At 35.3% G+C, this 65,882-nt stretch overlaps 1 long non-coding RNA gene across 1 annotated transcript; it reads left to right on the forward strand.

Annotated features, from left to right (window-relative positions):
* The first annotated feature begins 46,152 nt into the window (after window positions 1–46,152).
* Window positions 46,153–53,725, forward strand: LOC123391146. Its single transcript, XR_006605750.1, has 3 exons — window positions 46,153–46,409; window positions 51,196–51,328; window positions 52,422–53,725. It is a non-coding gene; the product is annotated as an uncharacterized LOC123391146 (long non-coding RNA).
* Window positions 53,726–65,882: the final 12,157 nt, after the last annotated feature.

Consider the following 65,882-nt stretch of genomic DNA (forward strand, 5'->3'; position numbering starts at 1 on the left):
CCGGAACTCTACGGAAAGCGCTCAGGGAACAAAAGCTCCTGAAAGCAAACCCGAGCGGATTACTCACTCCGGCCCTTGGTAAGGGCGGTGCAATTCCGCCTGGGGCAAAGACACTTGAGAATCACTACAACAGGCCCCTCCCGCAGAAGATCAACAAGAAATCCAGGCGAGACCAAGTTCACCTACCAAGGAGTGCGGTTTCAATAGCAAGGAGAGCAGCAGAATTCCAGAGGAGGAGAAAGCAAAGCACGGAACTCATGTCTTTCTCCCTGTGATTTTTTTTAGTCTTGCAGTTAATTTAATTTTTTTCTTTTTCATTTTTTGGTTTTTTTTTCTCGCCTTTGGGTAAAATTTTTTTTTAAACTGTTACCTTTTTCTTTCTTAACGATTTTTTACTAGTTTATCTAATATATATATTTTTTCTTTTTTATATTTTTCTTAGGTGTATTCTTTTTTTTAAATTTTTTTTTCTTTTTTATTTTTTCTTTCTTTCTTCCTTTTTGAACCTTTTTTAATCCCCTTTCACCCCCTCACGATTTTGGATCTCTTCTAATTTGGTTAAAGCATATTTTCCTGGGGTTGTTGCCACCCTTTTAGTATTTTACTTACCCCTTCATATACTCTTATCTGGACAAAATGACAAGACGGAAAAATTCAACACAAAAAAAAGAACAAGAGGCAGTACCAAAGGTTAGGGACCTAATCAATACAGACATTGGTAATATGTCAGATCTAGAGTTCAGAATGACAATTCTCAAGGTTCTAGCCGGGCTCAAAAAAGGCATGGAAGATATGAGAAAAACCCTCTCAAGAGATATAAAAGCCCTTTCTGGAGAAATAAAAGAACTAAAATCTAACCAAGTGGAAATCAAAAAAGCTATTAAGGAGGTGCAATCAAAAATGGAGGCTCTCACTGCTAGGATAAATGAGGCAGAAGAAAGAATTAGTGATATAGAAGACCAAATTACAGAGAATAAAGAAGCTGAGCAAAAGAGGGACAAACAGCTACTGGACCACGAGGGGAGAATTCGAGAGATAAGGGACACCATAAGACGAAACAACATTAGAATAATTGGGATTCCAGAAGAAGAAGAAAGAGAGAGGGGAGCAGAAGGTATACTGGAGAGAATTATTGGGGAGAATTTCCCCAATATGGCAAAGGGAACGAGCATCAAAATTCAGGAGGTTCAGAGAACGCCCCTCAAAATCAATAAGAATAGGCCCACACCCCGTCACCTAATAGTAAAATTTACAAGTCTCAGTGACAAAGAGAAAATCCTGAAAGCAGCCCGGGAAAAGAAGTCTGTAACATACAATGGTAAAAATATTAGATTGGCAGCTGACTTATCCACAGAGACCTGGCAGGCCAGAAAGAGCTGGCATGATATTTTCAGAGCACTAAACGAGAAAAACATGCAGCCAAGAATACTATATCCAGCTAGGCTATCGTTGAAAATAGAAGGAGAGATTAAAAGCTTCCAGGACAAACAAAAACTGAAAGAATTTGCAAACACCAAACCAGCTCTACAGGAAATACTGAAAGGGGTCCTCTAAGCAAAGAGAGAGCCTACAAGTGGTAGATCAGAAAGGAACAGAGACCATATACAGTAACAGTCACCTTACAGGCAATACAATGGCCCTAAATTCATATCTCTCAATAGTTACCCTGAATGTTAATGGGCTAAATGCCCCTGTCAAAAGACACAGGATATCAGAATGGATAAAAAAACCAAAACCCATCTATATGTTGCCTCCAAGAAACTCATTTTAAGCCCGAAGACACCTCCAGATTTAAAGTGAGGGGGTGGAAAAGAATTTACCATGCTAATGGACATCAGAAGAAAGCAGGAGTGGCAATCCTTATATCAGATCAATTAGATTTTAAGCCAAAAACTATAATAAGAGATGAGGAAGGACACTATATCATACTCAAAGGGTCTGTCCAACAAGAAGATTTAACAATTTTAAATATCTATGCCCCCAACATGGGAGCAGCCAACTATATAAACCAATTAATAACAAAATCAAAGAAACACATCAACAATAATACAATAATAGTAGGGGACTTTAACACTCCCCTCACTGAAATGGACAGATCATCCAAGCAAAAGATCAGCAAGGAAATAAAGGCCTTAAATGACACACTGGACCAGATGGACATCACAGATATATTCAGAACATTTCATCCCAAAGCAACAGAATACACATTCTTCTCTAGTGCACATGGAACATTCTCCAGAATAGATCACATCCTCAGTCATAAATCAGGACTCAACTGGTACCAAAAGATTGGGATCATTCCCTGCATATTTTCAGACCACAATGCTCTAAAGCTAGAACTGAACCACAAAAGGAAGTTTGGAAAGAACCCAAATACATGGAGACTAAACAGCATCCTTCTAAAGAATGAATGGGTCAACCGGGAAATTAAAGAAGAATTGAAAAAAATCATGGAAACAAATGATAATGAAAATACAATGGTTCAAAATCTGTGGGACACAACAAAGGCAGTCCTGAGAGGAAAATATATAGCGGTACAAGCCTTTCTCAAGAAACAAGAAAGGTCTCAGGTACACAACCTAACCCTACAACTAAAGGAGCTGGAGAAAGAACAAGAAAGAAACCCTAAGCCCAGCAGGAGAAGAGAAATCATAAAGATCAGAGCAGAAATCAATGAAATAAAAACCAAAAAAAACAATAGAACAAATCAACGAAACTAGGAGCTGGTTCTTTGAAAGAATTAATAAAATTGATAAACCCCTGGCCCAACTTATCAAAAAGAAAAGAGAAAGGACCCAAATAAATACAATCATGAATGAAAGAGGAGAGATCACAACTAACACCGAAGAAATACAAACTATTATAAGAACATACTATGAGCAACTCTACGCCAATAAATTTGACAATCTGGAAGAAATGGATGCATTCCTAGAAACATATAAACTACCACAACTGAACCAGGAAGAAATAGAAAGCCTGAACAGACCCATAACCAGTAAGGAGATTGAAACAGTCATTAAAAATCTCCAAATAAACAAAAGCCCAGGGCCAGACGGCTCCCCAGGGGAATTCTACCAAACATTTAAAGAACTAATTCCTATTCTCCTGAAACTGTTCCAAAAAATAGAAATGGAAGGAAAACTTCCAAACTCATTTTATGAGGCCAGCATACCTTGATCCCAAAACCAGACAAGGATCCCACCAAAAAAGAGAGCTATAGACCAATATCCTTGATGAACACAGATGCAAAAGTACTCAACAAAATACTAGCCAATAGGATTCAACAGTACATTAAAAAGATTATTCACCACGACCAAGTGGGATTTATTCCAGGGCTGCAAGGTTGGTTCAACATCCTCAAATCAGTCTATGTGATACAACACATCAATAAAAGAAAGAACAAGAACCATATGATACTCTCAATAGATGCTGAAAAAGCATTTGACAAAGTACAGCATCCCTTCCTGATCAAAACTCTTCAAAGTGTAGGGATAGAGGGCACATACCTCAATATCATCAAAGCCATCTATGAAAAACCCACCGCAAATATCATTCTCAATGGAGAAAAACTGAAAGCTTTTCCGCTAAGGTCAGGAACACGGCAGGGATGTCCATTATCACCACTGCTATTCAACATAGTACTAGAGGTCCTAGCCTCAGCAATCAGACAACAAAAGGAAATTAAAGGCATCCAAATCGGCAAAGAAGAAGTCAAATTATCACTCTTCGCAGATGATATGATACTATATGTGGAAAACCCAAAAGACTCCACTCCAAAACTGCTAGAACTTATACAGGAATTCAGTAAAGTGTCAGGATATAAAATCAATTCACAGAAATCAATTGCATTTCTCTACACCAACAGCAAGACAGAAGAAAGAGAAATTAAGGAGTCAATCCCATTTATAATTGCACCCAAAACCATAAGATACCTAGGAATAAACCTAACCAAAGAGACACAGAATCTATACTCAGAAAACTATAAAGTACTCATGAAAGAAATTGAGGAAGACACAAAGAAATGGAAAAATGTTCCATGCTCCTGGATTGGAAGAATAAATATTGTGAAAATGTCTATGCTACCTAAAGCAATCTACACATTTAATGCAATTCCTATCAAAGTACCATCCATCTTTTTCAAAGAAATGGAACAAATAATTCTAAAATTTATATGGAACCAGAAAAGACCTCGAATAGCCAAAGGGATATTGAAAAAGAAAGCCAACGTTGGTGGCATCACAATTCCGGACTTCAAGCTCTATTACAAAGCTGTCATCATCAAGACAGCATGGTACTGGCACAAAAACAGACACATAGATCAATGGAACAGAATAGAGAGCCCAGAAATAGACCCTCAACTCTATGGTCAACTAATCTTCGACAAAGCAGGAAAGAATGTCCAATGAAAAAAAGACAGCCTCTTCAATAAATGGTGCTGGGAAAATTGGACAGCCATATGCAGAAAAATGAAATTGGACTATTTCCTTACACCACACACAAAAATAGACTCAAAATGGATGAAGGACATCAATGTGCGAAAGGAATCCATCAAAATCCTTGAGGAGAACACAGGCAGCAACCTCTTCGACCTCAGCCGCAGCAATATCTTCCTACAAACAACACCAAAGGCAAGGGAAGCAAGGGCAAAAATGAACTATTGGGATTTCATCAAGATCAAAAGCTTTTGCACAGCAAAGGAAACAGTTAACAAAATCAAAAGACAACTGACAGAATGGGAGAAGATATTTGCAAATGACATATCAGATAAAGGACTAGTGTCCAGAATCTATAAAGAACTTAGCAAACTCAACACCCGAAGAACAAATAATCCAATCAAGACATGGGCAGAGGACATGAACAGACATTTCTGCAAAGAAGACATCCAGATGGCCAACAGACACATGAAAAAGTGCTCCATATCACTCGGCATCAGGGAAATACAAATCAAAACCACAATGAGATATCACCTCACACCAGTCAGAATGGCTAAAATCAACAAGTCAGGAAATGACAGATGCTGGCGAGGATGCGGAGAAATGGGAACCCTCCTACACTGTTGGTGGGAATGCAAGCTGGTGCAGCCACTCTGGAAAACAGCATGGAGGTTCCTCAAAATGTTGAAAATAGAACTGCCCTATGACCCAGCCATTGCACTATTGGGTATTTATTCTAAAGATACAAACGTAGTGATCCAAAGGGGCACGTGCACCCGAATGTTTATAGCAGCAATGTCCACAATAGCCAAACTATGGAAAGAACCTAGATGTCCATCAACAGATGAATGGATCAAGAAGATGTGGTATATATACACAATGGAATACTATGCAGCCATCAAAAGAAATGAAATCTTGCCATTTGCGACAACATGGATGGAACTAGAGTGTATCATGCTTAGCGAAATAAGTCAAGCAGAGAAAGACAACTATCATATGATCTCCCTGATATGAGGAAGTCGTGATGCAACATGGGGGCTTAAGTGGGTACGAGAAGAATCAATGAAACAAGAAGGAATTGGGAGGGAGACAAACCATAAGTGACTCTTAATCTCACAAAACAAACTGAGGGTTGCTGGGGCGAGGGGGTTTGGGAGAAGGGGGTGGGATTATGGATATTGGGGAGGGTATGTGCTTTGGTGAGTGCTGTGAAGTGTGTAAACCTGGTGATTCACAGACCTGTACCCCTGGGGATAAAAATATATGTTTATAAAAAATAAAAAATAAAAAATTAAAAGTAAAAAAAAAAAGATAGAAACTGACAGCAACATGAAGGTAGCACTAAAATTCAGAGGAAGCAATTAAACATTTTATAGAAAATTTAAAAAAAATAGCAACCTTACTTGACTGATTGTTTCTAATGTTTCAGGCAGTGTGTGAAGTGAATTACATGAATTATCTTGTTTAACTACAGCTCTAGAAAAAGTTTATTTCTATGTGGTATGAAGAAAATAAGACTTATTTTGAAGTCTTATAAAAAGAATAAGGAAGGAAACTCACTAGGGCCCGATAGGAAGAAAAGAGATCAGCTTGTCTTATGACGAGTATGAAGGAAATAGGATTTTAAACAATAAAGTATTACTCCAAGATCTCAAATATTTTAAATAATAGAGATAAGATTAAAAACAAGGCACATCTGTTTCTCGACTCTATGTTCTCAAATTCTGTACTACACTGTACATTGGCGAAACATGCAGTTTGTGTCAGTTGCCTTTGCTTTGGTACAAAAACTACCAAGAGGCTGGATGCACACCATTGTGAAAACATTTAGTCTATTAGTATCTCCACTTAACCCATAAGCTCTAAACAGAGAAAATTTATGGAATAAAAATAAATCTGACGGGCGCCTGGGTGGCTCAGTGGGTTAAGCCTCTGCCTTTGACTTAGGTCATGATCCCAGTGTCTTGGGATCGAGTCCCACATCAGGCTCTCTGCTCAACGGGGAGCCTGCTTCTCCCTCTATCTCACTCTGCCTCCCTCTCTGCCTACTTGTGATCTCTCTCTGTCAAATAAATAAATAAAATGTTTAAAAAAAATTAAAAAATTAAAATAAATCTGAAGTGGGGGAGGAGTCAAGATGGTGGAGAAGTAGCATGCTGAGACGACTTCAGGTAGCAGGAGATCAGCTAGATAGCTTATCAAACCATTCCAATCACCTACAAATCCAACAGGAGATCAAAGAGAAGAAGAGCAGTAATTCTAGAAACAGAAAATAGGCCACTTTCTGAAAGGTAGGACTGGCAGAGAAGTGAATCCAAAGCAATGGGAAGATAGATGGCAGGGGGAGGGACTGGCTCCTGGCAAGTGCTGGAACAATGGAGCACAAAATCAGAACATTTAAAAGTTTGCTCCACTGAGGGACATTGCTCCAGAGGCTAAGATGGGGTTAATCCCATGCACGGACAGCGTGGCCTCAGGTCCCATGGGGTCACAGAAGGATCGTGGCTGTTTGAGTATTGCAGAGTTCTCAGGTATTAGAACACGGAAGCCATCTAGAGAGACAGAGCCCAGGAGTGAATTCTCAACTCAGGGTCACACTAAATTGTGATCCATGGCACAGGCCACTGCTCTGTGAGCAGGGACCCCACAAGATTTGGGAGCACCCCCTTGGAAGAGCTCAGGGATCTGCGGGGTTTGGAGATTCCCGGTGGGGCTGTATGCCAGAGATAGGGAAGCTTGGTCACAGGCTGGATGAGCTCAGAGTATGGCCAGGGGCTAGGAAGACAGGAATGATTGAGCGCTTTTCTCGGAGGGCGCACTGAGGAGTGGGGCTCGGAGCTCTTGGATCCTTTGGGCCAGAGACTAAGAGGCCACCATGTTTAAACCCGTTCTCCAGAGCTCTACGGAAAGCATTCAGGGAACAAAAGCTCCCAAAAGCGAACCTGAGTGGATTAATTAGCCTGACCCCTGGTAAGGGCGGTGCAACTCCGTCTTGGGCAAAGACACTTGAGAATCACTACAACAAGCCCCTCCCCCAAGAACATCAACAAGAAATCCAGCCAAGACCAAGTTCACTTACCAAGGAGAACAAAGGAATTCCAGAGAAGGAGAAAGCAAAGCATGGAATTCAGGGCTTTCTCCCCATGATACTTTAGTCTTACAAAGTTAATTAATTTTTTTAATTTTATTTTTTCTTCTGTTAATTTTTTTTAACTTTTACCCTTCCCTCTTTTAACGTTTTTAACTAGTTTACCTCAACAATACCTTCCATTTAAAAAAAAAATCTTTTTCTACCTTCAGTATTATAGTCATATTTTATTCTTCACTGTATCTAACTTTATTTTTTGTATACACACAGAGTTTTTCTTCTGAAAAAAATGAGGGTGCAACTTCTTCTAATAGATCAAAATACATCTTAAATCTAGCACAGGGCTTCGTTCTAGTCTCCAGCCTGAGCAAATTCTTTCCACTTTCTTTTACATTATTCCCCCCCCCGCCAAAAAAAGGAGTTATCAACTCCTTTTGTAGAAATTAAAAGAAAAAAATTCATCCTTATAGTCATATTCTATCCCTTCATTGTGTTTACCCTTATATATGTTTTTCATTCTTTAAAATTTTGGGAGGTAGGGTCTTCTAAGAAACCAAAGTATTCCAAAAATTAAGTGGATGACCCTGTTCTATTCACCAGTCTAAGATATATATATTCTCATTTTTATATTTTTATTTTAGCTTTCTTGTTTTTTTTTTCCCTGAACTTCTTTTTATCCCCTTTCTTTCCCCCCAAGATTTGGGTCTCTTCTGATTTGGTTAATCACATTTTCCTGGGGTCTTTGCCACACTTTTAGTATTTTATTCACTCCTTCATATATTCTTATCTGGGTAAAATGACAAGGTAAAAAAACTCACCACAAAAAAGAAAAAAAAGAAAAGAAAAGAAAAAGAACAAGAGGCAGTGCAAAAGGCTAGGGAAGTAATTAATATGGACTTTGGTAATATGTTGGATCTAGAGTTCAGAATGACAATTCTCAAGGTACTAGCTGAGCTCGAAAAAGACATGGAAGATATTAGAGAACCCTGTCTGGAGAAAAAAAAGCCCTTCCTGGAGAAATAAAAGAACTAAAATCTAACCAAGTTGAAATTTTATAAAAAGCTATTAATGAGGTGCAGTAAAAAAATGGAGGCTCTTACTGCTAGAATAAATGAGGCAGAAGAGAGAATTAGTGATATAGAAGACCAAATGACAGAGAATAAAGAAACTGAACAAAAGAGAGACAAACAACTACTGGACCATGAGGGGAGAATTCGAGAGATAAGTGATACCCTAAGATAAAACAACATTAGAATAATTGGGATTCCAGAAGAAGAAGAAAGAGAGAGAGAAGCAGAAGGTATATTGGAGAGAATTATTGTAGAGAATTTTTCTAATATGGCAAAGGGAATAAGCACCAAAATCCAGGAGGTGCAGAGACCCCCCCTTCAAAATCAATAAGAATAGGTCCACACCCCGTCACATAATAGTAAAAGTAACAAGTCTTAGCAACAAAGTGAAAATCCTGAAAGCAGCTAGGGAAAATAAGTCTATAACATACAATGGTAAAAATATTATATTGGCAGCAGACTTATCCACAGGGATCTGGCAGGCCAGAAAGAACTGGCATGATATATTCAGAGCACTAAGTGAGAAAAACATGCAGCCAAGACTACTATATACAGCTAGGTTATCATTGAAAATAGAAGGAGAGAGAAAAAGCTTCCAGGACAAACAAAAACTAAAACAATTTGTAAACACCAAACCAGCTCTACAGGAAATACTGAAAGGGGTCCTCTAAGCAAAGGGAGAGCTAAAAGTACTAGATCAGAAAGGAGAAGAGACAATATACAGTAACAGTCACCTTACAGGCAATACAATGACACTAAATTAATATATTTTAATAGTTACCCTGAATGTAAATGGGCTAAATGCCCCAATCAAAAGACACAGGGTATCAGAATGGATAAAAAACCAAAACCCATCAATATTCTGTCTAAAGAAACTCATTTTAGATCCAAAGACACCTCCAGATTTAAAGTGAGGGGGTAGAAAACAGTTTACCATGCTAATGGACATCAAAAGAAAGTTGGGGTGGCAATCCTTATGGCATATCAATTAGATTTTAAGCCAAAGACTATAATAAGAGATGACGAAGGACACTATATCATACTCAAAGGGTCTGTCCAACAAGAAGATCTAACTATTTTAAATATCTATGCCCCTAACATGTCAACAGCCAACTATATAAACCAATTAATAACAAAATCAAAGAAATACGTCGACATAATACAATAATAGTAGTGGAATTTAACACTCCCCTCACTGAAAGTGACAGATTATCCAAGAAAAAGATCAACAAGGAAATAAAGGCCTTAAATGACACAGTGGACCAGATGGACATCACAGATATGTTCAGAAGATTCCGTCCCAAGGCAACAGAATACATATTCTTCTCTAGTGCACTTGGAACATTCTCCAGAATAGATCACATCCTGGGTCATAAATCAGATCTCAACCAGTATCAAAAGATTGGGATCATTCCCTGCATATTTTCAGACCACAATTCTCTGAAGCTAGAACTTGGTCACAAGAGGAAATTTGGAAAGAACCCAAATACATGGAGACTAAACAGCATTCTTCTAAAGAATGAATGGGTCAACCAGGAAATCAAAGAAGAATTGAAAAAAATCATGGAAACAAATGATAATGAAAACACAACTGTTCAAAATCTGTGTGACACAGCAAAGGCAGTCCTGAGAGGAAAATATATAGCGGTACAAGCCTTTCTCAAGAAACAAGAAAGATCTCAAAAAAACAACCTAACCCTACACCTAAAGGAGTTGGAGAAAGAACAACAAAGAAAGCCTAAACCCAGTAGGAGAAGAGGAATACTAAAGATCAGAGAAGAAATCAATGAAATAGAAACCAAAAACAAACAAACAAATAAACAAACAAAAAACTAAAAATAAAAAAATAACAATAGAACAAATCAACGAAACTAGGAGCTGGTTCTTTGAAAGAATTAATAAGACTGATAAACCCCTGGCCAGACTTATCAAAAATAAAATAGAAAGGACTCAAATAAATAAAATCATGAATGAAAGAGGAGAGATCACCACCAACACCAAAGAAATACAAACAATTATAAGAACATACTATGAGCAACCATACGCAAACAAATTTGACAATATGGAAGAAATGGATGCATTCTTAGAGACATATAAACTACCACAACTGAACCAGGAAGAAATAGAAAACCTGAACAGACCCATAACTAGTAAGGAGATTGAACCAGTCATCAACAATCTCCAAACAAAAGTCTAGGGCCAGACTGTTTTCCTGGGGAATTCTACCAAACATTTAAAGATAATTAATTCCTATTCTCCTGAAACTATTCCAAAAAATAGAAATGGAAGGAAAACTTCCAAACTCATTTCATGAGGCCAGCATGACCTTGATCCCAAAACCAGACAAGAATCCCACAAAAAAGAGAATCACAGACCAATATCCTTGATGAACACAGATGCAAAAATTCTCACCAAAATACTAACCAATAGAATCCAATAGTACATTAAAAGGATTATTCACCACAACCAAGTGGGATCTATTCCAGGGCTGCAAGGTTGGTTCACCATCCACAAATCAATCAATGTGAAATAATACTTTAATAAAGAAATAACAAGAACCATATGATTCTCTCAAATGAAAAAGCATTTGGCAAAGTACAGCACCCCTTCCTTATCAAAACTCTTAAAAGTGTAGAGATAGAGGGCACATACCTCAATATTATCCAAGCCATCTATGAAAAACCCACTGTGAATATCATTCCCAATGGAGAAAAACCGAGAGCTTTTCCGTTAAGATAAGGAACACAGCACGGATGTCCATTATCACCATTGCTATTCAGCATAGTACGAGAAGTCCTAGCCTCAGCAATCAGACAACAAAAATAAGTTAAAGGTATCCAAATTGGCAAAGAAGTCAAACTACCACTCTTCGCAGATGATATGATACTGTATGTGGAAAACCTAAAAGACTCCACTCCAAAACTGCTAGAACCTGCACAGGAATTCAGTAAAGTGTCAGGATGTAAAATCAATGCACAGAAATCAGTTGCATTTCTTTACACCAACAACAAGACACATGAAAGAGAAATTAAGGAGTCAATCCCATTTACAATTGCACCCAAAACCATAAGATACCTAGGAATAAACCTAAACAAAGAGGCAAAGAGTCTATACTCAGAAAACTATAATGTACTCATGAAAGAAATTGAGGAAAACAAAAAGAAATGGAAAGCATTCCATGCTCTTGGATTGGAAGAACATATATTGTGAAAATATTTATGCTGCCTAAAGCAATCTACACATTTAAGGCAATCCCTATCAAAATCCCATCCATTTTTGTCAAAGAAGTGGAACAAATAACTCTAAAATTTATATGGAACCAGAAAAGACCTCAAATAGCCAGAGGAATATTTAAAAAGAAAGCCAAAGTTGGTGGCATCACAATTCCGGACTTCAAGCTCCATTACAAAGCTGTCCTCATGAAGACAGCATGGTACTGGCACAAAAACACACACACATCGATCAATGAAACAGAATAGAGAACCCAGAAATAGATCCTCAACTCTATTGTCAACTAATTTTCAACAAAGCAGGAAAGAATGTCCAATGGAAAAAAGACAGCCTCTTCAATAAATGGTGCTGGGAAAATTGGACAGCCACATGCAGAAAAATGAAACTGGACCATTCTCTTATACAACATGTGACAATAGACTCAAAATGGATGAAGAACCTCAACATGAGAAAGGAATCCATCAAAATCCTTGAGGAGAACACAGGCAGCAACCTCTTCGACGTCAGCCACAGCAACTTCTTCCTAGGATCATTGCCAAAGGCAAGGGAAGCAAGGGCAAAATGAACTATTGGGACTTCATCAAGGTCATAAGCTTATGCACAGCAAAGGAAACAGTTAACAAAACCAAAAGACAACTGACAGAATGGGAGAAGATATTTGCAAACGGCATATCAGATAAAGGGCTAGTATCCAAAATCTATAAAGAGCTTAGCAAACTGAATATCCAAAGAACAAATAATCCAATCCAAGAAATGGGCAGAAGACATGTACAGACATTTCTGCAAAGAAGTCATCCAAATGGCCCACAGACACATGAAAAATTGCTCCACATCACTTGGTATCAGGGAAATAAAAATCAAAACCACAATGAGATACTGCCTCACACCAGTCAGAATGGCTAAAATGAACAAGTCAGGAAATGACAGATGCTCGCAAGGATGCGGAGAAAGGGGATCCCTCCTACACTGTTGGTGGGAATGCAAGCTGGTGCAGTCACTGTAGGAGACAGCATGGACTCTCCTCAAAAAGTTGAAAATAGAGCTACCCTATGACCCAGCAATTGTACTACTGGGTATTTACCCTAAAAATACAAACAAAGCGATCCGAAGAGGCACGTGCACCCGATTATTTATAGTATCAATGTCCACAATAGCCAAACTATGGAAAGGACCTAGATGTCAATGGAATACTATGAAACCATCAAAAGATATGAAATCTTGCCATTTGTGATGATGTGGATGGAACTAGAGGGTATTATGCTTAGCAAAATAAGTCAATCAGAGAAAGACAACTATCATATGATCTCCCTGATATGAGGAAATGGAGATGCAATGTGGGGGGTTTGGGGGATAGGAAAAGAATAAATGAAACAAGATGAGATCAGGAGGGAGACAGACCGTAAGAGACTCTTAATCTCACAGCACAAACTGATGGTTGTGGGGTGCGAGGGTGGTAGGGAGAGGGTGGTGGGGTTATGGATATTGGGGGGGGGTATGGGCTATGGTTAGTGCTGTGAAGTGTGTAAACCTGGTGATTCACAGACCTGCAACCCTGGGGCATACAATACATTATGTGTTTATAAAAACATTTTTTTAATTAAAAAAAATAAACCTGAAGTAAATATAATATTAGACCTAAGAGAAAAAGAACCAAACTAAAATTACTAACAAAACAATACAATCATTGTATTTACAATTTTATTTTTAAAATACTTATTAGTACTATGCACGTGAAAATATATGAAGGGTGGAACACTATACTGCAACGGAAATGTTTAGCAAGATTTCAATCCATTCCCTTCCTTTACTGGGTGACATTCCTTAGAGAGAAAGACAGCAGGTAACACCATCAAATCTCCTTGTAAACATGCTGAACTCAGACTTCCTAGTGTGCTGTACCTGGGTCTTGATTTATAAAGATGACTGAGTGAGCACACACAGATTTTGATACATTGAAAGAAAAGGTTTAATAATAACTCACAATTCCCATAGACACAAAAGTCATGGCTCACCACATAAAGTCAAAGGAGGAAACCAGATTTTGGTCAAGAAGCAGAAGTACGAATGAGGGGAGCACAAAGATCTTGACCTTCAGTGGGGTTTCTATACGAAAGACAAAACAAAGCAAGGTAAATAGTTGGACACTTGGAATAATTTCAGCTGGTTTTAGGCGATAGGGGTGGTACCCCTCTGTGGGTGCCTAGTAGTTGGTCTTGGGATGATTAATGCAGAAGGATTTTGCTTCCTTGGTATATACACCAGATAAAGGAGGTTTGAATCTGAACTGATTAGTTTCACATCAAAGGTGTTCTCCAGGTTGAGTTCCTTGCTAGCTCTAAGAATAGGCTAAATCAGAAGGGAAGGTCTCCTCCAGCCAGAAAGTTTTTTAAGATGTCAAAACATCTTAACATACAGGGAAAAAAAATACACACACACACACACACACACACACACACACGTACACAACATACTGAGAAAATGAACTAAATGGTATTTAATTGCAGAAGAATCCTTATCTATGACATAGTTTTAGTAGGATATATTTGATCTGTCTACAATTGCTTATGTAGTGGTCAGCAAACTAAGACCTATGAGTTAAGAATGTTTTTAACTTTTTTACATGTTGTAAAAATAAAATACAAAGATTAATGGAGACTATATGTGGCCCACAAAGTCTAAAATACTCTCTGGCGCTTTATAGAAAAAAAATGCCAACATCTGACTTACTGTAACCAAACAACAAATCTATGGATTTATGTGGAAAAATAAATTTGCTAGAAACACTATGAGAAAGCAAATTTCTGTTACACTGAGACATACGAAACACTTAAAAATGTATGATCATGTTACATTTTTCAACTTGACTCAATTAACTACACACAATGCTCAAGGGTTCTCAAGTTTTACTGGTTGAATTTACCTATGGTTTTATGTGGAAAATGTTCTCCAAGTAATACACTTATTAGAATATAAATGAAGATAATTCATGACCCAAACCACTCTCATCTGTACAACTGATATGGTCATAACTAGAGCTTAGCTTTCTTCTATGTTGATTGGGGCCCAGAGAATACCCCAATGTCTCAAGAAATGACCTGGGTTTCTGCATTTGTGGTCTTATACCTCCCTCTGCCTTATCAATATTCACAGGTTGTTGTACTTTTGATATTGTTGGTAAAGTTTACTGGGTAAGAACTTTGACTTTCTAAATCTCTAATGATCTCTTTGGTCACACACAGCTGATATATGAAAATGTAATGGTGTAATTTGTTGTTGTTGTTGTTGAAACACTAAAGAGTAAGAAAGGAAAACAACAAACCTGAAAATTAAGGATTATGTTATGGACTAATATAAAACCTCAAATTAGTTTGAAGCCTTAATTGCAATTATGATAGTATTTGGGGCTATGGCCTTTGGACAGTATTTTGGTTGAGAGGAGGTCACAAGAATGAGGCCCTCATGATGAGACTAATATCCTTAGAGAAAGAGATGCCAGAGAGTGTGCTCCTTAGCTCTCTCAAACCCGTGAGGACACAGAAAAAAAAGTGACCCTTTTGGAAGCCAGAAGGAGTGTTCTCACCAGAACTTGATGCTCTGGCATTCTGATCTTGGACTTCTAGGTTCCAGAATGGTGAGAAAATAAATTTCTGGTGTTTAAGCCATGCAGAATATACAAAAAGGTGATTCTGCTAAGATGGATATGCTGGTACTGAGGCCGAAATAATACATTATGATAATGTTGATTAGAACTGCATCTGCCAAGTGAATACTGAACAAATGAAGATGGATCTTGTCTGCATTGTAGTAATTGGTATTATTTTTACTCTGACTTCACCTAGTAGGTGGAAGGTAGAGCCTCAGTGCGGATGTCAGTATAAGGGGCAGTGGACCATCAGCCTTAGGCATCAGAGAATGAGATATGGTAGGTTTTTTGCTGAGGTCCTGAGGCTGATGATTGTTAACTCTTGAAAAGAAAAAAAAAATGGTGTCATGTAACCATCATTTATGTTAAGCTGCTTATAATTTCCTAAAATCTTACCAAAGGATTCTTTTTTTTTTTTTTTAAGATTTTATTTATTTGAAAGAGACACAGCAAGAGAGGAACACAAGCACTGGGGAGCGGGAGAGGGAGGAGCAGGCTTCCTGAGGAGCAGGAGCCCAATGCAGGGCTTGATTCCAGGACCTTGGGATCATGACCTGAGCCAAAGGCAGACACTTAATGACTGAGACACCCAGGCCACCCACCCCAACCACCCAAAGGATTCTTAATATTGATTGGCATGTCTTATATTATATTTCATCATTTCCTATAAATATAATCTCAAAAGGTTTTTTTTCCTTCATTGTTAATTATTGCTTTACTTCAGCCTTCAAGTCTTCATTTCTTTTTTGAAGATGTTGATGAAGCTATCACAATACATTATTCTATCACTTATCTGACGCTGTTTTTGAGTTTATAAATGACTGGATTATTTTAGGGGCACCTGGATGGCTCAGTGGGTTAAGCCTCTGCCCTTGTTTCAGGTCATGATCTCAGGATCCTGGGATCCAGCCCCGCATCGGGCTTTCTGCTCAGCAGGGAGCCTGCTTCCCCACTCTATATCTTGGCCTGCCTCTCTGCCTACTTGTGATCTCTGTCTGTCAAATAAATAAAAACAAAAATTTTAAAATAAATAAATAAATAAAATGGATTATTTCAAACATTATTTATCCAACTTGCACCAAAATTATTTAAATTCTTTATATATTTTTTTCATTTTTGTTTCATATAGCAATGCAAAGATTACTATAAAGCCTAGCAGTGTTGTATCTCTTTCAGATCCATACCTCAGTGATTCAAAATCTAAACAATATGATCCATAAATATGTGACTTTGAACCTGATATTAGATGTTGAAGAATGTGCAAGGTGGGGGTGGTAATTTCCAGCCAAATGTGCAAATTGTTCATCAGGAGGCCAGAAACATTGTATATGACCAGTGACATTGCAATCTACAATAATTTCTTTCCTAAGGTTCCCACTGCCCTCCAGAATGAAATACTGTGGCATTAGTGTAGATGCATCCTTGCTATCATAGCATTATATTTTGTTTTGTTTGACCACCAGAACAGAAATACACATTTTTGGAATAGCAACATCATTTTTTTCTTCCTTTTATGAATTTATGTATGTAATCTGGTGTACATGTAGTAGTATTTGAGTAGAATGTTAATTTCTTAAATTCATTTGCACATTGTTTTTTCTTTGGGTAAAATTTTTGGTGTTATTTAAAGCTATACTACAATTGTTTGTACCACAATGGATGAATTATCCCTTGAGGAAGAGAAAAACTGAAACACTGTTGTCTGCTTCATTAGACCCCCTAACCAAATAGTGAAGGAAAAATAATTTGAAACAAATCATAAAACGACACCTTATTAAAAATACCCAAGTCAACTTAAGACAAATGAATGCAATATAAAAAATGAATTAGGGGCGCCTGGGTGGCTCAGTGGGTTAAGCCGCTGCCTTCGGCTCAGGTCATGATCTCGGGGTCCTGGGATCGAGTCCCGCATCGGGCTCTCTGCTCAGCAGGAGCCTGCTTCCTCCTCTCTCTCTCTCTGCCTGCCTCTCTGCCTACTCATGATCTCTCTCCGTCAAATAAATAAATAAAATCTTTAAAAAAATGAATTATCTGTAGCATTTTTCATCACTGATTATGGTTAGAATTATAAAGCCAGTCTATTAAAATAATGTTGATTTTTATTGGATACTTGTTTATATTTGAGTAGGTAGTCCTAGACATAATTTTAGTTTCTAGTTGTTTTTTTTTTAATCTATTTAAAGTTCAGTAGACAAAGTTATATTTTCAAATTTTCAACATGCATTTATCGAAAACTACTGTCATTCAGGAAATTAAGCCTGATAATAATATAAAAAACTTATATTAATGAAGCATTTAATATTTTCTAAGCTCTGTAGAAATATGTTACAGGTACTAACTTATTCCTTTGTTCCAACATGCAGAGGCAAATGCTATTATAACCACATTTTAACCATAAAGAAACTGATCATCAGAGAAGTTAAATTATTTATTCATGGGCATAGTGAAAAAAAGCACAGACAAGACTCAAACCCATGCATGTTAGAACTTTGCTCTTAAGCAGTGAACAGAACACACTTATTAAAAGGTGGCTGCAAAGTAACACAATACCCAAGATACATATTGCCCTGAGGCCTCAGAACAAACAATTCGCTCTGGTAGAGAAGCTTCCAGAAAGGTAATAATTGAGTAGTATGAATGAGAAGGAGTTTGCCAGAAGAGAACTAGATATTCAAGACAGGAAAAACACAACGCACCAAATGCAAAGCCATATGACACAAATGGGCAAGCATGGGAAAGATGGAGGACTGTGTGGGAAGACTTGTACAGCTGGTGCTGAGGGTGTGTGTAGGAAAAAGCTGGAAGATCAGCTAATCAACTAATCAGCCTATGCAATGAAATAGTTGTGATCTGCAGAAGGTCTTTATCATTTACTAAATTTTAACTGACTTGAAAACAGGAAATGTTTCTGTATCATTTACTCTATTCCTATCACCTATCTCAATGCCTCCTGCTTCTCAATAAATGTATATTAAATGAATGAATAAATGGATGAATTCATGAATGAATGAATGATGTAGATATAGTTTGGTAGATGAATTGAAGTTAGATTCTGTAGGTCCAAGAAGATTTTTTGGGTATTTAAGAAGGAAAATGACAAGATTGCATTTTTGGTTGTTTCTTAAAAACATAACTCAGGGGTAGTTTTGAGGGAGTCTTTAAAGTAGCTTCTCATTAAAATAAATGATAATTTGTGTAAGTATGTCTCCACCGTACTTTTGTTGCTGAGTAATTCATGAAAACTCTCTATTTCTTCTTTCTGTCAAATGAGGGGATGAAATCATCAGGTCGTCTTACCCAACACATGTGTAGCACATACTAGAGTGTAAGAACATGGTCTTACCATGTTGATATTGACACATAATGGACAAACCTGGCAACACAAAGCACCCAAGGACCCAAGGCTACAGTCTGGTCCTTTATGAGTAAAAACAACAACAACACAAAAGCAACTTCAGAGTAGTTATACCTCGCTTATCGCAGGTTGGTATAAAGGAGAAGATGACTTTTGAACTTTGGGTAAGTCTTAGAAAAGAAGCTTTGAAGAAAGTGTCACTAACTTATTTGAAAATGGAATGCATATTCTTGGTAGGAAGGCCTCCTTCATAGAGGAATTTACTGATATATTGCATAAAAATGCTATTTTGTTAAACTGGCAAACTTATTCCATCCAAAATCCTTTTTTTTTTTTTTAAATTTAAACAATAGCTAAGGAAACAAGCTTCCCAAAAGGAAGAAAAAAACCATGGCGCAGGAGATGAATTCCAAATGGCTCCAACTATGTGAGTTCTAAGATTATGATATTTGTGATTCAAAACATAAATTGTTTTCCAAAAAGAAATCTTTCTTTATTAAAATAACAAAAATAGTTAATTCTTCTCTTCTAAATATATAATAAAATAATGAACAAAATTGATAATATTAATTCTAGAAGAGTAATTTATATTGTATAGAATACCTGCTCTTATACTCACAGACAACCTGTAAATAGGCTGGTCCTGGGGCGCCTGGGTGGCTCAATGGGTTAAAGCCTCTGCCTTCAGCTCAGGTCATGATCTCAGGGTCCTGGGATAGAGCCCCGCATCGGGCTCTCTGTTCAGCGGAGAGCCTGCTTCCCTCTCTTTCTCTGCCTGCCTCTCTGCCTACTTGTGATCTCTCTCTATCAAATAAATAAATAAATAAATAAAATGTTTAAAAGAAAATATGCTGATCCTATATTCCTTTTCTCATTGTATAAAAGATTCAAATTAAGGGAGCAGGAATTTTTAAGTAATTTGCCCCAAGTTACAAAATCACAACAAATATTATAAATGAATACCAAATTTAATGTAAATGTCTCTAAAAGGACTAGAATATCTTTCTCTTTCTGTTAATTCTGACTTCAGCTTCTCATCATTACGTATTTTAAATGTTGGTATTCTCCTGGAGTTATGATACATACTTGGAGTATGAAACCTTTGGCACTGCTCACAGAACCAGCAGCTGGAGTTCTTCTGGCTTGATTTATCTCAGCAGCTGTTTGCAGAATTACTGAAGCCAGATTCCTTTTCCTCTCTACTTTGCTCTTCTTGGGAACTGTTGATGTCATGTTATATTTTCCGTAAAAGCTGTTATGCATCTTTCCATAAATAATGCACTTATGATAAGGCTTCAACTTAACTTCTCCTCAAACTTCTTTATTTCTTATCCTACCCCAGTGACACCTAGTGGTATTTTATTACTTACCTCTGTTTGGTTGTCCAAGAACATATCCTCACCTTGGTGACAGAGACTGTTATTACTTCCCAGTATCCATCCATTTCTCACTACTGTATTGAGCACACCATTAGTTTCTTACCTGAAGGGAATAAAATGATTTCTTTTGTTCTTATTTTTTCTTTTCATAACTTGTACTATTAAAGTGCTGAGGCCATATTTTCTCCATAATCTTCCATCATATATTTTCAATAATGGACTAAACAGGATTTTTAAGAAACCGTTGCACACATAGCAAATGATATATGTTATGATGGTGGCATAGATAAGCTGCTATGAGAGTTCAGATGAGTGGGGATAATGTGGGCCCAAAATGGGTAAGGAAGACACGGAAAAGTAGCAACTTAGATCAGTCTTGAATAAAATTATGGCTATGCTACTCATATGGATCATAATGGGGTGGATAAAAATTAAAGAGTCTGAAAAATTAATGATTTTGATCCATAGGACCTGAGTAATCTCTGATAGAGTGCTATGAGCCATTAAATGCACAATAAGCATTTGCTGATTTTTTAATTTAAATATTTCATTTATTTATTTGACACACGCACACAGAGATCACAAGTAGGCAGAGAGGCAGGCAGAGAGAGAGGGGGAAGCAGGCTCCCCACTGAGCAGAGAGTCAGATATTGCCCTCAATCCCAGGGTCCTGGGATCATGACCTGAGTCAAGGGCAGAGGCTTGACCCACTGAGCCACCCAGGTGCCCTAAGTATTTGCTGATTAAATGAATCTAGTAATACGGCTTGATATAGTTCTCTTTTGATGGAGTAGAGAATGTAATTTTTGTACAGTAAACAATGGTTTGGAGAAGAATGTTGCTAACACTGGTAGAAATGAAGATAAGAAAAACTCATCTTTTAAAACAAAAAATTATATGGGGTGACTGGATGGCTCAATTGGTTAAGCATCTGACTCTTGGTTTCAGTTCAGGTCATAAACTCAGGGTAATGAAATCAAGCCCCGTGCTGGGCGCCGCACTTAGCTCATAGTCTGCTTGGGATTCTCTTTCCTCTCCCTCCACTCATGCCCTCTCTTTCTCTCTCTCTAAAATAAATAAATGAATCTTAAGAAAAATTTTAAAAAGATTATAAAAAAGCAACATATACGGAATGAGATACACTATCCCTGGAAATGCTTCTCCTTCAGGAATGATTTGTAATAAATAACTGTTTGTCATTATTTACTATTTGCTAAATATTGTGCCAACCTATTCACATACGTTTTCTAATAGATGCTTATAACAAACTTGGAGGGTCCCACCAAATACTCTAGTTTACAAATAAAGAAAAAAGTTGTGTAGTGAGGCTCAGTACCCAGACATACCTACTTGATCTTTGCCTGAAATATATCCAACCTTTACTTTTAATCCCAGAAATACCATACTTTGAAGAATGTACTGCCTTGAATATAACCAAAACAACAGCAATCTTTATCATTTTCAGTTTTTTTCCTGCTCACCTGAAAAGAAGCATTCATAGTCTGTATTGGATAGAAGAAAAACTGGAGATTGGCAAGTAAGTTCTTAGTAGAATTTGTCAAGGCCAGTGGAGAAAAGCTCTGTCCTGATCTTAAAAAACCTGCCCTCGATTTGTGAATGAGAATATCCCTATTTTATACAGGAGCACTAGTTAATCTAGGTTAATCTTTTTTTTTTTTTCAGGTTTTCTGCCCATTCTTTTTTTTTTAATTTATTTTTTTATTTTCAGCATAACAGTATTCATTATTTTTGCACCACACCCAATGCTCCATGCAACCTGTGCCCTCTATAATACCCACCACCTGGTACCCCGACCTCCCACCCCCTGCCCCTTCAAAACCCTCAGATTGTTTTTCAGAGTCCATAGTCTCTCATGGTTCACCTCCCCTTCCAATTTCCCCCAACTCCCTTCTCCTCTCTAACTCCCCATGTCCTCTGTGCTATTTGTTATGCTCCACCAATAAGTGAAACCATATGATAATTGATGCTCTCTGCTTGACTTATTTCACTCAGCATAATTTCTTCCAGTCCTATCCATGTTGCTACAAAAGTTGGGTATTCGTCCTTTCTGATGGAGGCATAATACTCCATAGTGTATATGGACCACATCTTCCTTATCCATTCATCCGTTGAAGGGCATCTTGGTTCTTTCCACAGTCTGGCGACCGTGGCCATTGCTGCTATGTTAATCTTTGAATCTAATCTTTCTTTTGTTTATATGTTATCACCGACACTCTGCTTACTAGGTTGGTCTGTTTTGTAAATTTATTTTTATTTATTTTTAATTTTTAAAAAGATTTCATTTATTTATTTATTTATTTATTTATTTATTTATTTATTTGAAAGACAGAGATCACAAGTAGACAGAGAGACAGGCAGAGAGAGAAGGAGGGGAAGCAGGCTCCCTGCTGATCAGAGAGCCCAATGTGGGACTCAATCCCAGAACCCTGGGATCATGACCTGAGCTGAGGGCAGAGGCTTAACCCATTGAGCCACCCAGGTGCCCCTATAAATTTATTTTTAAATTCTACACATAGATGCTATCATTTATATTTTCATGCCATATGGTTTTAATGGTAAATACAGTTATATTTCTACCTGTCTATTTTTTTGGCATCTAATTTAGTTTCTTGACTGTGAAGTTATTTTTGTCTGCAAACTAACTACATGTTTAGATAGACCTATGATGACACCATTTAGGTTGTTTGTTTGTTGTTTTGGTGCCTTTGACTACTTTCCACCACGAGGACACCATTTCTTAAATTCCTTTTAGCTATTTGAGATGTTAAATATTTCATATATGTAACAATTATGTATCTCAGCAATAAATTCTAAAAGTGTCATTACTACTGCTCAGAACTTCTGATTTTAAGTTAAAATACAATAGAAGATCTCTATTAATATTCTTAACTGTTAACTACAGATATCACGACTTTTTTTTAACTTAACCTGAATTAACTTGAACATCTCTTCCTCTTACTTTTTTAAAAATAAGTATTTTCATGAGTTATTTTATTTCTGCAATTCTTCTTGATTGTATTTATATCAACATAATTATTTAAATTAAGGAGAGATTTTTTGTTGTTTATCAAACATAGGCTTTGAGAATACTTATTATTATAATGGACTCTGATTATTTGTTGATAGATACAGTAATGTTTTGTAACCAACAACCATAAAACCCATATGTTTAAAACAATAAGCTATTTCAAGCTATTTCTTTTAAGCTCACACAGGTATGGGTTGACTAGAGACCATCTGGTCTCAAAGGCTGAGAGTCACCTATGTGTACCTCTGTGATTAGCAGTCATTCACCTAATGAAATTACTAAGTGCTGTGTTTTGTTTTATTTTGCTTTGTTTTGTTTTCTTGGCCATAATCTCTCATTTGGTTGGGGCTTCAATGAAGATGCCTCAGTTATCCTCCAGGTGGTTCCCTATTCTCTACCAGATTAGCTATCATTTACTTGTTCTCAAAGTGAAGTCAGAGAAGCTAGAAAAAGCACACAAACACTCAAGATCTCTGGAGGCCTAGTTTGGAAATGGAATATTGTCACTTGTTCTATACTCTCTTGACCATAGCAAATCATGAAACAAGCCCAACTTCAGCGATTCAGAAAAGATCCAACTCTATGAAAACTACAATGTTATATTATCAAAGAAATAGCTGTAAGTAGAATAGGGGACATTTTTGTAATCAATTATTTTTTCATTAATCTTGATAGATATTCTCTGAATACTAGTCTTTGAAGAAAAAAACTTGTTTCTGACAATCTTCACAATTATATGTCTGTCTATTTTGTTTATTTCTAGTCTAATTTTTCTTATTTCCTTTTTATGTTTTTTGAGTTATTTTATTAACAGTTAAGTACCAAGTTAGAGTCTTAGCTAGTTAATTTGCTATTTTTCTTTTCCTATATTTAAGAACATTTAAATTCCCATATAAAAATAATTTAGCATCATCTCATAAGTTTTGAGGAGCAATAACTTTGAAATATTTAGTTATAAATATTTTCCAATTACAAGTGTGGGTTCTTATTTGATATAAATTATTAGTATATTTTAAATTTAAATTAAATATGCGTTTGTAGCAAAATTAACTTTTAGAAAGTACTTTCTAATATAATGGCATTGAATTCAGAAAATGTAGATTTGAATCACAACATATATGATCCTCACAAACATAATTTGGAACAAAGTCAGAAAGCGCACACAAAAAAATACATACTTATGAATCCATTTATGTAAAGTTCAAAAACAAGCAAAATTATTCTTTTTCCTTTAGGAGTACATAGTGATAGGTAGTGGCACAAGGGAGATTTTTGAAAATGCTGGTAATATGTTTTTCTTGATCTAGGTGCAAGTGACAAGGCTATTGTTAATTCATGCAAATTACCAAGCTGTTTATATTTGTGATTTATGAATATTTTTGTGTGTTTGCCACACTTCAGGAAAAAGATGAAAAATCTCAGTGAATTTGCTCACAGCAGAGTTTATAGACAGAGCCAAAGAGAATTAGTAGAATAAAATACAAATGTAAGTAATTATGAGTTTGTAACACAGATTCAAAGAGAGAAAATTATGAAAAAGCAGTTATATACATGGTGAATATTTCTTCTAATGTGTGTCACCCCTCCCATCAAGACATAGAGTCTGGCTCCTCACTACTTGAAACTGGTATGGCCCTAGAACATGCTTTGAGCAACAGAATGTGGCAAGAGTGACACTGTTTTACTTTCAAGTCGGGTATTTGGGAAGCCTTGCAATCAAGTAGTCTAGAAGTTGTTAGCAGGTGCTAGGTGGACTCATCCCACTTACAGAGATTTAGTCATTAGGAATACAATGAGACCAAATGATTTTACAAAGTTTGTAACTTCTGGTATAGCAGGCAACTGGAACTTCATTGCTCTCATTGATCTCTTTTGTCCCCCCAAGTTCTGTAGGGGTGATTCAAAATGGGCCTTGGTGAATTCAGAGCACACAGCTAATTCATGTCCACTTTTGGAATCCTAAGTTTAGGAAACCTTGCATTTCATAATGTGCTGCTAAAAAACCTTGCCCAAACTTTATTCCAAAGAAGACATATTTATTACTCTGGAATGTAAGAACTTCTCCTCTGAGAGCAAGTATTGTCTTGCTATATCTCCTTATACAAACATTTTTAAACTGGCCATAAATGCCAAGCCACATAGAAATGTAAGGATTCATGGAGAATTGTTTCTCATCAGCAACATCCGAATGCTTCTATAATGTAAAAAGGACCAATCTAGCATCTAGAGGAGGGCATGTGAAATATCAGGAACCATTCCCTCTGAGAACTCTTGTATAAATAAATAAAGAAACTCAGTTGAAATCAGTCCAAATTGGTGATTCACATTTTGTGAGCTAATAGTACACTAAGTTTTTTGTATGATCTATTACCCAGTATTAGATAACTGAAACAAAGATGTCAAGTTAAGATTCATAAAAGGAAATATCTCTAAGCGTGGCTGGTTACTTTGCAGAATAGTCATGGATTATTTGTACAAAATGCTTATCAACAATCTCATTCTTCTTCTAGGACAATTTTTACAAAACTACTTTCCAGAAGCTGTTTGGAAATATACATATCCCGGCAAATAAAACATTCTACTCATAATGCTTTATTATCAGTGCTTAAGTTACAATTAGAGAAAAACTGTTTTATAGATATCACTACTTTTTTTCACTAAGATTTTGAGCCACTGAGAATATAACCACCAAGCCAATGCAAATACATATTCATGGTATCAGTATTCATTTGATAATAGAACTGGTGAGTCCAACTGTGAGTTTTTCTTTTGGTTCCTGGCAGAATGAAATAGAACCCTTGAAGTTTGTTAGTATGGAGATTATGATTTTATTTGTTCAACAATCATGAATTGTTTACAGTTAAGTCCCTCCTCTGCCCTCCTGGAATTTTATGGATCTTCCATAAAATCTTGCACTTCCCCTTTTGCTGCCTCCACTACCTTAAGCATACTTACTATTCCATAGTGACAATAGGGGGTTACTTTTCTCCAAAATGTCCTTTTTGAAATAACTATGCACCAAGCTTCTTTTTATCTTTTCTTTAAATATTTTATTTATTAATTTGACAGAGAGAGAGATCACAAGTAGGCAGAGAGGCAGGCAGAGAGAGATGGGGAGGCAGGCTCCCCGCTGAGCAGAGAGCCTAATGCCAGGGCTCAATCCAAGACCCTGAGATCATGACCTGAGTCCAAGGCAGAGCCTTAATCCAGTGAACCACTTAGGCACTCCCAAGCTTCCTTTTATCTTTAAGTGGTTTGGTCAAATATCAGTTGTATCATACCCTCACTCCCTGACTACCCAGTTTAATCCCCATCACTTCCTATTATAATTTCATGCTTTTTCCCATAGCACTTTATCACCATTAATGATTTTTTAAAAATATTTTTGTTTGTTTTTCTTTATTAGCTGTTTCTTTTCCTGAAAACTAACTTAAAAAACATGGGTTTTTTTTCCTCACTGTAATGTTCCTAGTGCCTAAAACAGTTCCTAGTACAAAGCAGGTGATCAAAAATGTTTGTTGAATGAATACATGAATTAATGGAGTACAATCAGCCTCTGTTATTTTAAAAAGAATCTCCAACACCATAGTAGTATAATAAAATTTTATGTGTCACATTTGTTAGGGGTTCTGATTTATGTCTTCTCACTTCAGGAGCTGATGGATACTGAACCAAGGCAATGAGGATTAAGCAAACCACACACTAGTTCATTCCCACACAAAAATGATAAAGAGCAAATTTGGTCATATTTTACTGGGTAATGTAGGCAAATTGCATCTACCATGTGCCAAAAGAAAAGAGGCTGTGATAATGGCAGAGATGGTATTTGTATATGGTGGCTAGGGAACACCTCTCTAAGAGAGTAACCTTTGAGTTGAACTCTAATTTATTACCAGAGGCTGACAGCTCTCATGTCCTAAAACATGATTGAGATCCCAGATCTATGTGATCTGTCTAAAATGAATAGAGTTACCTTACCTCTTAGTACTGCTGCATTAAATAAGGTAATTCATATAGAACACTTAGCAATTAGAAATTAGTAATGGAAATTAGTCTGGAAATTAGTAAATGCTAAAAAATGGTATCCATTATTAATATTATTATCACTACCATTTGAAATCATTTTGAATTACATACCAAGTCTTTCTTAAAAACACTGAAATGTGAAAGCATATCTAAAAAGAGATCAATGTTAAGTGGATTTTGTCATAAAAAGGGTCATCCAGGTTGTAGGATAATCACAGAGTAAAATATTGAATCATGTTTGGTTGAAGTGGCTGCATACAGACTAACATGTAATGTAAGTAGTTGTTGAAACCAGAGCAATGATGGGATATGTTGAAGAAAGCAATTTTTTTGAAGACCAGGCAAATAACATTTGCCAGAAATACAGGGTTAAATTTTATTCAGAATTTATGTTTTATAACCCACTTACTACTAGCAGATGGAGGTATTAGGAGGAATATATTGTTCAAGGGCTGCCTGGGTGGCTCAGTCAGTTAAGTGTCTTGACTCTTGATTTCAGCTTCGGTCATAAACTCAGGGTCATGAGATTGAACCCCACCTCAGGCTCCATGCCAAAATTCTCTCTCTCCCTCTCTGCCTTCCTTCCCACTTGGGCACTCTCCCTCTATTTCTCTCTCTAATAAATAAATAAATAAACAAGTTGTTCAATAATAATAGTTGATTCTGGAGACAAAATATTAAGTAAGTGTTATCTTTGATTACTTTTAGGTACATTACAAATTTTACAAGGATCATCTTTTGTTATATGGGCATGTGCTGTAAAATAGAATGCTTTTAAAAGATTAATATGATAATATAAATAATTGTATAATGCCAGGGTGTTAACTTTAACAACAGTGAAGAAAAACATCGATATTGAATTACAGGAGGAAATTATAAGAAGAAAAACTTGATATAGGAGTTTAGAGGTAATTTTGACAAGATGCCTTTATAGTGGAGACAGATGATGCTGACTTTGCCTGCAAAAATAAACAAAAGAAACATTCTATTTCCCCTGTATTGTTTTAAACTCAACAAATTGAAAGTAATTAGGCATGTTGGTTAAACACATGGTACTTATTAATAGAGTAATTAACATAGATTTTCACAGTCATGTAAGAATGTATATATTAATACTTGATTTATTATGCAAGGACATTATGTTTTTTAACTCATTGGTGGAAATCATGAACATTACTACAATTTAGGTTATATATTTACTGGAAAGCCTGCTTGAAGTTACGTTGTACAAAGAAGAGTTAAAAAAAGACACAGGAATAAGATCCAAAATGGTTGCTTATAATCACATGCTACTAATTAGTGTTTCATTAACACTGATTGTTAAGGAGCACAGTGTGACTTACATTTCCATTTTGATTTAACACATTTTATCTAGGTGTTTAGTTGTTCATGGGTATGAGAATGTATTTTACCACTCACTGAGATCTCAGTTGTAGCTCTGATATTTCTGACTTAACTGAGCTTTTTCCACCTCAAGTTTTAGGGAAAAAAAATTACCATTCCTCAAAGCACTAAATTTGAAGTATTTAGTATTACAGTTTCTAGTCCTTTGTCTCTCCTTGATCTTCTGACATTTTTTTTCATGTCTCCTCTTGTAGTGCACTTAGGCAGAGCTATTTTGATTATATAACTCCCCAGAGGACTGAGATTATAATACAAGTCTTCCAAACAGGTTATTCTTGAGTACATATTGCCATTATGCAGTGCAGATATAAAATCAGTATTTCATAAATGCATGTTTCTATGAAATCTGCCAAGTAGATGAATATCTCTTTCATTGTTCCTGACATAATTGAATTATAAATAATAAAGTGAAGATCAAATTGTTTATTTGCAATGGAACAGCTCTGAGAAAAATTTCAGTTATCAATGATATAGTAACCTCTAGGAAAGACGGTAACTTTAAAACTACAGTGAACATGATCTGAAATAATTTCCCTTAAATTGGGCAATTGCTCAGAATTGCCATAAATCAATTCTCCAAATCCAATAGAGTTAAAATGAATGGAGAGTACATTCTTAGTTAATTCACTTTTTTTTTTTTTTAGATTCAATCTGCTTCAGTATTTTGGATTTAAGATGGCATAAGATTGGTAAAAGTAATTACTAATTACTAATTAGTACAATTGTAATTAGTACAATTTCACCAGGGCAGAGCACTCCATTAAGTTTACTCAAATAGTTTACTCTTCAGAGAAATTGGTTTGCACCTTTTAAAAACAGCTCCCAGGAAAAGTATTTTTCCTTCCTTATGTCAAAAGATTACTATCATCATGAACTTGGAAAACTTCAAATTCTAAAGTAAAACATGAGACGATTTAATTGAATCTTCAGAACTCTACTTTTTAAGTAAAATAAACCCAAAGATAGAATTTTTATCATGTGATTAACCATTAATCTCTTCTCACTTTTCATATAGTTTAACTTTTAACAAAAACCAGACTGTATATTAAATCTTTAGCATATAACAGGCCTATGAAACCTGATACTAATTTTAAAATTCTCATTTCATATAGCTATCTTAATCCACTGGCTTCAGAAACAGTGAAAAATTCTTGAAAGATTTTTTTAAAAGATTTTATTTATTTGGGGCACGTGGATGGCTCAGTCAGGTAAGCCTCTGCCTTCAGCTTGGGTCATGATCCTGGGGTCCTGGAATCGAACCCCACATCAGGCTCCTGCTAAGAGGGAGTCTGCTTCTCCCTCTCCCTCCGCCTGCTGCTTCCCCTCTTTGTGCTACATGGTCAAAATTAACTAGAGTTTACTGTATATTTGAAATTTGCTGAGATAATAGATCTTAAGTGTTATCACCACACACACACACACACACACACACACAGAAAAAAAATGTTAACTACATGATGTGATGGGCAAGCTAATTAGCGTTATAGTGGTGAATGTTTCACAATACATATACTTTTAAATCATCACGTATCTTCAATAAAGCTGATAAAAATTTTATAAGTGAACAAAACTGTAAATCAGTGACAAAGGACAAAAAAAAGAAGTTCTTCTTTAACAAACAAATCACTTAGAAACTGTTTTGTGCTGTATATTTTCTCAAAGTGCTTTATTTTGAATAACAAAAATTTTAATGTCCTTTCTAGTAGTTCATTAACTGGAACACGATCTGGCTGTTAGTTTTGAGAGATTTAATACACTTTGGTAAGAGTTTAGAAAGTTAGGTTTGTTTGTTTTATCTCTTCTGTTAGGGTGAACAACACAAAATAAAGAAAATGATAGGGAAACTGTAGAGTGGTAAAGGGAAATAGAAAGTCCTTTTTGTTATTTAGCCAGTTAAACTAAAGTAAATTTGGAGGTTTATTTTGTTTGCTATTTCTTATTTAAAATTAAGAGGTTAATCGCGGTTAGGTATCTATCTAATTTTTGCATGAAAGATATATTTACTAAATAGTGCATTTCCAAACTTTTATGAAGTTTTGGAAGAGGAAGGGTGCAAGAATTTCCCCACTGCAATATATGCGAGGTACACTTGACTAAAAAAAGTTTGAAATGGACACTTAATTTCTAGAATTTCCTGAGCTGTGATTATATATTAATAATGAATAAGATCAACAGTGAGGAGGAAAAAGTAGTTGTCCCAAGGATACAATTCCTTTTTATTGAAAAAAAAAATTAAAGCAAAAGGCTACTACTGTACCCTGATTCATCTCCACTGACAGGCCAATACTGACACCACTGTACCTGACTTTCACCAATCCTTCATCATTTTTCCTGTGATCCTACAGCTCTTACCATCTTTTCTGACTTGACCAAACAAAACATTGAAAAAGAACACTTACTGTATATCTAAATTAATAAAACCAGAGGTGGAAAAAGAAGCACTGTGCACTTGAGATATTTTTGCTCTCATAAAAGATAGAGGTGCTCATGAGTTCAAGAGCTCTTTGGTTATAACTTCGAAGCATTCTAGCAATAAGAAAAAAAAATCTGTATTTTACTGTATTTCTTAAAATTCTTTTCTTTTTTCTTTCATTCTCTCTCTTTTTTCTACCATTCTATTTGTAGCACTTCTGAAAATATAATAGTCACAAAAAATCAACTTTCATTTTTCTCTTGGCTGAATATAAAAATTCTGAATATTTTCATATCTGTTTCTTATCATTGATCATGCAGCTCTTGGTCATGGCAAAATGAATTGAAAATTTTATAGGTGATAGTATGTTTAAGTATATTTTACTCTTTTAATTTTACATTAAAATGGTCTTTCTCTTTCTCACCAATTTATTTCATATTAACACTGAAATATGTAAAAAAACAAAAAATAGTATACAGAATGAGGTTAAAATTTATATAAATTTGAGATATTTATTATTTGATATTCTTACTTTCCTCATTAAGTTCATGTTACTTTTAATATTAGCTAAAATAATATCTAATAAAGTTGTGCTGTTTATAAAACATACTATCATATCATTAATTTTATGATAGAATTATTTTAATATAATAATTTTGCAAATCCAGTGTGTTTAAAATTTCAGAATATTTATTTCAAAGCTGTGACTTCAAGATTTTTATCTATTTGTGTTTTAAAAATTGGATCTCCGAACTTTAGTTTGAATAAATGAAAATGAAAGTGAAAATCAGAACAGAAATGGAATCTAAAGTTATTAAAATTTACCCAGGTGTCCATTGCTCTAAATACATTTGGAATAGAAAGTAGAAAGTCATATTTTAGGGAAAATAACTTGAGGATGTTCAATGTACTTAATATCATTTTGAGACTGACACCATTATCAGCTTATTTTTTTTGCCTGTCTCTCTAGGTGTGGACCTTACTATTATTTTTTTATTCTGAATACATGATATCTATCTAATTAGAGTTATGTAAAATAATCCAGTTTTCAGAAGAATTATTATTCTTCTGAATAATAAATGACATTTTTTTGCTTCCTGACACAGACATAATCAGAAATTTTTTCTCATCAGTGAATACTCATGGCATGAAAAGATATTTAATAAAACAATCAACTTTAACTATGTTATCATTGTTTTTGTCATTATTATAAAACTATTATAATAATATTCATTACTCTTAAAAGTCAAGAAAAATAATCATGCCATATATGTCCACATTCTATGTAAAATAATTTTCATTTTTCACAAATTTCCTTTCAGACTCTGCCCATATCCATGCATGTTTTACATCATTACTGCTCTACTCAATACTTTTGTTTACATTTTAGATTTGACAACAGTCATTATCTTCCTTATTTTCCAGTTTCTATTCCTGACATACTCATCTTTTAGTATTTAAGGCTACTATCCATCCTTTGGTTTTGCCCAGTGTGAGAACTAATGACTGCCTAGCCACTCCTAGAGCAGTAGAATTTTCTACCCCATGAAACTGATTATTTACATGCCAGACTTCTTTCCAGTTCAGGCTAAATTCTGGAACACTGAAGTTGAAGTGTAATAAAAGATGCCACTTTGGTTTAGTGTTTATTTTGAGGAATAGACATTTTAAAAACAGCAAACGCAGGGAGAAACTTTTTCGGAACTCCCCTTATCTGCCTAAAGACAGATCCCCATAGGGAACTCAGTTATCATAAACCCCCTGGATTTTCATCAATTCTTATCACAAGACAGGAGACTAGCTGTGACACTACATGTACACAACCTTTGTCATAACTATCATATTTTTCATTCAGTCTTCTAAGGACCCATTCATCTTTTCTGAAAAACATTCACACTCCCTTAAGAGGCCCATGCAACCTCTCCCCTTTCCTTATTAAGATGGTATTTAATTCTGAATTCTACACCAGTTCAGGGACTTACTCACCTTTTCTCAGTAACTCCCATGTAAACATGAGGTACACATGTTGAACTTCTGTTTGGTTTTCTCTTATTAATCTGTTTTACATTAGGAGGGCTCAGCTCAGAATTTAGAGGGTAGAGGAAAAATATCTTTCCTTTCCCAGAATATCTGTTTGTAACATTATCTTATCTATTGCTCTAATATCTTATGTAACCAAATTCTGGCATTATCTCCAAGGTAATAATACATAAACTCAAACCTAAATTCCTATTTCTATACTAATGAAATTCTTAAAATTGAATTTTAAAATACCATTTATAATAGCATCAAGACTAAGAAGTATTTAGAGATAAATCTAGAAAAACATTACCTATACACTGAAAATGATAAAATATTGAAGAGAGAAATTAAAATAAGTAGGGAAAAACTTTTTCATAGATGAGAAGACTAAATATTGTTAAGATATCAATATTTACCAGATTTTTCTGTAGATAGATTCCCCAATCAAAAGCCCCAAAAGATATTTTTATAGAAATTGAAAAGCTGAATCTAAAATTTAGAATCAGCCAACACAGAGAAATTGAAATCTCCAAAATAAACAAGTAACTTTAAAATAAAACAAAGTTAAAGGAGTAACACAACCTAAATTGTAGGCATATTATAAAGCTACAATCAAAACAGCGTCATATTGATGTCAAGATAAACAAATACATCAGTGGAAAAGAAAGCTCAGAAGTAGACCCATACAAGTCTCTTTCATACTTCCTTTAAACCATTGACACTAATTTCTATCAAGGGTAAAAAAGCAACTCAAGGAGTAAAGTTAGTCTTTTCTTTTATTTTTTTAATTAATTAATTTATTTTCAGCATAACAGTATTCATTATTTTTTCACCACACCCAGTGCTCCATGCAATCTGTGCCCTCTATAATACCCACCTCCTGGTACCCCAACCTCCCACCACCCCCCCGCCACTTCAAACCCCTCAGATTGTTTTTCAGAGTCCATAGTCTTTCATGATTCACCTCCCCTTCCAAAGTTAGTGTTTTCAATAAAAAAAAAAAATGTTCAAAAAATTGGATTGCTACTGCAAAAACATGTTGCTTAATCCATACTTCATTCAATATACAAAATTAACTCAACTGAGTCAAGAACTAAATGTAAGACCTAAAGCTATAAAACTTGTAGAAAATACACAAAGAAAAATCTTCATGATCTTGAATTATGGGGAGATTTCTTGACTATGATATCAAAGGCACAATCTGTTTTTCAATTAAAAAGAATTAAGATAGTTTGAAAGTCGGTGTTAAAAGAATGACAATGCCAACTATTGGGGAGGGAGAAGTTAAGATGGCAGAGCGTTAGGGGGACCTTAGGCTTGTTTCATATCTCAAAAACAGCTAGATAAATATCAAATCATTAAGACTACCCAAGAAATCAATCTGAATGCTGAGAGAATAAATTTAAGAATTAGAGGGAAAGAAGAAGCCACATCTTGGAAGATAGGATGTACAGATACATGATTTCTGGGAAAAGAGAATCATAGATACTGTAGAAGGAAGTGAGCCTTGATCTCCAAGAGAGGAGAAAGAGAGATAGAGAGAAAAACAAAAAGAAAGTGGTGTGCTGGGCGTTCCACTAAAGAAACACTTCCCCAAAACTATTGACTTGGAAAACTAGAGTGGACAATTATCACAAGTTTTTATAAGCAGGGAGCTGAAAGTGTGAAGTTTTAGAAGATTGCACCACTGTTGGGTGGCACCTGGTGGGTATAGCTTCTGTGTGGGTGGAGGGCAGAGGTCTTGGAGGGGACAGAATGCTCTGAGGATCCCCTGGGTCACCCTGGAAGAGACAGTTCCCCTCCTTGGATAGCATTTGGGAGAGGTGGCACAGCCTCTCTGGAAATGAAAGAATTGGTAGGCACCACTATGTTGCATTGTTCTTTAGCATAGGATCAGAGACCCTTACTGAGGGCAGCAAACCTTGGTGCCAGATTTTTGCTGTGCTTAGCTATAAACTGTGAACAACTATGTGGTTGTGGGACTATTTTTCTGGGACTAACTGGCACCACCCACAGTGTGGCAAGACCTTCCCCTCAAGAGTCCGAGAAGATCTGCACTAGCACTGGATCCCTAAAAATTGGAATTTTGAAATTCAGTCATATGCCTGAGATAAAACACAAGAGAACTGTGCCACCTGCCATGCAGACAGCTCAGACACAGAGTGAAAGTAAGGCTCTGACAGAATCCAGGGACATAAGAGAGGAGATTGTTCACTCTTCTGTGAGGGTTTCCTGAAGAGTACCAAGTGCAAACTCCCTGCTCTGGGGAGGAAAGAGCAGGCAATGCCCTTTCTCCCATACCCATCAGAACTGACCATCTCAGTGAGCATTACAACACCCCCCAGGGGAGGCTGGAGATGTTAAGACCAATCCCACCCCTCCACACACAGACACACCCTAGGTTCACCTTTACTAGGGCAAGCAGGTCTGAGAAGAAGTGCAGACCTTCCCCCAAAAGACCAACACAAACCCCTCAGGCACATCAATCTGTTGATCACAGAGTGCTGTAAATCTTCAGCTCTAGGGGAAATAGGATCTAGCTTCTTTTAATAGGCAGACCAAAACTTACCTAGTTAAACTTGCCAGACAGTGGACAAGGTCTTCTACAGAGTTTCCCCTTGCTTCCACTGCAGTCAAGGAGAAACTCTGCAAAAGACTGACCTGATGGAAAGATAAGACACAACAGAAGAGCACACACTCTGAAGCAGATAAGACACAACAGAAGAGCACACACTCCTGAAGCACCAGGCCCAAGACTGTATAGACCTCTTCTTAGTATAGCCATCTCTCTCAAGAACAGTTATATAACAGGCCTTCTTAACATACGCGTGCACACACACACACACACACACACAGAGCACACAGTGATCTAGACAAAATGACAAGACAGAGGAATTCACCCCAAAAGAAAGAATGGAAAGACATAATGAATGGGGATTTAATCAAAACAGATATAAGAAAGTTGTCTGAACTCGATTTTAAGACAACAATCATAAGATTACTAGCTGGGCTTGAGAAAAGACACTAGAGAATCCCTAACTGCAGAGATAAAAGAACTAAGAACTAGTTAAGCCAAAATAAAAAGTGCTATAACTGAGTTGCAAAATTGTTGGATGTAAGAACAATGCGGGTGGATGAAGAAGAATGAATCAGCCATATAGAAGATAAAATTATGGAAAATAATGAGGCTGAAAAGAAGAGGGGAAGAAAAGTATTGGATCACAAATGCACAATTAGGGAACTCTGTGACTCCATAACATTGATATCATAGGAGCCCCAGAAGAAAAGAGGGGAAAAGGGTCAGAAGGTTTATTTTAGCAAATTACAGCTGAAATATTCCCTAATCTGGGGAAGGAAATAATCATCCAAATTCAGGAAGCACAGAGAAATGCCATCAAATTTAACAAAAACCAGCCATCGCCAAGACATAGCACAGTAGAATTTGCAAACTATAAAGGTAAGGAAAGAATCCCGAAAGCTGCAGGGTAAAAGAAATCCTTAACCTATAAGGAACAACAAATTAGGTTTACAATAGATCTATGCACAGAAACCTGGCAGACCAGAAGAGAATGGTGCAGTACCCTAACCCTAGGGTGCTAAAGGGGGAGAAATATGCAGCCAAGAATACTTTATTCAGCGAGACTGTCATTAGAAGAGGAGAGATAAAGTTTCCCAGACCATTACAGTCTTTGAAAAATACTGAATAAATTCACCTCTTTACAAAAAAAAAAGTTTCCCAGATAAATAAAACTAGATGAATTTGAAGCCACTAAACCAATCATGCAAGAAATATTAAAGGGGACTCTTGAGTGAGAAGCAAAGACTAAAAGCAACAAACACTAGAAAGGAATAATGAAATCTCCAAAAACAGTGGCTTTACAGGTAATACAATGATACTAAATTATTATCGATCAATAATTACTCTGAATGTAAATGGACTAAATTCTCCCTCTCCCTCTGCCTCTCCCCCCAGCTTGTGCTCTCACTCTCTCTCTCACTTTCTCTCTCTTCCTCAAATAAATAAATAAAATCTTAAAAGAATGGTTAACCAGGAAATTAAAGGAGAAGAAAAAAAATATGAAAGCAAATGTAAACGAAACATGGCAGGGGCACCTGGGTGGCTCAGTGGGTTAGGCCTCTGCCTTCAGCTCAGGTCATGATCTCAGGGTCCTGGGATCAAGTCCCCCGTCAGGCTCTCTGCTCACCACCCCACCCCGCTTGCCTCTCTGCCTGCTTGTGATCTCTCTCAAATAAATTGATGAACTCTTAGAACAACAACAACAACAACAATAACAAAAACATGGCAGGTCCAATCATTTGAGGTGAAGCAACGGTGGTTCTATGGAGGAAGTATATAGAAAGAGTCTTACCCCAGGAAGCAAGAAAAGTCTCAAATAGACAACTTAACCTTACACTTAAAGGAGCTAGAAAAGAACAATGAATAAAGCTTACAGAAGGAAAATAATAGAGATTAGAGCAGAAATAAATGATATAAGAACAGCAACAACAACAAAAACACAGTAGAATAGATCAACAAAACTAAGAGGTAACTCTTTCAGAAAATTAAAAAGATTGATAACCCGCTAGCAGAATTTTCAAAAAGAAAAGAGATAGGACCCAAATAAATAAAATCATAAATAAAAGAGTAGACATTACAACCTACATCACAGAAATACAAATATAAGAGAAGATTATGAAAAACTCCAAGCCAAAAAACTGGGCAATCTGGAAGAAATTAACAAATTTCTAGAAGCGGGGCACCTGGGTGGCTCAGTGGGTTAAAGCATCTGCCTTCGGCTCAGGTCATGATCCCAGGGTCCTGGGATCGAGCCCCGCATCGGGCTCTCTGCTCAGCAGGGAGCCTGCTTCCTCCTTTCTCTCTGCCTGCCTCTCAGCCTACTTGTAATCTCTGCCTATCAAATAAATAAATAAAATCTTTTAAAAAATTAAAAAATAATAATAATAAATTTCTAGAAGCATACTAATTATTAAAACTGAAACAGGAGGAAATAAAACATTTGAACAGACTGATAACCAGCAAAAAAAATTGAATCAGTAATAAAAAATCTCTCAACAAACAAAAGTCCAGGCCCAGAAGGCTTCCAACCGGAATTATAACAGACATTTAAAGAAGACTTAACTCCTATTATTCTCAAACTGTTTCTAAAAAATATAAATGGAAGGAAAACTCTCAAACTCCTTCTATGAGGCCAGCATTAGCTAAATTTCAAAATTAATGAAATACTCTACTAAAAAGGAGAATTACAGACCAAGACCCCCGATGAACATTGATGCAAACATTGTGAAAAAGTTATGAGCAAACTGAATCCAACAATACATTAAAAGAATTATTCACATGATCAAGTGAAATTAATCTCTGAGCTGCAGATTTGGTTCAATATTTATAAATCAATCAACATGACACACCACATTAATAATAAGAAAGGATAAGAACCACATGATCCTCTCAATAGATGCAGAGAAAGCTTTTGACAAAGTACAGCATCTATTCTTTATAAAAACATTCAACAAAATAGGTATAGAGGAAACATATCTCAACACCATAGAGACCATCTAAACAAAGACCCACAGCTAATCCTCAGTAGGGAGGATTGCCTGGATGGCTCAGTTGGTTAAGCATCTGCTGTCAGCCCATGTCATAATCCCAAAGTTGTGGGATCGAACCCCGCATCAGGCTCCCTGCTCATTGGGGAGTCTGCTTCTACATCTCCCCTGCCCCTCTCCCTGCTTATGCTCAAGCTCTATCTCTTAGACTGTCTCCCTCTTCCAAATAAATAAATAACATCCAAAAAAAAAATAAAAATCATCCTCAATGGGGAAAAACAGAGAGCTTTTCCTCAATAGTCAGGAACAAGTCAGGGATGTCCAATCTCACTGCTGTTATTTAGCATAGTATGGGAAGTCCTAGTCTCAACAATCAGACAACAAAATCAAGAAGTCAAAGGCATCCAGACCATCAAGGAAGAAGTCAAACTTCCACTATCCACACATAATAGGATGCTCTATGTAGAAAACCTGAAAGATTCCAGCAAAAAATTACTAGAACTGATACACAAATTCAGCAAAGTCACAGGATACAAAATCAATGTACAGAAATCTGTGACACTTCCATACACCAATAATGAAACAATAGAGAGAGAAATCAAAGAATCAATCTCAGTTACAAATGCACCAAATCCCATAAGATATCCAGGAATGAACCTAACAAAAGAGGTAAAAGGTCTGTCTTCTGAAAACTCTATAATGAAATTGAGGATGACAAAAAAATGGAAAAACATCCCATGCTCACAGATTGAAAGAACAAATATTGTTAAAATGGTCTATAGTACCTAAAGCAATCTATACATTTATTAAAACCCCTGCCAAAATACCACCAGAATTTTTCACAGAGCTACAACAAACAATCCTAAAATTTTTATAGAACCACAGAGGACCCCAAATAGCTAAGGCAACCTTAAAAAGAAAACCAAATCTGGGGGCATCACAATTCTGGACTTTAAGCTATATTACAAAGGTCTGGTACTAGTGCAAAAATAGACACAAAGATCAATGGAACACAATAGAAAGCCCAGAAATGGACCTGCAACTATATGTCAAATAATCTTTGATGAAGCAGGAAAGACTATCCAATAGAAAAAGGACAGTCTCTTCAACAAATGACGTTGGGAAAACTGGACACAATGTGCAGACGAATGAAACTGGACCACTTTCTTCCACCATCCACAAATATAAATTAAAAATGGATGAAAGACCTAAATGTAAAACAGGAAATCATCAAAACCCTAGAGGAGAACACAGGCAGAAACTCTTTGAAACTGGCCATAGCACCTTCTACTAGATGTGTATCCTGAGGCAAGGGAAACAAAAGTGAATATAAACTATGGATCTTTATCAAGATAAAAAGCTTATGCACAATGAAGGAAACAATCAAAACTAAAAAGCAACCTTGAGAATGGGAGAAGATATTAGTAAATGACGTATCTGCTAAAGGGTTAGTCACCTCAAAAATAAATAATCCAGTTAAGAAATGGGCAGAAAACATGAATGACATTTTTCCAAAGATGACATACAGATAGTTAACAGATACAGGAAAAAATGGTCAACATCACTCATCATCAAGAAATATAAACCAAAACCACAATAAGATTCCATCTCACACATGTCAGATGGCTAAAATTAAGAACACAAGAAACAACATATGTTGGTGAAGATGTGGAAGAAAGGGAAAATGTTTACACTGTTGATGGGAATACAAACTGGTAGAGCCACTCTAGAAAACAACCAGGAGGTTTCCAAAAAAGTTTAAAAGAAACCCAAAAAACTACCCTTCTGCATGGCAATTACACTTAGGTACCTGAAGGATACAAAAATACTGATTTGAAGGGGCTCATGCACCCTGATGTTTATAGCAGCATTATGAATAATAGCCAAATTATGGAAATATCCCAACCGTCCATTACCTGATGAATGGATAAAGAAGAGGGGACACACACACACACACACACACACACACACAGGAATATTACTCAGCAATCAAAAAGATGTGCAATGAAGTAGATGTTGTTAGCATACTATGTGAAGTTAAATAAGCTAGTCAGAGAAAGGTAAATACCATAGGATTTCACTCATATGTAGAATTTAGGAAACAAAACAGAGGAACATAGGGGAAAAAAAAAAAGAGACAGAGGAGGAAGCAAACCACTAAAGACTCTTAACTATAGAGAACAAACTGAGGACTGATGGAGGGAGGTGGGCAGGGAGATGGGGTAAATAGATGATGGATATTAAGGAGAGCACTTGTGATATATACTGGGTGTTATATGCACATGATGAATCACTAAATTCTACAATTGAAACCAATTTTACCATACATGTTAACTAAAATTTAAATATAAACTTGAAATAAAAAAAGTCCAACCATTGATTGAAGGAAAATATTTGTAAAGCATATATTGGATATATGGATATATTGGATAAACACATTTTGTCTAAAATGTGTAATAAACAACAAAAAAATGAAAAATGACAAAATATTTAATATTTAAACAGAAACTGTTTTTTAAGATTTTATTTATTTATTTGACAGAGAGAGAGATCACACGTAGGCAGAGAAGCAAGCAGAGGGGAGGGGGAAGAAGGCCCCCCTGCCAAGCAGAGAGCCTGATGTGGAACTCAATCTCAGGACCTCAGGATCACTACCTGAGCTGAAAGCAGAGGCTTAACCCACTGAGCCATGCAGGCGCCCCTTAAGCAGAAACTTTATCAAAGAAATCTCTCATTTAGTGATGAGTTTAATCAATGAAGCACGACACTAACCAATGAAGCAGAAGATTTCAGATGGTTTTAATGACTTTTCTAGCACTAATATCTAAAATTTAAACATAATTTTACTTATGTTTCTATTGGACTTCAAAAGAAAGAGGAAACAAATGGACTCTTCAAATAGATAACTTGTTTGAAAAATAGAAAAGCTGTATCATTAGTTAATTAGAGCTTACTAAATTTTTAATTTATATATAACATCTGTAACTAGTAAGCATTTTTAGAGATCATGGTAGTTGATGGAAATAAAACAAAACAAAATTTGATTTTTTTTGGACAATACAATATTTATATTAGTTGATATAAATTAATTAGACTTCTTTAATTTTATTACCAACATAAGCACTTTCATGTTCCAGTGGCCAAACACAAAGCAAGATATTTGACAAACTCAGCAAGTAAGGAATATTTGTAGTTCAAAGCTGGATATTTGATCAAAAGCCTTTTAAACTGTATCTGACTTTAAAAATAGCCATTATTCCCTTTTCCATCAATTTTGCTTTAATAAATTTTGGTCATTAAGGAACCTAAAATTCTGAATGGCTTTCAATGTTTTATTTAGCATGGACTTTAAGCTTTGGGGAGAATTTTTTTTTTCAAAATATAATCATGTTGATGCTATTTGTCATGGACCAAAGCTAGAGAGTTTAGTATTTTAGAGCCAGTTTTTTCATCAGTCATTTGTGAAATAGCAATGGCATTTTCACTACAGGCTTCCTATTATTGATTATTCTTAAAGTTATTACTACAAAAGTTAATGTAATAACGTGACCCTATTTCACCAATCAAAAGTTGAACTATAGATGTTAACACTTCTATCAACTCACCAAAGAATTCTTTGGCGTACCCAAACTGTATATCCCAGTTCAATACACTGCTTCTAAATTTTTTTCAAATGTATTTTGGGATTTGAAAAATATTGGAATATGAATTGTATTTAATTTTCTTTTTTTAGGAAGTCTCTCTATATGATGCATTAATAAGAAAGGAATCACAGTGCTATTTTATTTTGGTTGGTATAACATATTAAAAATTAATCCCACAAAGTTAAATTTTGGACTTCCAAGACCTGGTCTCCAAAAATATTTGAATTAGTAGAATGATAAATTAATTATATTGTTCTTTCTCTCTACCATAGTCCACTTACACATGTGATGGAAAATCTGTAGAGCCAACTCTCAGGTATTTTCATTTTTATTAATGATAGTATTGTGTTGTCCACTTACAATACAAGAATTGTGAAACACAATCCTTGAACACATATATGTAAGTTCAAGGTATTATCCAGACATTTGGGTATCAAAAAGCATGAAAAATGAAAAAGACCAGTATAAGTTGCCATTTTATCTTTTAAAATTTTCTTTCTTTCTTTTTTTTTTTTTTTTTAAGGATTTTATTATTTATTTGACAGACAGAGATCCACAAGTAGGCAGAGAGGCAGGCAGAGAGAGAGAGAGGAGGAAGCAGGCTCCCTGCTGAGCAGAGAGCCCGATGCGGGACTCGATCCCAGGACCCTGAGATCATGACCTGAGCCGAAGGCAGCGGCTTAACCCACTGAGCCACCCAGGCAAAAGTTTTCTAAAGGACACGAGAACTTACAAACAGCGTATTACTATTTATTTTATTATTATTGTGTGATTGAAAACAACAGGGAAATCTGGTCAAAGGGTACAAACTTCCCGTTATAAGACAAATAAGTTCCAGTGATCTAATTAGCAATACTATTACGTACTTGAAGGTTGTTAAGAAAGGATGTCTTAAATATTTTCATCACAAAATATAAGGTGTTGAATTTGTTAACTGTCCTTATTGTGGTAACCATTTAATTCATCAATCTGCACACCTTGAACTTACACAATTTTATATGTCAATTACATTTCAGTAAAGCTGCAAAAAGAGAGAGAGAGAGAGAGAGAGGGAATTTAAACCAAAAAGGTAGGAAGAATATAATAAATATAATATTAGCAAAAATAATTTAAGTTTTGTTTAAAATTCACTTCATTTAGGGTGCCTAGGTGGCTCCGTGGATTAAGCCTCTGCCTTTAGCTCAGGTCATGATCTCATGTTTCTGTGATTGAGCCCTGCCTCCGGCTCTCTGCTCGATGGGGACCTACTTCCCCCTCTCTCTCTGCCTACCTCTCTGCCTACTTATGATCTCTCTCTGTCAAATAAATAAATAAAATCTTTTCCTTATCCTTATCCTTCTTCTTTCTCTACTTTTTAAGTCAAATCAACAAAACAAAGAAAAACAATTAAGAAATGCATTACCATTGATTAGCAATAGGGTTAGACCAGCAAATGAACCATCAATAGCTATAAATGTATCTTCTGATGTTGGTTTGCAGAATATAGTCAAAGCCTGATTCAGGTAATATTTCTCACCATTGTCTGCCTTTTAGAGTCCAACTTACACAGGTGTCCATTGTGAAATTATATTATGTGACCCTATTGATTTAAAAGTTTGTTTTCATTGAATGGCTTTGGGTTCACAGAAGTGCTCATCTTCTCTATATTAGACCATCTTGACCTATAATTTAACTTTGTGTTATTTTAGCATAGCTAGAGAAAAAAAATATATATAAAACATGGAAACTCACTTCTCAAACAAACAATTAAAATATACATTGTATATTGTATTATAGCATCTTTGACCCCATTTCTAATTCTGACTTCTGTATTTTGTTTATGGTTAGTAATAATAATTCCTCCATAATTTGCATTTATGAGAATATCCATGTATAAGAAATGCTTCTGTGACTTTTCTACTTTAGAGCTGGAAGGAACTTTATAAACATTAAATAATTAATTCTCACAACACTCAAGGCAAAATTTAATATTCTCACTTCATAACCAGGGAAATGAGAACAGAATGGAAATTTATCGGCTAAATGCGTTTGATAAAATGCATGTCAGGTCTAGGATGAGAATTTGTAGTGCAAATCAAGATTTGCAGATACTAAAAGTAACTAGTCTTTAGAAGGATTATACATTATTATTTGCAACTAATATACTCAGAGTTCTTGAGAGGAAGATGTCTTGTACTTTGTCATAAGTTGAGCAAAATTATTGAAGAAACTGGAACATTGGTAAATTGCATTAGTAAATGATACAAACTATAATTTTTTTTTACTACATTCTATTCTTTCCATGTATTTTTGGCATAAATATGTGATTTTTGAGCTGGAGTTTCACATTTCAGTGAGTTTCACATTCCATAATTCATATTTTACTTTTTGCATTCACAGTTTTAATATGAGTTACTTGAGTAAAGCTCATATAAGTGATAGAACAAAAAATATGCTATGATATACCAATTTTTGTGGTTGAAAGGGACAAATTTTCTTACAAAAATGATTTTCTTTCTACTTAATATAGCTATGGTTATAGGAAGAAAAACATTTATTTTATTTTATTTATTTATCAGAGAGAGAGAGGGGGAGAGAGCAAGCACAGGCAGACAGAATGGGAGGCAGAGGTAGAGGGAGAAGCAGGCTCCCGGCTGAGCTAGGAGCCCGATGTGGGACTCGATCCCAAGACGCTGGGATCATGACCTGAGCCGAAGGCAGCTGCTTAACCAACTGAGCCACCCAGGCGTCCCAAGAAAAAACATTTTTAATAATATAAAACTCATTTCAAAAACAGCTTACTTAATGCTGACTTAAGCAGATGAAATATATACTTTAAATGAGAAACCAATATAGAAACCAGAAGTATAAAAAGCTTTTTTAGCTTTTCCCATACCTCATATAGCTTATGGGAGATAGAGAGTCCATTACAGAGAACAAAAAAAGGGGTAATAAAAAGGAGCTGGATTTCAAATTTCAGGTGGCCTCAACATGCCGAAGTTTTCTCATACAAAATCATACTTTTTGATGCCCCTATTCCATAAGTGAGGAGGCATGGGATGAAGAAATCTTGGATGTAAAAGAATATAAAATATTCTTGTACACCTGAAACTAATATAGCATTGTATGCTAACTAGAATTAAAATAAAAACTTCAAACAAAAATAAAGAAAGATAATACAGAATGTAAGTAGATATTTTGGATTCCAAATTTTGGAAAAAAACTCATCTATTTTTCTTCCATTTCTAAATCTCCTATTTTTCTGAGACAAAAACTTTGCTTTCCACTAGTGATTCAGAATATTTAGATTATGATTGTGTATTAATCTAATGTATCTGCAAAGATTTAAAGGCATTTGCTGGCATTGTCTGAACTTTTAAAGGTAAACAAGGACTTCTTCTTAGTTACAGAAAACATGTTGAAACCAGTGAGAGCTGGGTCCCCTGGCTGGCTCAGTCAGTTGGGTGACTGCCTTTGGCTCAGGCCCTGATCCTGGGATCTAAGGAGGCTCAGTGTCAGGCTTCCTGCTCAGTGAGGAGCCTGCTTCTCCCTCTCTCTCTGTCCCCCCCTCCCCCGGTTGTTTTCCCTCTCTCTCTCTCACATGCTTTCTCTCCCTCTCTCAAATAAATAAATAAATAGATCTTCAAAAAAAAAAGAAGAAAAAAACAAAAAACAAACTAGTGAGAGGCTTATTTGTTTTATTGCTTTTGCCTCAGATTAAGATTGATGCCATTTCAGTTTAAAGAGTATTTGACCAGGACTATAACTTACATATGCAAATAAATGGATCCTTTTAAGCATAATTAATTAATTAATTAAACAAACAAATAGTAAATATGAATAAAGAGCATTTGAGATTTTTTCTAGTTAAATATTCTTGCGCCATTGTTTTTTTTTTTTTTCCCGAAATCTCTAGGCTTTTACCAGTTTATTACATGAAGATGAATCTTAAAAGAGTAGAGAAATAAAATTTCAATTTGAAAGAGACAAAGTTCGAAAAGAAATATTTGCCCAAAGGAAGTTAGTAATGACTTGCAAAGAAAAGTGCTCGTCTATCCTGACCTTTGGTTGGACCTCTAGATGACCTTGCAGGCACCTTCAAGTTCAGGTATGTGAAGTACCATATAATATTAACTTTATAACTCTTACATCATTATCATTTTTTTAAAGATTTTAGTTAGTTATTTGACAGAGAGAGAAATCACAAGTAGGCAGAGAGAGAGGAAAGCAAGCTCCCCACTGAGCAGAGAGCCCAATGCAGGCCTCCATCCCAGGACCCCAAGATCATGACCTGATACAAAGGCAGAGACCCAACCCACTGAGCCACCCAGGAGGCCCATGATCATTTTTAAGAAGTAAAAGTTGTTTTAAATTTACTGATAGTGGTGTCTGGGTGGCTCAGTGGGCTAAAGCCTCTGCTTTTGGCTGGGTCCTGGGATCGAGCCCCACATTGGGTTCTCTGCTCAGGAGGGAGCCTGCTTTCCCCCTCTCTCTCTATGCCTGCCTCTTTGCCTGCTTGTCATCTCTGTCTGTCAAATAAATAAATAAAATCTTTAAAAATAAACAAATAAATAAATTTACTGATATTTAATTAAAAGCTGCTATTCTGAATCTTTATTCCAACTAGAAATGTGAGGACATTGTGAACATAGATCATTTTATAATCATATGGTAGGAAGCCTGTTTTCTATTTCTACTTTTTGGAATGTTCAATATATGTATGTCTACAATATATATTATTTTAGATTAAAAAGTGGCCAAGTGTGGGCTCTTTTGACTCTAAAAAGAGTTAAACTCTCTGTTGGAAATGCATTTACACTGAAATGACTACATAGCAAAGGATTCCATTCTGAAATGTTTTCCAAGGACATATCAATAATTTAATTTATTATTTTCACAATCATTTGTGATTTCCAAATTTAGAAGTATATTAATCAATCATAGTGGACAACATTAAGTACTTCTCCTAAGTAAATATAATTTTCCACTTTGTGTAAAGCAACCCTGAATTTTTATCTAATACATTTAATCTCATTTCATACTCAAATACTGTTTTCTAAATCTACCTTTAAAAAATTAAAGTGATCTATATTTAATGAAGCAAATTAAAGATTCACATAGTATGAGAAATTTTAGAGATCACACAATTTTCCATGGTGGGGGAGATAAAGAAATTAACTAATCAGCAATTTAAATATTTTTCCTCTCTAGTCTACATACCTCCTGATAATTAACAGGATTTCTCTTATAGGATATATAGTAATAATGTTCACTAACACATAATCTCCCATTTTAAAACTGTAATTATAGTTTATTAGGTAAAATAATTAGTACAAGCATTTGTTTCCTCCTTGAAATAGATGATCTATTTTAAACTGTCCTAGATAAATTATATTTCATATTCCAATCCTAATGCATTGGAACCATTATTTTGAGATACCCAAAACCTACCTTGACTTAATATGACAGAATAACATGATAGAAGTGATATCTTTCCAAAGTAAAAGAAGGAAATTTATGACATAAGAATCATAGGTATACTATCTCAATCTTAAGACTCAATCTAACTAGTATATAAATATCGTTAATGATTTAAAAATGAAGCTAAAATACTCCTCTAGACAGCAACTTATTCTTTGTATATTATTTGCTATACTGCTTATGTATTGAATCTTGCCAAATGAAACATTGATGTTTAATAAATAATTCAAATCAAACATTGATGTTCTCTGTAAAATTGCATATCCAATAGTTTAGCTTTAAATTCCGGTTTCCTGTCAACATTTAATTGTTCAATCATCTTGCTTATGCCTCTAAAAATAACTAGTTTATAAGCTGAGGCTGGGAGGGATCAAGCTGAGAATGGAGAGGGCCTTTTTATAATTATTTCTCAAAAAATAAAAGTATAGGATTCTGAGACATATTGATTTCATATTTATGTATAGATAATGTTAAGTGAGAATAAGTATACCATGTTTTTCTTTTTCAATTTAATTTAGTTGGATTCACTCTACATGATTAATCATAGGGAAAAGTATCTATTTTGGGGTTGATATATATGAAAAGTTAAAAAAAAGAAAAACATCTTCCTAAGACTTACATTAAGTAGATTCCATTAGTGACCTGTCATGAGCTCATGCCCATTAAACCTTTGTAAAATATTTCCAATGTTCTAGGATCTGACAAGGCCCTTATAAGTTAATTTAGTATGCAATATTTTTGCAAATACATACAACTTTTATCATTTTCAGGAATTAAAAGTCATTTATAAAGGTGGTTTACATAAAACAAGTTTAATTAAGTAATTTGTTCATTCCCTCATAACAGTCTTCACACATGATTGAAGACACAGGCTGAATAAGCATATCATTTTTAATAATTTCAACATATTCTGATAAATGCAAAAAGACACAGTTGTAGTTAGGAAAGAAATTTAAGAAAAGTCTCTGCCATGTGTTACGATATTAAAATGAAGTACATACATGATAAGTGATGCAAAATAGCGACACTTTATACTTAAAAACAAGGGTTAATAAAAAAGCAAAATACTAAAAGTAGGTAAGCCTAGATTACTTTGGCTTTCTCATAAAAGGCACCTGATTTCATAAAGATAATAATTACCCATTGCACAGGCAAGTGAAATGCATATTGGAGAAAAACTGTCAAAGATGACTTTTTTTTAAATTCAATATCATCGTTGAATATTAAACACTTGCTATTCAAGACTCTAACAGAATATTAGTTCTATAGTATCCAGACAATCTAAATAGCAATGAATTAAGATAGGCTCGTGTTATGGCTGAAATGGGTTAATAAACAGTTATACAATTAAGCAAATAATTTGCATATAATGCAAAAGCTCTTTCTAGTCTCATGACATTTGTTCTTAGAACCAGCAGGCTTTTACCTAATAATATTTTAGGAAGACTGAGAAGACTACTCTCTTTTATCTATTTCTCCCCAGAGCTTATTTATTATTATTATTATTATTATTATTATTATTATTCTACAGTTTTTAAAATCTTATTCTAATAATTTACTCAATATTTAAAATAATAGTTATATATAAATCCCCAGAAAAGTACACTAAGCATGAATGAGTTTGTCAGTTTGATGGAAGAGTGGAAAAGAAACCCAAGGGCTCTGGATCAGTGCAAACAAAGTTAATCTACTTGATATATCTTGCTAAGGCAAAACTGGTTACTTGTAGCCTACACTTCCAAATGGTTAAGTTTTCACTGCAGTTAGCAACTTTTTTTCCCAGAAAATTGACGACTATATTCTATTTCTCTGAAATTTATGACTTTCAGTAATGAAAATGCTTTTTAATATAATAATATTTATAGTCTTGCTCTAAAGCACATTGTTCAAAATTTCCCCCAGATGATGGAAGATCTTAGATGACTAAAATAACTTCAACAAAAGTAATAGTTTATGGAGGTGATTTTTATAAATATTAATAAAGACCATTCACTAAGGCCCTCCACATATCGGACACTGGACAAAGCTTTTTGCATATATTATAGCTTTTAATTCCCTCATAGTTCTAGGCTGTGAAGAACTATATCCACCTTTTTCCATATTTGGAGTCTGAGTCAGAAAGACTATTGGCCAAAGTCAGACAATTAGTAAATTAAAAAGCAGAGTTTTGTAGCTAGATTTACTTAGTTGACGATCAATATTTTAAGGATCTCTTAAGCCTAAACTTTTTTGTGTGTGTTTCACCAGGCCCAAACTTGTGCTTTTGCATGACTAAATGCCTTATTTCTGAAAAACTAGATTAGAAAATTAAGTATTACGGTCTCATCAAAGTGTATCGAGCTTCTATACTTTATGAAATGCTCTTTTCTTTTCTCAACTTAATATTACTTTCAATATTTAATTAATATTAATGTAAAATATTTACTTAATTTTAGATTAAAATTTAAACAAGGAAGTATATATTAAAGTAAGGATCAATATTCTAAGGATATGCATATCTATACTTACATAATTTACTAATTTAATGTTGTTATATAAATACCATGTTTATATGAAGATAACTCTATATACCATGTACCATAATCTGAACCTCATTTTGATATGAAAACATGCTGTCATGGATGCAAGGGGAACTAAGAATGCCATCTCACAGCATAACTGAAAATGTAAATGTCAGATTCTATGTGTGTACATTAAATCAAATGGGATACTGAAGTCACGAAAAATTTTCCAAGCCAGAGTAGACTTCTATCAATTCATTTACCTTATACATGAGGCTGATACGGGATGAATGAAGAAAAAAGTAGCTCCTATTCTGATCATGTAATAAACTGATATAATTATCTGTAACCAAATGCTAAAGGGCTAACAAAAATTCAATTTTATTTTTATTTTTAAAATATTTTATTTATCTATTTTAGAGACAGAGAGAGAGATAAAGAGAGAGATTGCATGACTAGGAAGAGGAGCAGAGGATAGGCAGATTCTAGCTGAGCACAGAGCCCCACACAGAGCTCAATCTCAGGACCCTGAGGTCATAACCCAAGTTGAAACCTAGATTTGGGCACTCAACCAAATGCACCATCCAGATACCCCAACAAAAAATCATTTTTAGAATAAGATGAATAGTTATATAAGTTTCCATTGAGCATAGCATTATATATTCCTAAGGCTTTTAAAACCTGATTATCTCTAAACTATTTTTTTAATGTGTTTTGGCTATAATGGCCATAAGTTATCTCTATATTTTCTTTAAAATTAGAACACATGTGTTCTTCATACTTAAAATTCCTTTCCTCTATTTTGTCAGTTAAGCTTTACCTTTCCATCAAGATATACTATAAGTCTATTGTTTTAAGACTATAGCAATGATCACTTGAATTCTTGCATAATTTAATAAATATTTTTTTAAGTGTATGTATTAGCTTCAAGATTATTTCTGGAACACCTAAAATATGTGAGACATTATTTGAAGCACAGGAGATACCAAGATGAAAGTGACAGAGTCTTAAACTCATGGATATAGAAGAGACAATAATCAAGAAAGTAAGTAAATCTTTAAAGTCCATGCTATATGTATTGAGAACATAAAAGTACAGAGAAAAATCATTCTTAGGAGGTGGAAAGTTAAAATGACAAACCTCCTTAATATAAGATTACAAGGAAGGGTTCTTTTAAGGAAGTGATTTTTTACCTGAGATGTGAAGGATGAGCATCAGCAAATGAAGAACCAGCACTTTTTCCTGTGATAATATAATTTGCATATGAAACTATCATGATTGTGTATGAATATTTAAATTTCTTGTAGGATTTTTTTATCCTAGAGAGGGTGATGTGATCTTTCATCACAGTGATTAGTAGATTGCAAATACAACTTTAAACTCCCTACAGTAGAAAATACATTTCACATGTATGGGAAAGAACACCATTTTTTTCCATTATTTATTTTTTACAGTGTCTTTATGTAATACAAAACTTCTCCTTATAGCCAGGTGGGTTTAAGCTTACTTAATTCAATTTCAAAGTGGGAATGGATTTTATACAAATGCTTAGGCTCACTATCAAATATAATCATGCAAAAGCAGGATAGTGGACAATATGAGAAAGCCAAGGTTCTAATCCATTTTTAATGTTCTAGAAATTCAAATAAACAAGGTAAATAGGAGTATATTAAAAGTATGTTAGACCTAGTCCTACAGTCAGACATATTATAATAAGCAATTAATATAGCTTGACATCCAAAATTCCAATAGAATTACTAGATCACATTACGTTGATTTTAAAAACATTTTGTTTCAATCAATGTATCTGATTTTATTTTCTTCTGTACTGATTTGTAGGATTGTGCATTAGATTAGTTTTCAAGAGAAAAATAGTAACATGTAAGATTAGGTTACAACAACAATTTTCTACATTTTATATGCTTTTTGTCCCCTTGTTTATTTCTTGGATAGTGTTGTCTTAATCTTAAATAAAAGCTTAGTTATTCTTGTGTTCTTGACACATTCTCATTAAACAAAACCCTAATTTTACCTTAATTATAATCTTCGGATTTATTTTAGTCCTTTATTGTTACTTTCATTTCCTTTCATGTCCATATGTATTTATAATCTTTTTCTATTTATGTACATTTTGTCAGGTATTTTAAATCACATTTGGAATGTGGCAAAAAAAAGGAAGGAAAAAGGATAAAAAAGAAGTGCGAGAAGAAGAAAATAAGGAATCTAGTTACTTATTTCACAACAAACTGAGAATAAATTTCATACAAATGTTTGGGCTGTCTGTCAAATACAGCCATGCAGAGGCAAGAAACTAGACGATGTGTACAAAAGTTATGTGATGGGAGAAATAGAAATAGCGGATAGAAACACTCCTACAACAATCCAGTTAACAGACGTTTCAGATAAGTTTTTTTTTTTTTAAGATTTTATTTATTTATTTGAGACAGTAAGTGGGTGTGTAGGAGAGAGTACAAACAGTGGGGAGGGGCAGGAGCAGTGGGGGTAGAGGCCAACTCCCCACTGAGTGGGGAGCCAGCCCATCAGCAGCCAATCCCAGGACCCATGAGATCATGACCTGAACCAAAGGCAGACACTTACGTGACTGAGCCACCCCGGCGCTTCCTCAGATAAGTTCTTTAAAACTGACATATATCAGGGTAAATTTATCCTATGTAGAATTAGGTAACAATAAAAAGTGCAAATGACTGCTATATGTAAAACATGAATAACCTTCAGACATGATATTGAGTAAAAAACTTAAAGAGTTAAAGACCCTAAAGTCCACATGTGGTATGAGTTCATTATATGAAGTTCAAAACCATGAAAAATAAAACTGTTTTGTTAGATATCAAAAGACTTTTTCCTGAGAAGGGCCATGGATGAGCTTGCTGAGATATTAAAAGAACTTATATGTTTAGATCTATGTGATGATACAAGTTTTTATGCATAATTTTTAATATTATCAACCTGTATACTTAAATTTGTACTGTACTTAAATGGTTACTGTACTAACCATTACTTTGATGATACAATAAAGTACAAAATATGCTATAAACAATTATATTCCAAGTAATATTAAATGTATATGATATACATAATTTGAAATAGTCAACATAATGGAACAATAAAACTTGCCAAATATGACACAAGAAGAAATATAAAAGACATAGAACACATGAAAATTCTAAAGCATTGAAGATTTATAGCAAGGACCAAAGGATTTCTCAAACATAAAACTGACACAGATGGATTTACTGGTCAGTACACACAAATTCAATTAATACCTCTGAACATATAAAATTTTTTCCCAGCATAGGGGGAAGTCAGAAGATGGCAGAGAAGTAGCAGGCTGAGACTACTTCAGCTACCAGGAGATCAGCTAGATAGCTTATCTAAAAATTACAAACACCTGCAAATCCATCGGCAGATCGAAGAGAAGAAGAACAGCAATTCTGGAAACAGAAAAACAACCACTTTCTGAAAGGTAGGACTGGCGGAGACGTGAATCCAAGGCGACGGGAAGATAGACCCCGGGGGGGAGGGGCTGGCTCCCGGCAAGCGGCGGAGCAACCGCGCACAAAATCAGGACCTTTAAAAGTCTGTTCAGCTGAGGGACATCGCTCCAGAGGCTAAACCGGGGCGAAGCCCAAGCGGGGTCAGCGTGGGGTCAGCGTGGCCTCAGGTCCCGCAGGGTCACAGAAGGATCGGGGGTGTCTGAGTGTCGCAGAGCTTGCGGGTATTGGAACGGGAAAGCCGGCTACAGAGACAGAGCCGACAGTAAGCTCGCAGCCCGGGGTTACCTTGAACCGGTCGCAGGCTCGGTGAGCTTGGAGCGCGGCCGGAGGTCAGGCAGACGGGAGTAACTGGGCGCTGTTCTCTGGGAGGCCGCCATTTGTATTCCCGTCCTCCGGAACTCTACGGAAAGCGCTCAGGGAACAAAAGCTCCTGAAAGCAAACCCGAGCGGATTACTCACTCCGGCCCTTGGTAAGGGCGGTGCAATTCCGCCTGGGGCAAAGACACTTGAGAATCACTACACCAGGCCCCTCCCCCAGAAGATCAACAAGAAATCCAGCCGAGACCAAGTTCACCTACCAAGGAGTGCGGTTTCAATACCAAGGAGAGCAGCAGAATTCCAGAGGAGGAGAAAGCAAAGCACGGAACTCATGGCTTTCTCCCTGTGATTTTTTTTAGTCTTGCAGTTAATTTAATTTTTTTCTTTTTCATTTTTTGTTTTTTTTCTCGACTTCTGGTAAAATTTTTTCCCAGCATTTATCCTAAAATTATTTAAAATTTAGCATATTGTATTATTAGAACAGGGCAAGAAATGAGAATTACATAGCAGTTACTTTCATGAGGATGGAATAAAAAAATAATGAATTTATTGTTAATCAAGGAAGTAATGCCAAGAAAATTATGATATGCATATCATGTGTATATTACAATAATCAAGTTAAATTTATATTGTATACTTTAACACTCTCTTAACTTTGGAAAATCAATGTATGCACTCTATCAAATTAAAAATTAAAAGAGAAATTCCTGTGGTAATCTCAATATATGCCAAATAAGCATTTGTTGAAATTCAACATTCATCTTGATAAGATCAGTTATCTAGCCAGTAAGAGAAGGGGACTTTTTTTTTTACACTAATAAAGATGTATTAGTAAGAGTAAGCTAACTGCCTTAGTAAATGACCTACTACTTTAAGTAATTATAAAATACATTTTTTTCCTGCAAACAATGATTCAATATATAGGCTCCTTGTTAAAGAACTCTTCTAGGAGCCTTTTCTCAAAGTAGTGATTCAAAAACCAAGTGTCTTGTGAATTTTCTGAAATATACTCTATGGCCTTTATTTTCAGCTGCCAGAGATAGAAAACAAAAATTGATTATGCAGTTCTTAAGTGCTAAGCCACAGAGTAGAGCACACCATTTATTCCTGTGACCATCAGAACCAAAATAAGTCACTGTTAATTTCAAGTGTTATGTAAGTGTACAAGAGTCTTATTCCCAGTTAGAAGAGAAAATATAATTTTGTGAATGCATAGCAATTTTAGCTACAAACTTGATCTGCAATGTAACTAGAGAAAATACTATACTTTAAAATACTAAATCTTTAGTATTTAGTATTTATAAAATACTAAAATCTTTAAACTTTCTTTTTGAAGTAAGAACAAAATATGGACATCTGCCATCAACATTTCTTTCAACATTGGATTAGAGGTCTCAACTAAAATTCACTCAAAAATTACTAATTAAGGGGTGCCTGGGTGGCTCAGTTGGTTAAGTATCTGACCAGCTGACTCTTGATTTTGGCTCAGATCCTGATCTCAGAGTGCTGAGATCCAGTCCCCCCCAGAGTAGGACTCTGCTCAGTATGGAGTCTGCTTCTCTCCAACTCCTTCTCTCTTTTTCCTTCTTCCCCTCCCCCTGTCCCGTGTACTCTCTTTAACTAAAATCAATAAATAAATCTTCAAAAAAATTAATTAAAAGTAACAAAATTAAATGTTAACTAAAATTAACTTAGTTTTATTAGCTCAAATACATACAACATGTATTTATATTAAATCTAATTGAAATTTATTGTCTATCACCATCTCTTTTTTATTATGCAGTGTTATCCAAAAATACTAAAAGGGAAAAATAGCACATAGAAATTTCAATATATTCTAGTTAAGAAATTTGTTTTGTTCTCGTTTGTTTAAGAACAGAAATTAGAATTGGAAAGTAGGTTTGTTTTGATTATACTTGACTGAAAATGTGTGTGAAGAGGGGTGTCTGATGGGAGGGGCAGTGAATCTAGAGGTTATCCAAGTAATTTTATCAATTTTGGGAGAAAGAGAGTCATAGCAATAGATCTAAACTAATTAAAAAAAACATAAAATATGAATATTTCCCATATACTCTGTCTCCCCACACATAGTTGTCCTTATTGTTAACATATTACATCAATATAGTACAATTGTTACAATTGATAAACAATACTAATAAAGTATTATCAACTAAAATCCAAAATTTATAGGAGTTCACTTTTTAAATAGAACAATTCTATGAATTTTACCTTCCACCAGTACATTATCATAGAAAGAAGTTTCACAGACCTAGCAACCCCTTATGCTATATTGACCAATCATTTTCTTCCTCCTCTCAATCCCTGGCAACCACTGATCTGTTTATTGTCTTTATCATTTCACCTTTCCTAGAATGTCATAAAACTGAAATCATACAGATTGGCTTCTTTCTTTCAACAACAGTGTTTAGTTTCCACCATGTCTTTCCTGGATTAATAGCTCTTTTCTTATTGTTGCTGAATATTATTGCTATGTATGAATGTCCATAGATGGTTCATCCATTTACCCATTGTAGGATATCTTGGTTTGCTTACTTTTGGCAATTAGCAAAAAGTTGGTTTTTTTTTAATAAAAATTCATAAACAAGTTTTTGTGAGAACAGAATTTTTTTTAAACTTGTCATGATTTTTTAAATTAATTACTTCTTTTTCTTTTTCTTTCTCTTTTTCTCTTCTTTTTTTCTTTTTTCTTTTCCTGTGCTATGGTGAGGGGAAAAAAGGTTAAAAAAAGGAAAAAAAAAGAACATAAATTTTTAACTTATTAGGAGAATACCTAAGAGTGTGACAGCTACATTTTATGGTTAATCAATGCTTAGCTTTATAAAAACCTGCTAAATTATCTTCCAAAGTAACTACCAACTTGCATTCCCACTAGAAATAAATAATTATTCTTATTGTTCTGCAAATTCACCAAAAATTCAGTTTCAACTTTTTTATGGATTTTAACCAGGCTAATAGATATGTAGCAAGAGTGAGTGAGCACAGGCAGACAGAGAGGCAGACAGAGGCAGAGGGAGAAGCAGGCTCCCTGCCAAGCAAGGAGCCCGATATGGGACTCGATCCCAGGACGCTGGGAACATGACCTGAGCCGAAGGCAGCTGCTTAACCAACTGAGCCACCCAGGCGTCCCTGCAATTCCTAATCATATATGATGGTAAACATCTTTTCATTTGCTTTTTTCCATCTCAATCTTCTTGGATGATATATCTGTTCATGTATTTTGTCCCCTTTTTATTTGGTGGTTGTTTTGTCATTGTTGAGTTTTGAGAATTCTTTGTATACTTTAGATACAAGTCCGTTATCACATATGTTACATCTTTTGTAATGGTGCCAAGGTTCTTGGATATTCAATTCCATATTATTGTTCTTGTTTTTTGCATTTAATTTTGGAAACCTCTATTGAAATACCTTCAAGTTCAGTGATTATTTCTTTGGCTGTTGCCAGCCTGTTGATGAGCCTTTCAAAGTCATTCTTCATTTCTGTTACAGACTATTTTATTTCTAATAGATCCTTTTTGTTCTTAGTTTTAATCTCCCTGTTTAAATTATGCATCTGTTCTTACTTGGTGTCCATTTTTTCATTAGGGGCCTCAGCATGGTTAATCATATTAAATTCCTATTCTGATAATTCTAAAAATTCTTGTCATAGCTAAGTCTGGTTCTGATGTTTGCTTTGCTTCTTGAGACTGTATATTTGCCTTTTTAACATACTTGTTACTTTTTTTAAGATTTTTATTTATCCATTTGACAGACAGATCACAAGTAGGCAGAGAGGCAGGCAGAGAGAGAGAAAGAAGCAGGCTCCCTGCTGAGCAGAGAGCCTGATGCAGGGCTCGGTCCCAAGACCCTGAGATCATGACCTGAGCCGAAGGCAGAGGCTTTAACCCACTGAGCCACCCAGGTGCCCCCATGCTTGTTACTTCTTTTTGAAAGTCAGAGATGAAGTATCCAGTAAAGGAATTGAGGTAGCTATGTCTTCCGTGTGAGATTTTATGCTTATCTGTGTTTACTATTTGCTTTACCAGTAGGAGTCAGAGTCTAAAATTTCCTCTAATATCTTTATTTTTATCTCACTTGTTTTCATTGGATTTTCCTAGAGATTCCTAAATTGGATCTGAAGCTTGCAGTTTTTCATCTCTAATTCCTGTTGTTATATAGGATTCCTACTGGTATGGTGGTAAGATGTTAGAAGATGGGAAACATTCTATAGTTCTATGATTATGTCTTAGTCTTTTATTGAGCCTGAGTTGGGTATTCCTTTTCCTCCACATCAGTAGCTATGGTTGGATTTTTCTCTTCCCAAAGGTTGGTTAGCATTTGTTAAAATCCCTGTTGGTTAGGCTCTTATAAAATAGTTTTCTTTAGACCATGTTAAGGAGAACAGAGAGCATTATACTATTTCAAAATAGCTACTTTTTCCCCACTCTCTGTGGGAAAGAAGAGTTCCCAAGTCTTCAATGTGAGAATTTGACAGTCCTCCTGTTAATAAACTCCTGAGAGTGTGGGAAGCCTATCTATGACTGGGCCTCTTTCTATTTTTAAGTCACAAGCTAGCCTACACTAAGTCTCCAGTAATTCACCACTTAAAATTGAAAGTGTCTCTACTTGGCTCCAGCCACAACCTTCTACTTCTAGGCTTCTCCTTTCATAAACTTTGATTCTTTGTATGTGCCTGTCTGTCTCTCCAGTTGTCATGTAAGTAATCTGTCCCGGGACCTCAATTTCCAGAGAGATCTAAAAAGAGTTGTTGATTTTCAGTTTTTTCAACTTTTTTCTTATTGTGAGGATGGGAGTGGCAACATTCAAGCTTTTTAGATGACAGACTGGAATCTGGTAGCGTGTGTGTGTGTGTGTGTGTGTGTGTGTGTGTGTGAAAAGACAGAAGTTTATTAGGTGAAGATGTAGAAAAAGCTATCAAGAATGAGAGGGGTCAGCCCCAACATGGTTGCTGAAGAGGGTATTTAGGGTTGGTCTTTTATAGAAAGCTAACCAGGGAGCTTAAATCCTTTTAACATCTCTATTGATATCACCATTGAAGAGGACTAGTGATAACACCTTCAATGGATTACTTCCTTTTTAGGGTCTGGGTATTCTTTGTTGGTCATAGGTGTTTATCACAAAAAAGACAACCATCCCACATGCCTAGGGCAGGGTAGTCCTGTTTGTTCCCTTATCTCTGGGTTTCCCATACCTCCATATTTTTGCGATTTCTATGAGCCTGATCACAGAGCCCCCTACCTCTCCCTACCTAGCCCATATGTCCCTTACTCATTCCTCCCCTTGACAGTGTCTTTTGTTATAGACTCATCATTTGCAATAATAGTTGTGTGTTACTTTCTATCTTCTAGTTTTCTTTTCTTTTTTTTTTAAGATTTTATTTATTTATTTGACAGAGAGAAATCACAAGTACACTGAGAAGCAGGCAGAGAGAGAGAGAGAAGGAAGCAGGCTCCCTGCTGAGCAGAGAGCCCGACGCGGGACTCGATCCCAGGACCCTGAGATCATGACCTGAGCTGAAGGCAGTGGCTTAACCCACTGAGCCACCCAGGCGCCCCTCCATCTTCTAGTTTTTCAAAGAACATGTAACTTTGAGATAATAGGACATGTTCCTCATTTTATTATCTACTGAATATAATGACTCTATTTTCAATGACCTCAGACTACTTTGAATTAACTCAGTGAACATTGCTTGATAGAACCAGAGAAGTATCTGGGGAAACTATACAAAATATTGTGTGTGAGTATGACAGTGTGTTTGTGCTTCGTTTTGAATAACGTGATTTTAAACCTAATCATTTATTTTTTAAAGATTTTATTTATTTGTTTCACAGAAAGAGAGAGAGAGAGAATGTAAGTATGAGTGGAGGGGAGGGGAAGAGTCAGAAGGAGACACAGACTCACCACTGAGCAGGGAGCCCAAAGGGGGGCTCAATCCAAGGATTTGGGATCATGACTAGAGTCAAGGCAGATGCTTAACCAACTCAGCCACCCAGGCACTCCTAAAGTTAACCATTTAGAAAAACTAGATGTATGATAAGCTGCTTCACAAACCTTTTAATATGTGTATATTTTAATGTATGGCAAAAAATTCATAAAGACACTCCCAAAATAAGTGATTTCCCCAATTTTTGTTTAATTTATTAATATGCAGAAACATATTATTAACCTCTTCTGTGTGTTTATGTTTCTAGACTCTTTATTTGTTAAAACCACACATCTTCTTATACCATATTTTCAGTTAGAAGGCAGTACCTCTAGGGGTGCCTGGGTGGCTCAGTTGTTAAGCATCTACCTTCGGCTCAGGTTATGATCCCATGGTCCTGGATTTGAGCCCCATATTGGTCTCCCTGCTCAACAGAGGGCATGATTCTCCCTCTTCCTTTCCCCCTACCTGTGTTCACTCTCTTGCTGTCTCTTTTTGTGAAATAAATATAATCTTAAAAAAAAAGTAAATTATGCAATTGGAGTCAGTTTTTATTTAACAAAATGATTTTAAAACAATCATGAAAATGGAATGCTACTTTGGTAATAAAATTTGGGAATAAATTAAAAAACAGATCTTACATGATTCTGCAACACACAATAGAGGGAATAGAGGTATTTTTAATAAATAATGAGCAATATCAATTGTTAAAAAAGGGAAAAATGGTGGTAGTGGAAATTTTGGGGAAGGTTGTTGGGGACTGGACCATGACAAAGAAAAAAAGTTTGGAGTAAATGATTAAGATTGGTTTCACTAGACTTTTTCCTGCATAATATTCCTCTGTGTGTGTATGTATGTGTGTATGGGTCTGTGTCTATCTATGTACTACCTCTTCCTTATCCATTCAGCTATTGATGGATATTAGATTGCTTGCCATTTGCAACAACATATATGGACCTAGAGAATATTACGGTAAGTGAAGTCATGCTGAGAAAAAAAATACTGTATAATTTCACTCATATGTGGAATCTAAACATACACACACACACACACACAGACACACACACACACACACAAGTGAATAAAATAAGGAAAAGCAGAATCAGACCTATAAACACAGATAATAAACTGATGTTTGTCAGAGGAAAAAGGATGGGGGGGTGGGCAAAATGGGTGGAGGGAAGTAGGAGATACAGACTTCCAGTTATGGAATGAATAAGTCATGGGGATGAAAGGTACAGCATAAGGAATTTATTCAACGATATTATAATAACATCATATGCTGACAGGTGGTAGCTACGCAGTGATGAAGACAGTGTAAATTATAAGGATGTAGAATGTTGTGCTATGTTGCACACCTGAAACTAATTAACATTCTGTGTCAACTAGACTATTTTTTTTTTTAATTTTAAAAAATAAAGATGAGGAAAAAATGATTGGTTACACTGAAGAGGAGATTATGAACAGTCCAGGCAAAGGAACAGAATCTCTGAGGTTGAGAGTGAGAAATAATTGGCACCTAGGGATGGGACATTTTAGACCCTAGGAATTATGGAGGAAGGAAGGGCATTGATGAACTTTGGTTTCTCAGAACTCTCACTGGAGACTTCCACAAAGACAATGCACTGCTGTGGCTCTCCCAAATAGATGCAAGCACCTTATATTTATCTTTCTGACAGATTTCTCTGACTATGATTTGATAGCAGGAGGCTTCCGACTTGCACCTCCCATGCAAAATAACTCCAATGCCATACCTACCTCCACTATCAGTCACATTAACAGAATACTTTAACATCTTTGAGGAACAAATTCAGACTTTATCAAAAGTAAAACATCTTCTTTTGAAAGACACATTAAAAAATAAAGAGACAAGTGACAAACTGGAAGAAATATTTACAGTACATATATCTGAACCCCAGAATAAGTGTAACACAAAAAACAGAATTCCAATGTTAAAAAGACTGTTCAGGGAAATCAACAACAATGACAATAATAAAAATAAAGAAGACATCAAGAAATACTCTATAGAGGAAAATGGTAAATAAGCACATGAAAAGTGTGCACCATTACCAGGGAAATGCAATTAAATCCATAATAAGATAGTACGATACATCCAACTGGATGTTGGTTATGGTATGTAACAAACAGAACTCTCTTATATGGCTAGAGTGAGTGTAGAAATGGACAATCATTCTAGAAAACAATATGGTAAATTCTTTTATTTTTTTGATGTTTTTTGCAATTTCTTAAAAAATTAAAAATATAACTTCTTTATAACTCAACTTTTCTACTGTTAAGTGTTCATCAAGTAAAAAAATGAAATCATAAGCCAAAACTTATAAAAGTGTTTATAAGAATGTTCCTAGGAAATCCGTTCATAATCACAAAAAAATAAAATAAATAAATAAAACTCAAATGTCCATGATTAGGTATAGATAAATAAAACATGCATATTCATACAATAGACTACTATTCAAGAATCAAAAGGACAAATTACTGCTTTGTGCAATAACATGTGTAAATCCCAAGGCATTAAGCTACATAAAAGAAGACACAGGCAGAGGAGGAATTCATACTTTATGATTCTATTTGTAGGAGGTTTAAAACTGACAATGCTATTATACTGTGAAAGAAAGCAGAATTGTGCTTGCTTCTGTGGATTTGTGAGAATGGGGAGGTTATTGATTAGGAACTGAGACAAAGGGAGATACATTAATAAAGTGTGCTTTAGATGCATATAAGTATGTGCCAAAATCTGCAGGACTTATTTAATTATCTGTTCATTTCAATGTTTGTAAATTATACCTCAAAGCAAGAAAAGCACTGGAAGATACTATTTCAAAATCTTGTTGGTGTTTCAAGAAAAGTTATCCTGAAAGAGAAATTAGGATAAAGACACACTTCCCTGCTCTGTTTCTGTGGTCTTCTTCAAGCTTCAAACCCTCATTTGTCTATCATATCTCATCCCTCTTCTTCAGGGATATTTCTCAGGCAATTTTTCCACCTATCCCCTGATCCTCTCTCACTCTCCCTTAACTGAATCCTTACTATCAGCATAAAACATACTCTTATTTCTTTTACCTACGGGAGGAAAGGAAAAACAAAACAAAACAAAAACAAAAAACAAACAAATGGAAAAACCCTCCCTTCAGCATTGTATCTTACTTGTCATCATAATTCCCATGCCAAATTCTGAAGTTTTCTCCTAAATTTAATCTTCTTACAGAACTGGAAATGAGAATACCAGGTTTTCCACTGATAACGAGGACATCTTTGAATTGTTTTTGATTTTTATTTCCTTTACGCCCTATATCACATTCCTGTCTCAACTTTGAAAAATACATCCCAATTTCCCTCAACAATTTCTTACCTCTGCGTACTCCAAACATTGTGATCAAAGGCAATATTGCCTTGAGTCTTGATTATTCCTATGGCCTCCTAACAAGTTTCTCTACTTCCATCATCTCCGCTTCTGTCTGTTGTCACTACAGCAGCCAGGATAATCATATTAATATATCACTACTCTGTTCTAAATTCTTTAATGCCATTGCAGAGTGACAGTATCTTAATGACCTAAAATGCTCTTTCCATCTGATATATATTTTTTTCACTTTGAACATTTCTTCTGTTATGCCAAGTCTCCCTGTCTCCCTGTCTTTCCCTTAGGCGGTACATGGAGTAGTTTTGTCCCTTCCCTCCCTCAAGACTGATCAAATGTCTCCAGCTCAGTGATGAGTCCCAGTAACATATTTACAAATTCATGTCCTATATGAGTGTGTGTAGGGGTGTGTGTCCCATCTCCTTTCTCTTTTTTTTTCCTCCATAACATTTATCACCTCTTAACATAATGCATATTTTATTCTATTGTCTCAACCTTCCCAGTAAAATATAAGCTTGATGAAGGCAAGTATCTTTGTTCTGTCTTTAGCATATAGAATCATCCCTCATACATAATAAATATTGAGTCCATAAGCCAATTTTGGAAATTGTAGGTAGTCTTTTAGATCTACCTAGATCTTCTAGGTAGACTTCTAGATCTATCCTTGAAATTTAAAGTTATATTCATATTTTCTGAATTCTATTAAACCTACAGCAAAACAGAATATATTTATAGATGATTTTACATTTCCAGTGAAAACCCTAAACATTAAAAATAGTTCAAGAACATTATCATCAAAGAATATTTACAGCTGCCAGCTGGTATTGGCATAATTATATATATGTATATATAACATGCATATATGATAATATTATATATATTCCAATCATCTCATTAATGTTGGTGGTAATAGCATCAGGGGAAATTCCTCTTTTTTTAATCTCTAACTCCCTGTAAGGAAATATGAAGTAATTTTCTTATTGCAAAGTGAATAATGCTTAAGGAATGAAATCAGTCCCCCATCAGGGAAAAATTGGCAGAAAAGTTGAAATATTTATGACTTCTTTTACAACCAGGCATCTCAGCAGCATAAGCAGAATATGTAGCTATGCTAAAGGCAACAAAATACTACATCTGAACATCTGAGAGGTAAACAGTTGGAATTTCCTCTTTTCCCTGAAAAGTTTGAAAAATAATACAACAAAATCAGAATTGGTATGATATTGTCATCTGGCCCAATTATAACTTTGGCCTTTTTAATCTTAATGCTATGATTCCAGTATGTTGAGTCGTATTTGTGGAATACCTGTATTCATTGAAGGAAATGTATAGTACAATGGTACTTTCAGGTAGGCTGGTTGGTTTTGTTTTGTTTTATCCCTGCCACATTTTTTCTAAATGCTTAAATTATCAGATAAATAACTTACAGAGGTAAGCATTAAATTTCTTTAATGGATTACATGCCAAGAAATTAAGAACCAGGGTGCCTGGGTGTCACAGTCAGTTAAGCATCTGAGTCTTGGTTTCAGCTCAGGTCATGGTCTCAGGGTCATGGGTTTGAGTCCTGTTTCAGACTGCACACTGTGTGGAGTCTGCTTAAGATTCTCTTTCTCTCTCCCTCTCTCTCTGCCCCTTCCACTCATGTTGTCTCTCTCCCAAATAAATAAACAAAATCTGAAAAAAAAAAAAAAAGAACTCACAACAAGCTAAAATACTGAAGAAAGGATTTAAATTACATGAAGGTGCAAAGTTATTTGTAATCTCTGTTACTCAATGCATCTTGGAAGTAACAAGAAACAACCATAATGTAAGTCATTCATGCTATAATACTTGTGTAATTTATTTGGCATTTTTGAAGAATAGGTTAACACTTCCAATCTTTTTTACATTTTCTTAAGGCAATCTTTACTACTGTAATATTCGTAAGTTCTTCTTTCTAGGTTTATTTCAACTCTTTAAATTTTTTATTTATTGGGACGCCTGGGTGGCTCAGTTGGTTGGACAACTGCCTTCGGCTCAGGTCATGATCCCAGAGTCCCGGGATCGAGTCCCGCATCCGGCTCCCAGCTCCAAGGGGAGTCTGCTTCTCTCTCTGACCTTCTCCTCGCTCATGTTCTCTCTCACTGTGTCTCTCTCAAATAAATAAATAAAATCTTTAAAAAAAATAAATAAATAAATAAATAATTTTTTTATTTATGAATTAATTTTATCATCAGACATGAAGCTGTCTATAATCCATTATGGAGTCCATTCTACTCTTGATCCTGAGTATAATTAGGGTGCATATCATATACTTTGCTTTGGGAAACTTACCACATATAAAATTGCCTTTTGACTTGCTCTTAGTAAGTAGAGTTAGGTTAAGAATGCTTCCTTATCCTAAGTGTCATGAGAAGTAAGGAACAAAATTTTCTAATTTATATATTTTATGAGTCTTGAGACTACT

Source organism: Mustela putorius, unplaced genomic scaffold (genome assembly GCF_011764305.1).
Source record: "Mustela putorius furo isolate JIRA1106 unplaced genomic scaffold, ASM1176430v1.1 tig00000193_pilon_pilon_pilon, whole genome shotgun sequence".
In the NCBI taxonomy this organism is placed as follows: Eukaryota; Metazoa; Chordata; class Mammalia; order Carnivora; family Mustelidae; genus Mustela; species Mustela putorius.